Below are 60,948 nucleotides of genomic sequence, written 5' to 3' on the forward strand. Positions count from 1 at the left end.
GAAACTCCTGAAACATACAGCAGTAGCCATTGCACAGATTGGGGGAAACAATGCCATCCTGTCTGATGTTCAGACTCTGCTTGCAGATGTAAGAGAAGACATCCGTACTGCCCTGGCCACTTTACTGTTGCTCCAAGCAGATTAAACTGCAGTTCTGAAATACATCAAAAAGTGTGAAGACTTCTGCCTGAAGCCCATATACGCCGCAGCATACATGTTGGACCCCAAGTATGCTGGCAAGAGCATCCTGTCTGGTGCAGAGATCAACAAGGCCTATGGTGTCATGACTACCGTGTCTCAACACCTTGGCCTGGATGAGGGCAAGGTTCTTGGGAGTCTGGTGAAGTACACTTACAAACTTACAAGCAAGGACTTTGGGATGGAGATACAATATGACAGTCAAGCCAACATATCTCATCAGCCACCGGGTGGAAGGGACTTTGTGGATCTAAGGCTCTTTCCCCTGTTGGCTCCATCATCCTGCAATTCCCACCAACATCAGCCGCCTCAGAGCGCAACTGGTCCTTGTTTGGGAACACACACACTAAAGCACGCAACACACTGACCAATACAAGGGTTGAAAAATTGGTGGCCATCAGGGCAAATTTGAGGCTTTTTGAGCGTGACAACGAGCCGTTCTCAAACAGGTTGGAAAGTGACAGTGAAGATGAGGCCTCAAGAGTCTGATGTTCAAGAGGTGGACATTGAGGAGGTCCAGGAAGAATACATGGGAGCTTGAGAGGACAAACAAAGGTTTACAGATATAATTTTACAGATGTATGTTGAAAAATGTTTTGGGGAGATGCAATGGATCGTTGGGGATCATTTAATATTCCGTTTCTTTTGTTATTCAGTGAAATCATCCCAGGGGAAGAGTCAACTCGTTTAATTAAAGTTCAATTCGTAACTAAATAGTTTATTTATTTATATAATAATAATAAGCAATTATGTCTACTTATGATAAGGTAGAAGGTTTATGTTTCTGTCTCCATATGATATGGTAAATATTTCCAATGCAAAAAAACATCTACATTTAAATGGTATTAATATTAATTTGCATATATTCCCGTGAATCCCTATATATTCCCGTTAATTCCCACGGAAAGTTTCCACCTCTGAATATTCCCCAAAATGTGCAACTTCTCTTAATTTTTTCCAGAGGTGTATGTGATCACGTTGAATCACAATGGAAAATGGATTGGATTTGCAATGAGTCATCAACATAAGGAAATGTAGTCTTTTCTCCCCCAACTTTTAACCTAAATCCAGTGACTTGGTGACATTTTTTGTTGATTTCATGTTGAATTCATGTTAGTTGACAACACAACCAAATGTAAATCAAAACTAGAAGTTGAACTGACGTCTGTGTCCATTGGGGAAGCACATATTATACACTTTTAAAGTGACCTTTGGAACAACAAATCTTGAGAAACTCCCAAGAAGACACATTATCTTGTCATTGCAAAACCCAAAAGTCGAGTCTTGCAAACATCTGGAAGAACTATGAAGAATCATCTTAATTTGAATTGGAAAGTGCAATGTATCATCATAATGTCATTGCAATGACATCCAAATCCCCAAATTGACACCAAATCAGTCACACATGGCTCCAGGAAGTAACTCTTGGACCCTAACTGGTATTATTCTGCATTTCTTTTGGCAACGGAGGGCCTTCTTGTGGCCCAAGAAGCATTTGTTTATTATGGATTTTTGAGGTCAAAAACATGCTGTGGTAAGCAGCCTGTTTCTACATTAGAGGCTTTCCCACTGAGGCCCACCCTACGCCCGAACCCCCCACTGACTTCTCATCAGAATGTGTCCCAACAGAGCCATTAGACAGAGCCATCTGCTTCATTATCTTTATTAATGATGTTCCCTTTCTCTTTCTCTCTCTCTCCACATCAGCAATTTTCACTTATGTGTTCTGGTGATGCCGTTCGTTATGACAGCTCAAAGTGTGGGATTCCATCTGGAGTCTCTCACATTGAAAACCTTTGTTGACAGGCCACAGAGGTTGTTCGGGCTCCAGTAAACTTTCAACAGTCCCCCTCAAACCAAGTCTCAACGTTATAGCACGTGGCATGGGGGAGGCAAGGAGTCTATGACTGTGTATCTCTGTGCATCCCTAAGTATCTGTGTGTATCTGAACTTGTATTGCAAAAGAAGAAATGATTAAAAAACAGTGGAAAGTCAAATTGGCGTTAAGTTTGTTAATGATATATGAAAACAGGGTTCCAGTTCCTGTGGCAGGGATTGAAACACGTGGCTTTGTCGTAGCTTTCTTTTGCAAAATAACTTTGAATTAAAATACTTATTTTCAAATAATTGTCAACATATTCTGAACAAAAATATAAAACGCAAGATGCAACAATTTCAAAGATTTTACTGAGGTACAGTTCATATAAGGAATCAGTCAATTGAAAAAATGTATTAGGCCTTAATCTATGGATTTCACATGACTGGGCAGCGATGCAGTCATTGGTGGGCCTTGGAGGTCCATCCACTTGGCAGCCAGGCCAAACCACTGGGGAGCGTATCAATGTTTAATTATTTAAAAATCCTACATTCTGTGATCAATATGAAATGTAACTAAATTAGCACATGAAATGGTGTCGCCGATAGAGATGACAGCTTCTCGTCAAGTCCTCAGGAAACTTGCAGTATTTCGTTTTTTTTAGGTAATATTTCTTACATTGTAAGCCCCAAAAAACCTTAAGTGTTACTACACACAGCCGGGAAGAACTATTGGATATCAGAGAGACGTCAATTTACCAGCACAACCAACACAACCAGCACTAGGACCAGGAATAGGACTTTCCCAAAGTGGATCATTTGTCTATACAGTGAGGGGAAAAAGTATTTAATCCCCTGCTGATTTTGTACGTTTGCCCACTGACAAAGAAATTATCCGTCTATAATTTTAATGGCAGGTTTATTTGAACAGTGAGAGACAGAATAACAACAAGAAAAACACATGTCAAAAATGTTATAAATTGATTTGCATTTTAATGAGGGAAATAAGTATTTGACCCCCTCTCAATCAGAAAGATTTCTGGCTCCCATTTATCTTTTATACGGGTAACGAGCTGAGATTAGGAGCACACTCTTGTCCTGTAGCCCATCCCAGCCTTGTGCAGGTCTACAATTTTTTATCCCCGATGTCCTTACACAGCTCTCTGGTCTTGGCCATTGCGGAGAGGTTTGAGTCTGTTTTATTGTGTGTGGACAGGTGTCTTTTATACAGGTAACGAGTTCAAACAGGTGCAGTTAATACAGGTAATGAGTGGAGAACAGGAGGGCTTCTTAAAGAAAAACTAACAGGTCTGTGAGAGCCGTAATTCTTACTGGTTGGTAGGTGATCAAATACTTACAGTATGTCATGCAATAACATGCAAATTAATTACTTAGAAATCATACAATGTGATTTTCTGGATTTTTGTTTTAGATTCCGTCTCTCACAGTTGAAGTGTACCTATGATAAAAATTACAAACCTCCACATGCTTTGTTAGTAGGACAACCTGCAAAATCGGCAGTGTATCAAATACTTGTTCTCCCCACTGTACATGCCCGCCTGAAGTTTGCCAGTGAACATCTGAATGATTCAGAGGACAACTGGGTGAAAGTGTTGTGGCCAGACGAGACCAAAATGGAGCTCTTTGGCATCAACTCAACTCGCCGTGTTTGGAGGAGGAAGAATGCTGCCTATGACCCCAAGAACACCGTCCCCACCGTCAAACATGGAGGTCGAAACATTATGCTTTGGGGGTGTTTTTCTGCTAAGGGGACAGGACAACTTCACCGCATCAAAGGGAAGATGGACGCGGCCAAGTACCTTCAAATCTTGGGTGAGAACCTCCTTCCCTCAGCCAGGTCATTGAAAATGGGTCATGGATGGGTATTCCAGCATGACAATGACCCAAAACAAACGGCCAAGGCAACAAAGGAGTGGCTCAAGAAGAAGCACATTAAGGTCCTGGAGTGGCCTAGCCAGTCTCCAGACATTAATCCCACAGAACATCTGTGGAGGGAGCTGAAGATTCGAGTTGCCAAATGTCAGCCTCAAAACCTTAATGACTTGGAGAAGATCTGCAAAGAGGAGTGGGACAAAATCACTCCTGAGATGTGTGCAAAACTGGTGGCCAACTACAAGAAACGTCTGACCTCTGTGATTGCCAACAAGTATTTTGCCAACAAGTACTAAGTCATGTTTTGCAGAGGGGTCAAATACTTATTTCCCTCATTAAAATGCAAATCAATTTATAACATTTTTGACATGCGTTTTTCTGGATTCTTTTTATTGTTATTCTGTCTCTCACTGTTCAAATAAACCTACCATTAAAATTATAGACTGCTCATTTCTTTGTCAGTGGGCAAACGTACAAAATCAGCAGGGGATCAAATACTTTCCCCCCTCACTGTACCTCCCAGGGCATTTCAACTGATTCCAGAGGCTGACCCAAAACAACGCTGTCGGAGGAGGAAAGGGTGCCGGAGCGGTCTTCTAGTGAGGCTTCGGATGCGCGCACACCACCCGCCGCTTCCGGGTATATTACTCGCTAATGTCCAGTCCCTAGTTAACAAAGTCAATGAAATTAGGGCAAGAGTTGCTTCCCAAAGAGATACCCAGGATTGTAACATACTCTGTTTCACAGAGACATGGCTAGCTAGGGACATGCTGCCGGAGTCCGTACAGCCAACGGGATTTCCAGTGCATCGCGCCAACAGGAAAAACATCTCTCTGCTAAGAAGAAGGGCGGGGATGTATGTTTCATGATTAACGACTCATGGTGTAATTGTAACAACATACTTTTGTTCACCTGACCTAGTATTCCTCACAATCAAATGCCGACCGTATTATATCCAATGCAAACTGGAAACCATATATCCTGAGGCTGCATTTATTATAGCTGGGTAGTTTAATAACCTCTTACAGCTACCCCCCTACTTTTTTTCAATTTCCGCCTGAAGACATACCCAAATCTAACTGCCTGTAGCTCAGGCTCGGAACCAAGGATATGCATATTCTTGATTTCATTTGAAAGAAACACACTCTGAAGTTTGTGTAAATGTGAATTAAATGTAGGAGAATATAACACAATAGATCTGGTTTAGATAATACAATGAAAAAACCATATGTTTTTTCATTTTTATTGTTGTATCATCATCTTTTTATTTTATTTTTTATTTTTTATTTCACCTTTATTTAACCAGACTACTGCCCCCTTTGGAGGAATTGCGTGCCCATAGTAAACAGAAAAAAAATCTGTCCAAAATTGCTAATATATGCATATAATAATTATTATTGAATAGAAAACACTCTAAAGCTTCTAAAACCGTTCAAAATTATGTCTGTATGTAAAGCAGAACTCTCAGGGCAGCCATTCTCCCGGAAGTATATAGAATGGTGTCGTCTGCGTAGAGGTGGGGTGGATCAGGGAATCGCCCGCAGCAAGAGCAACATCATTGATATATACAGAAAAAATAGTCGGCCCGAGGATTGAACCCTGTGGCACCCCCATAGAGACTGCCAGAGGACCGGACAGCATGCCCTCCGATTTGACACACTGAACTCTGTCTGCATACCTTCATATGATGTGGGAGTGGTCTGCAGTTAAATGCTTCTGGGGAAAAGTGAAATACTTTTGAAGAGCATTAATTTAAATATTCAATACGTTGCATATATTATGTAACTTAACGATGGATAGCCCCTTGAGTCTCTCAAACAATCAGAGAAGATTACTGCTGGCAGGCAGCAATGCTGTGAAAAAAATGTTGTCTCTAAGATGTCAACCACCTCACTCTCTCTCATTTTAACCAGTGGATACAGTTACTACTAGAAGTTAAACATTGTAATTTTTGACAGCGAGAATTAATGGTGCTAGTCAAAGAACAATTGAGGCCTGGACAAATATACTTGGGGGGGGGGGGTGTAAGGGGAGTCTCAGGGGATGGATGGGTTGGGGGACTGATAAGCAACCTCCAATGCTGCTTGGGATGGGAGGCATGGTTTTTTCAGGTCGGTGGAGGGGCTAGGCGAGGTGGGAAACATGGTTTCCAGGTGGGGAGGGAGAATGTGGGTGGATGGGGACTGGGGGGGGGGATGGGTTCGGGTTATCTTTGTATGCATTTCTTTGATTGTTTTTGTACCTGTAACCCCCTCCACCCTCTGAAAAAAAAAATGTCAAAAGTTAATTAAAAGTTTTTAAAAAACTATAATAAATTAAGTGAGGACAGAGAAAGAAGTTATTTCAGCCTTTTTAATAGGTGCTTGCTCATGAATATAAGCAAAGAAATGTAGCTCGAATTCCCCTTGTGAACATGATAATCACCTTAATTTAAAGTATCCTTCCAGTTAACGATTTGAGCAGCAACATCACCTCACCTCACCCAGGATCTATAAAGTGGAAAAAAAAACTTCACATTTGTTACTGATTAGCATAAACAAATGAGAAATAAATGGTAGCGTTGGGAGCCATGACAGAGATGGAGCGGTGTTAGTGTTCCATTCACAGTCACGCACAGTAATGTCATTGCTCTGAGGGAATTACACCCCCTGTAAATTATCTGGCCAAGAACAGAACAGAGTGGAGAGCTGGGGCTGGAGCTCGAGGAGCCCACGGGTTCAAGCACCTGACATCACAACACCACAGCGGCCATATCCAACTAGAGTGGCAAGGGTGTGGTGCTCAGAGCGCTGATCATTAAACTATCAACACTATTTCTGAGGTGGGACTACTTGGGGATTTTGTCTTCTCTCTACCCCTGTCTGCAGCATAGGTAGAGATGAGATTTCTCGAGTTAAATTACTCACCCAGATTTCGTTTGTTGTCAAAGCTCAAAATTGTAATTGTAACCGCCGGTGAGCTGCAAACACTGGCAACGTTCTATGTGTGTGCCGGTTTGGGAAGGAGGTGGGACAGTGGAGATTAAGTTTCAAGGAGGGCAAAAGTGTAACAATTCAGTGATGTAAGGTTCCTGTAATGAATACTCAGGGAGAAAAAAAGTGTAGATTCACACGCAGAGCGTGGCAAGTGTTTACTTTGCCTTCGCAGAAGGCAGGAATCGTGGTCACAGGCAGGCAATGGTCATACACAGGTAGGCAAACAGGCAGATGAATAAAAACTAGGACTGAAGGCTATAACTGGTTCTCACAAACGAGCTAGGAAAAGGCTTAGTAGAGTCAAAACGAACAATACCTCACAAAGGCATGAACAGAATGAAATTAACTAAATAAGGAGCTAATGAGATAAGGTGAGTAACTAACACATGTACAATCAATGAGCAAAAATGAAAGACAGGGCTACGTTCAAGAACACAAAGAAACAGGGCTACGTTCAAGAACACAACGAAACAGACCACAAGGTTGACTAAGAAAATAAATACAGAAACTTACAGTTCAGCAGAGCACATAAATTCTCGAACTGACAGATCTCCATCTCTTTAATAAAGTAGTACTATTGCCCATTCAGTGGAATAATTAAGACAAGAATTAAGATAAATAAACATAATTACCAGGTACTGTATCTTTGTAGTAGAGCCTGCTACACCAATCTCTGTTTCAGTGTATACCACACATGTATTAATAGCAGGAAATGGTTTATATTAATCACTGACAACTTACAGTTTACAGCTTACTCAAATCAATGGTTTCAGTCAAAAGCACTTCTTTCGTCTTGCTACCTTATTTTAAGACCAAGCTTGGCTAACAAACACACAATGTTGTCATGGGGGAGATTGTACGCTAATTTTGTGAAGATTCATTTTTTCATGGAATGTAACAAGAAAAGGACAAAAACTAATTTCAAAATACTGATGCACAAGTAGCTTTACTTTACCCTACTTCTGAGTTAATTTGACAGGGACAATTCACATGAATCAACATGTCTTTAAACGTGCCAGATTTAGCCAGCTGGCTAATTTTCAACTATAGCCACTGGGCAGGTAGATACAGTAAAAGTGGAGGTAAATTCTGATTGTCATTGACTCTCAAATATGAATATGAATCACACTGTACTGTAGACCAGGGGTTCCAATTTTTTTTCACTCTGGGCCCCCCGTCCAGCATTGGGGAACATCCCGTGCACGTGTGCCAAGTCTACTTCTATGGGCACAAACACTGTTCATGACACAAAATGTTAACATCCCTCGTTTTGCAGATTTAAAGCTAATTTCAGTCAGTTCTACATATTGTCTCATTGGGTAAAAAAACGTATTTGCAGTTTTAAAACACATTTTCTTGCAATTCTATACATTTTGGCATGTCTATTGTATTCACGTGATATTTGAGTGACAGAAAAATTATAGCAATATCTATGGGCTAAGAACAGCTGACATGGGCTAGTTGATCTGGACATTTCTGACAAGTTATACATATCTCTCTAAGCAAGGTATGCAATGACTAATATGACAAGAGGAACTGATGATGCACTACCCAATTTCGAAATTGCACCTTGTGAATTCTACTATGCTAACTTTCAAGAGTAAATTCAAATCCGGATTGAGTTACTTAAATAAAAATATATGTATACATACAGTTGAAGTAGTACATACATAGTACTACATAGTACTACATAGTACATACATTTAAACTCAGTTTATCACAATTCCTGACATTTACTCTTAGTAAAAATCCCTGCCTTAGGTCAGTTAGAATCACCACTTATTTTAAGAATGTGAAATGTCAGAATAACAGCAGAGATAATTATCTATTTCAGCTTGTATTCCTTTCATCACATTCCCAGTGAGTCAGAAGTTTACATACACTCAATTAGTATTTGCCTTTAAATTGTTTAACTTGGGTTAAATGTTCCGGGTAGCCTTCCACAAGCTTCCCACAATAAATTGGGTGAATTCTGGCCCATTCCTCCTGACAGAGTCAGGTTTGTAGGCCTCCGTGCTCGCAAACACATTTTCAGTTCTGCCCACAAATTTTCTATAGGGTTGAGGTCAAGGCTTTGTGATGGCCACTCCAATGCCTTGACTTTGTTGTCCTTAAGCCATTTTGCCACAACTTTGGAAGTATGCTTGGGGTCACTGTCCATTTGGAGTACCCAAGCTTTAACTTCCTGACTGATGTCTTGAGATGTTGCTTCAATATATCCACATAATTTTCCTGCTTCATGATGCCATCTATTTTGTGATGTGCACCAGTCCCTCCTGCAGCAAAGCACCCCCACAACATAATGCTGCCAACCCCGTGCTTCACCGTTGGGATGGGGTACTTCAACTTGCACGCCTCCCACTATTTCCTCCAAACATAACGATGGTCATTATGGCCAAACGGTTCTTTTTTTTCATCAGACCAGAGGACATTTCCCCAAAAAGTACAATCTTTGTCCCCATGTGCAGTTGCAAACCATAGCCTGGCTTTTTTTCTGGCGGTTTTGGAGCAGTGGCTTCTTCCTTGCTGAGCGGCCATTCAGGTTATGTTGATATAGGACTCGTTTTACTGTGGATATAGATAATTTGTACCTGTTTCCTCCAGCATCTTTACACGGTCCTCTGTTGTTGTTCTGGGATTGATTTGCACCTTTCACACCAAAGTACATTCATCTCTAGGAGACAGAACGTGTCTCATTCCTGAGGGGTATGATGGCTGCATGGTCCCATTGTGTTAATACTTGCATACTATTGTTTGTACAGAGGAACATGGTACCTTCAGGCGTTTGGAAATTGCTCCCAGTGATGAACCAGACTGTTGGAGGTCTACAATTTATCTTCTGAGGTATTGGGTGATTTCTTTTGATTTTCCCATGATGTCAAGCAAAGAGCCACTGAGTTTGAAGGTAGGCCTTGAAATCCATCCACAGGTACACCTCCAATTAACTCAAATGATGTCAATTAGCCTGTCAGAAGCTTCTAAAGCCATGACATCATTTTATGGAATTTTCCAAGCTGTTTAAAGGCACAGTCAACTTAGTGTATGTAAACTTCTGACCCCCTGGAATTGTGATACAGGGAATTATAAGTGAAATAATCTGTCTGTAAACAATTGTTCGGAAACATTTCTTGTGTCGTGCATAAAGTAGATGTCCTAACCGACTTGCCAAAACTATAGTTTGTTAACAAGAAATTTGTGGAGTGGTTGAAAAATGAGTTGTACTGACTCCAACCTAAGTGTATGTAAACTTCCTACTTCAACTGTATATATATATTGACTCTCAATATATATATAAAAACCGGCGCGCCCCCCTGCCGACCATCAGTTTGGAAACCACTGCTGTAGGCTACCCACCCAACAGGAAGTCAGCATCGTTAGTGAGGTCATAAAACATTGACCTTAAACACTTCCTTTCCTCAGGAGATATCAGGAGGTGCAGCGCCAGTTGTGCTTGTCAGGCCGTTCTTGCAGCCATTCATTCACTGATTCCATACATTGATATGATTATTCATCGACAAGTCTTTGATAGGGCTGCTTTTGAATGCCAGAGCAAGTAAGTGGGCCAACAAGATCTCATGGTTTTACCAATTTTACTTCAGATTCTGACATTTATCCACGTATTTCCAAATGTCAAATTTAGAAAATTCTCCAAACCTCAAATTTCTGTGTTTTGACACCCTGGGTTGCTCCCCCCTCCTGCTCAGCATAATCATTCATGAATTCCGAATGCTTAAGTTAAATTATTATTTTTTGCCTTCGGTTTCAGGGCTTCCGTAATGATGCACTCTAATAGACAAATGTCTGGTGACGAATGTCTGAAATCACAGAAGTTGATTATTGTGATTTAATATCTACATAATCTCACAATCTACCTGAGGAGAGATAGTAAATGCTGCATGTGCCATTGGCCAAACAAGAGCATGATGGCATAATGAGGACACAAGGACATCCCTTTGTGTCTGCCTCACCCATTCAACAGAGTTAAAATGGCTTGCGTTGGCTCCTCTACCAGTTGGCGAAGTGCAGCCAGCAGACACACAAAGTAGTTGCACAGCGTCGAACGTCTGGCATAATTAGAAAGTGCTGCGGATGTCTAAAGCATTACCTCAGTTCACGCTGGAGAGCACGGAGGCTTCCCCAGTTCCAGCTAGCTTAATGCCCCAGCTGCTTGGATCCCTCCCCGGACCAGCTCCGCTCCTCTCAGGATCAGTGGGGAGTTCCTCTGTGCACCAGTTCCATAACGACCACTAGTAATGTTGTACAAATAAAAATGGGGTGGGCGGGTGTGTGTGTATGTGAAAGTGTGTGTATGTGTTGAGGAGGGTGGGGGTCAGGTTTTCTACTTCGACAACCCTCCTTACACCAGTACCAGCCAGATGTCTCGCACGAACTTGGACCTGGTGCAAGTGGCGTGCGTGTGTATGAGGGCTTCACACCCAAGGTCGGGCTAGAGACATAGTTTTCTCATGGCAGACATATTCGCTGGGCTGGGGCGCTACTTGCTAACCATCTCCTTCAGTGGTAATGGATGTCTCTCTCCTTTCCCTGCCCTCCTCCCACTGTAAATACACACAAGCTAACACAGCCCACTTGACTGTCTACTTCAAAAACATACAAGAGTGTGTTCCATTTCCATGTAACCTCAATGCCTGTTTCTGTAAAAACAGACAAATATGTCATTACATTGATATTATAACTATTACAGACACTCCATATTATCGTAGAGATTTCATTAAACACATTTGTACAATATATAATAATGTCCGAATTGTGCAGGCACTCCAGGCAGCCTTATTATGTGTGTATGCGTTTTCCTCAGTGGCATAGTATTACTACTCTACTCGACCCTCAGAATGAGAGAATGCGAGGGATCTGAGGGACAGGCTCTGGGTCATCACCAGCTTTTATACCCACAAAGCTATAAGCCCTGCCCATTTCTATAATTTCTCTTCTTAAAATTATATTTTAAATCTAATGACACTGCTAACCTTATGCCTAACCCTAACCTTGAATTAAGATTTAAAAAACAAAACAAATTGTAGACAATTTTGACTTTGTGGCTGTGGAATCTGACTTTTTGTCTGTGAAATCTGGCTTTGTGGCTGTGAAATCTGACTTTGTCGCTATAGAAGCTAGTGGAAACCTGAATCTCCCAGGCTCTGGGATTGATGCCGTCTGTCTCCAAGGCCTCCCAACTGCCTGAAACTAAACTTAAGGTCATTGCTCTGCTGCTGGACCAATTACGCACGCACATACACAGCCCTGCAGATTCCCAGCCAGATGCCTTGCAGGGTGAATTGTTCCAGTACATCCTTCCTGTGGGTTTACATTGGAAATATGGGCTGCCAAGGACTGACATTTTTTCATCTTACCACCAATATTTAGAAGAAGAAGGCAAGGAGACAAGGTGGGGCGGATGTTCAAGATTGATTTTGCACGTGCCAATTTAGTGGCTCTATCTCCAACTTAAACTTTTGGAGTCTTAACCATACTTTTGTTTTCATTTTTATGCTATGACATTTACTCGTTGGTTTATAATTGGCATATTCAGGACATGAGCTTAAAAAACAGCCCTATTTGAATGAATGTCAATGTCCGAATTGTGACTTATGACACGTTATAAACTGAGTGGTTCGATCCCTGAATGCTGAATGGCTGACAGCCATGGTATATCAGATTGTATACCACATGTATGACAAAACATTTATTTTTAATGCTCCAATTAACAAGTTTATAATAGCAATAAGGCACCTCGAGGGTTTGTAATATATGGCCAATATAGCACGGCTAAGGGCTGTGTGGCGTGTTAAGATCAGCTCTTAGCCGTGATACTTTGGCCATATACCACATCTCCTCTGGCCTTATTCCTTAATTATAGCATGTGTTACTACAGATTCTAAAAGGACGCTGCACATTTGCCAAGATGAATAATCATTGCATAACTCATTACTAATAAATACTTGATGACACAGCCCAGACAGTACATTTCAATGAGAAGCCAAAACATTCAAACTAATTTCTTATCTCTTAGGAGATGTGGGATGACTAACGACTGTCTGGATTCTTTGTGGATTGTGAATGCGTATAATGGCTAAAGACACAGTGTCGTTGACATGACACGCACGCACGCACACACACACGCACACACACACACACGCACGCACGCACGCACACACACACACACACGCACACGCACGCACGCACGCACACACACACACACACACACGCACCTTGGTGGAGTGACTCATATGACTGCTCTGTACGTGTGTTCCATATCTTCTCGTCCCTGTAGAGAATCTGATTACTGGGAAAATGGCTCTGTTTTTGTGATGGGAGGAGACATCTAGATACGCCGTCACAGAAACATCTAATCACATTTTATTTGTCACATGCACAACATGTGTTACTTACAAGCCCTTAACCAACAATGCAGTTCAAGAAATACAGTTAAGAAAATATTTACAAAATAAACTAGTAACACCTTTTTTTTTTAAAGGTAAGAAAAGTAACAATAAAATTACATAACAATAATGAGGCTATATACAGGGGGCACCGGTACCAAGTCAATGTACAGGTTAGTCAAGGTCATTTGTAAATAGACTATGCATAGATAATAAACAGTGAGTAGCAGCAGTATAAAAACAAAGGTGGGGTGGGGGTGGGCAATGTAAATAGTCCGGGTGGCCATTTGATTAATTGTTCAGCAGTCTTATGACTTAGCGGGTAGGAGCCTATTGGTCCTAGACTTGGCAGTCCGGTACCGCTTGCTGTGCGGTAGCAGAGAGAACAGTCTATGACTTGGGTGAGTAGAGTCTTTGACAATTTTTGGGGCCTTCCTCTGACACTGCCTAGTATATAGATCCTGGATGTCAGGAAGCTTGGTCCCAGTGATGTACTAGGCCGGTGATGCAACCGGTCAGGATGCTCTCCATGGTGCAGCTGTAGAACTTTTTGAGGATCTGGGGACCCATGCCAAATCTTTTCAGTCTCCTGAGGGGGAAAGGTGTTGTCTCTTCACAACTGTCTTGGTGTGTTTGGACCATGATAGTTTGTTGGTGATGTGGACACCAAGGAACTTGAAACTCTAGACCCGCTCCACTTCAGCCCCGTCAATGTTAATGGGGGCCTGTTCGGCCCTCCTTTTCCTATAGTTCACGATCCTTTACCTACGAGTCCACGTTGTTGTCATGGCACCGCACTACCAGGTGTCTGACCTCCAAGGCTGTCTCACCGTTGTTGTGTCGTCAGCAAACTTAATGATGGTGTTGGAGTCGTGTTTGGCCACGCAATCGTGGGTGAACAGGGAGTACAGGAGGGGACTACTAAGCACACATCCCTGAGGGGCCCCAGTGTTGAGGATCAGCGTGACAGATGTGTTGTTACCTACCCTTACCACCTGGGGCGGACCATCAGGAAGTCCAGGATCCAGTTGCAGAGGGAGGTGTTTAGTCCCAGGTTCATTAGCTTAGTGATGAGCTTTGAGGGCACTATGGTGTTGAACGCTAAGCTGTAGTCAATGAACAGTATTCTCACATAGGTGTTCCTTTTGTCCAGGTTGGAAAGGGCAGTGTGGAGTGCGATTCAGATTGCGTCATCTGGGGATCTGTTTGGGCGGTATGCGAATTGTAGTGGGTGTAGAGTTTCCGGCAAGATGGTGTTGATGTGAGCCATGACCAGCCTTTCTAAGCACTTCATGGCTACCAACATGAGTGCTACGGGGAAGTAAACATTTAGGCAGGTTACCTTCGCTTTCTTTGGTACAGGGACTATGGTGTCCTGTTTGAAACATGTAGGTATTACCGACTCGGTCAGGGAAAGGTTGAACATGCTTTGAGTACACGTCCTGGTAAGTTTTATTTCCTCTGGATTTAAGTTGGCCTGCATTAATGTCCCCGGCCATTAGGTGAGCCGCTTCTGGATTAGCATTTTCTTATTTGATGTTCAGAAGCCTTATACAGCTCGTTGAGTGCGGTCTTAGTCCCAGCATCGGTAAATAGACAGCTATGAATAATATAGATGATAATTATCTTGGTAGATAGTGTGGTCTACAGCTTATCATGAGGTATTCTAACTCAGATGAGCAATACCTTGAGATTTCTTTAATATAGACACCGCGCACCAGCAGTTATTGACAAATAGACAAACACCCCCGACCCTCATCTTACAAGACGTAGCTGCTCTGTCCTGCCGATGCATTGAGAAGCCAGCCAGCTCTATATTATTCGTGTCGTCGTTCAGCCACATCTCAGTGAAACATAAGATATTACAGTTTTAACGTCCCGTTGGTAGGATAGTCTTAATCGTAGATCGTCCAGTTTGTTTTTTAATGCTTGCACGTTGGCCAATAATACGGAGGGAAGTGGAGGTTTACCTACTCGTCGGGGGAATTCTTACAGGGCATCCCACCCTCCTCCCCCTTTTTCTCCGTATTTTCTTCACACTGAGGAAGTCGGACTCATTACTAAAAAATCTTTGTCCAGTTCGAGGTGAGTAATCGCTGTTCTGATGTCCAGAAGCTCTTTTCAGTCAGAAGAGACGGTAGCAGCGACATTATCTCCAAAAGGAGTTGAAAACAATGCGAAAAAACAAACAAAATAGCACAGTTGGTTAGGAGCCCGTAAATGTTGAAAATGACAATATCTTTACTCGTGTAAAGTAATATTAATGACTAAACACAACCAATGGGGGGGGGGGGGGGGGACTGGCGGAGCAGATATGACGTTAACCAAGACAGTTACACTTTCATAGGAATGCCTCTCACAACTTTACAAACTCAAGCATCATCAATAACAGTGATATTAATCTAATTCGTTTTAAATGATTCGGTTTAATTTGTGATGCAGCTTTGATGCCCTAGTCTGCTCTGCTAGAGCACATTCCTTTTACGATAACGGTTTGCTCAGGATTCCGTAGGTTATTCAAAAGGGCTGAAGATAAATGGGAAGATTGGGTAGGTTTTAGGACTATTTATCTGAGTGGGAGATGTGTCATTTTGGCCCAAAGTGAAAAACGTATTCAATGGCTGGCAATCCTCCAAACAAGGAAGTTAATTTCAGACCCTATAAAGGAAACTGGACATTCTCTAGTCTGTTTCTATTGAAGGCCCCCAGACAGACTGTGTCCATTTTGATTTATGAAGAGGAAATTGTTGCATTCTCCTAGCGGGTGGGCCTAGTAAAACCCCTGTCCTGTCCCCCTCTCTCTGGTCCTGGCCCGCCTTGCGCTAGAAGCCTGCACAGGCTTACTCACACACACAGGAGGTCACCATCCCCAACAGTCAGTCACAAGTCTTAAATTACAGGCCTGGGTTGATGTTCACTGCAGAGTAACAGCCCCATATGTGCATTTAGTTTGAGGAGTCAATGAGAAGGAAGTTACTCCACAAAAATCCCCACAGTTCTCAGGGTAACTAATGGTACTGTGGAGAAGGTATTTTATTGGAATTAATGAGATCTTTGGCTCGTATTAAGAGAAAGACACAAAACGAATGCCTGGCACTGAACAGAGATATTAAAATAAGTGTTTCTCTCCTTTCAAAATAGGCAAGATAATTAAATTGGGTGGGGTCAGAGGTCACAAGCTAATTCAAATTCCTCCAGGTAATCTACTGTAAAAAACAAAATAAAAGAGATAACAGAGACCTTGAATATGATTGTGAAAGTTCTGAAGGTTATGGCTGATGTTTGTACTAACACAACCAGACGTATTAATAGTTGAGAACACTAACTTACTATATCTATGCCTCTGAAGAATTCTTGTATGGATTGTAAAAAGCAGAACAGATGTAGGATCTTAATTTGTCACCTTGTTGCAGGAGAACTTTCCTGCAATCAAGGAAATTAAAAGCATGTAGTGTATTTGAGGTTTAAAAAGGCTTCTGAAGTTTGTAATTTCCACTTTGAAATGTCATACTTGATTTTATTTTATGAAAAATGTATCAACCCCTACAAAAATGTCAAAGAATTATAATCCACATAATAATTCAAATTTCCTGTTGCTGCAGGATTATGTCCTTTCCTAGGCAAACTGGCTCAAATTAAGATCCTACATATGTATGCGTCCTTCCCATGAATTCGCATAATATCAACAGTCGTTATTGCCTAATCAAAGACCTCGAGTCAGACGATGCATCTGGAGCAGGTGTGCACACATTATGAAAACCATTCCTAAATCCCAGTAATATGACTTTGCAGAAAAACTGAGGAGATTAAACAACATAATTCAACACCTGGAACACAATCAATTATCATAATACAGCACAGTGGGTAAATGAAACAAAACAATTACCCAAGGAGAGTGTAAGAGAAATATTATGGAAAGGAACTCCCAACAGGTTCAGGTTCCTTTAGATGTCTGGACTAGAGAACCAAGGGAGATATTTTCTACATGACAATCAAAAGCATGCTGACACAAAATTGCTTACAACATATCTCTTGGCCCAGTTGTACCCGAGACATGATGACCTAGGGCTAATTATTACTAGGTGGTGGATTGGGTTTTGATATCACCTCAGTATATAGTAATGCTCTAATGCGACGTGTTTGTGTGCTCTTAGGACTTTGTGGAACCTATGGGAGGAAGCGGCTTAATGGTTCTGTAACTAATCTAAACGAGCCCAAAATGTATTTTTCATATTCTCACAAAAGGTCAGCTGCGTCTCTGGCGGAAAACAAATTGACGAGGACCAAACTAATAAATTCTAGTTTTTATATTGTGAAATGCTAGACCCCTATAAATCACGTTAAGAGACTTGTGACAATGGGTGTGAGCGAGTGAAGTGACCCACAAAAGACTGCGGTTTCACTTCTGGGGTTCTGTTGGAGTAAATTGAAGCACTGTGTTTTAGATACCAGGCAATGTGCTCAAAATAAGGTTCTTATGTTTTTCACAATAAGAAATATATATTGTTTAAAACTAAGATCTCTGTTCCAGATGGAATATTACAACGCTGTGTCATAACCTATTGTTCTGATGACTGATATACACAAAGTATGTCATCACCCAGCTGCAAGTTCAAGCCCTCCTATTCACATGTGAATGAATTGACTCATTTGTGTGGCAAAATTGAAGCAGATCTTCATCTAATACTCAAGAAATGCATCATTGTACAACACCATTACCATTTGAATGAGGATTGAGATCATTTGTCCGATTGCTAATTGTTAGGGATGCAAAGAAAGGTTAAATTAGTGGTAACTTTCGAAGTTTACCAGTGAACTACCAGAATTTGGTAACTTTCCATTTTTAGGGGGAATTTTATTACATGACATCTAGTGGCCTTTTTGGGTACTTCAGATTATCACAGGTAATTATTTCTGTCCCTCTGTGTGGCCTTATCATATGTAAAACATATAAAAATAATACAAAAAGATACAAAAATAAAAACATTTGAATGACAAGCTGTAAAACGTTTACCTAAATATAAACCATCAACTTAGTGAATACCATTGGTGTTTGATTTGAGGGTTTCAGCTGACATTTAATCCTAACAAAAATTCCTTGTTTTAGGTCAGTTAGGATCACCACTTTATTTTAAGAATGTGAAATGTCAGAATAATAGTAGAGAGAATTATTTATTTCTGCTTTTATTTCTTTCATCACATTCCCAGTGGGTCAGAAGTTTACATACACTCAATTAGTATTTGGTAGCATTGCCTTTAAATGGTTTAACTTGGGTCAAACCTTCCTGGTAGCCGTCCACAAGCTTCCCACAATGAGTTGGGTGAATTTTGGGCCATTCCTCCTGACAGGGCTGGTGTAACTGAGTCAGGTTTGTAGGTCTCCTTGCTCACACACGCTTTTTCAGTTCTGCCCCAAAAGTTTCTATAGGGTTGAGGTCAGGGCTTTGTGATGGCAACTCCAATACCTGGACTTTGTTGTTTTTTTGCCACAACTTTAGAAGTATGCTTGGGGTCATTGTCCATTTGGAAGACCCATTTGCGACCAAGTTTTTGCTTCCTCACTGATGTCTTGAGATGTTGCTTCAATATATCCACATGATGCCATCTATTTTGTGAAGTGTACCAGTCCCTCCTGCAGCAAAGCACCCCCACAACATGATGCTACCACCCCCGTGCTTCACGGTTGGGATGGTGTTCTTCGGCTTGCAAGCCTCCAACCTTTTTCCTCCAAATATAACGATGGTCATTATGGCCAAACAGTTCAATTTTTTGTTTCATCAGACCAGAGGACATTTCTCCAAAAAGTATGAACTTTGTCCCCTTTTTTATGGCCGTTTTGAAGCAGTGGCTTCTTCCTTGCTTGAGCGGCCTTTCAGGTTATGTCGATATCGGACTTGTTTTACTGTGGATATAGATACTTTTGTACCTGCTTCCTCCAGCATCTTCACAAGGTTCTTTGCTGTTGTTCTGGGATTGATTTGCACTTTTCGCACCAAAGTACGTTCATCTCTAGGAGACAGAACGCGTCTCCTTCCTGAGCGGTATGACGGCTGCGTGGTCCCATGGTGTTAATACTTGCTCCCAAGGATGAATCAGACTTGTGGAGGTCTACATTTGTATTTTTACTTGTACTAATACTACTGTTACAGTAATATGTTGTCCTCCAACAGGTGGCGCTATTCCTAGGCCACAGCCAGCACCCATTATTGTAGTGTGCTGAGCAGAGCAGTGCTCTAATGTATCTGTCAGAATACTATGCTTATACAATTGATTTACATTTTTCCAGGCTGTATTTTCAATGGAACAGGATTCCTTGAAGGAACTTTAAATTCATACTCAAATAAATCACGTTTCACTCAAGGAAGGGTTTTGTTGAACAAGGGATATGGTGGGCTTAACTAAGTGTTATTTTATCATTAAAATCATGTTTGGTATGCAGAAAAGATGAATATGTTATTACAATGTAACAGCCAGATCTCTTTTCAAGCATCGTGAAAAGGTCAGGACAAGAAATGTTGTGGTTGAGTCTTGCAGTAAAATATCCAAGCACATTATATCCCCATTGTGCACCTGACATGGCCAATATGCAGATGCCTTAAACCTGTTTAAAATGATGGTCAACTCAAGTTGATGACGGATGCATCAGCTGACTATAACAATCCAAGAAGAGATCCAAATCCTTCTCGTACAGTATTGAAGCTGTTTTGCAACGTACGTCCGCTGCAGGTATCAAACCCGGATCTCCCAGCCCGTAGGCCTGCTATAAACTGCTCCAATAAGGATGAAACCTTTAGAGGTTCATTTCAGTATATCTCTTACCTAAGATAATATGTTTTCTGCATCTGCACTGTAAATCCTTATGGTAAATCTCTTAAGTGAGCATCTCCCCCTGCATCATAACTCATAAACCACAAAGGCTTCACCACTGCAGCCATTATGTACAGTAAATATGTGGTCTACAGTGTACCTGACCCAGTGGGCCATATGAACCCTCTACCAGCCTTCTATCTAGAAGGGAAACTTCTCTCTCATTCGGTTTGCAGATGTAAGGAATATTTGATGATATTGCCCTTCTAATTTAAGGATTAGGGCTCCACCACAAATGAGAGATCACCACAGTAACTTTAACATCATAGAATATAGATATCCCCGGTCCAGAAAACCACAGGGCAGGAGAGAAGGGAGGAGAATGACGCACGTCGTCATATATATAGATGGAGTGATTCCACCTCTCCTTCCTCCAGAATGGAAAGAATGTCTTGGATGGATCCTCCCCTGCCGAACGCATGCAGAGGAAGAAAACAAAAACAACTCACTCACTGTGACAACCTCATCAGAAAAATGTAGAATAGGAGATTTTGGTTTCATTTTATGTGCTAGTCAAAATACAAGTAGGCCTACTGTCAATTAATTTTGCACAACACAGGGTCCCAATATTAGACTATTCTAATGGGTTGGTACAGTTGGTTATTGTTCAAAATTAACATTAACATAAAATTAATTATGTATAAACCCATAGAGTAGTATTCATTCAGCATCGCTGTCATCTGTGACTTTGCTGTGTACGGGTGGGTCATATAATGACATAATACAGAAAGTGTCACAATAAACGTCCCAGAAGGTTGTGTTTTGAGCCGTGAAAACAATGACATAATATCCTCCTTCAACCTGCTAGTACTCAACTCTGACACAAGATGATCTGATCAAAAGGAACTTGGCATTTTCGTTCATTCATGATTACCACTAATGAGGTGGTGGCACAGGGCTTAGCAGCAGAGGCAGTCCTGGGAGTCTGGCAGCACAGTTGTCTCTTAATGGCAAGTGGCCCTCGTCCCCCGATTCCCAAAGGTTTCTGTTTATTTTCATGTTTTGTTCCCGAACTTGGTGCAAGGCAAATGTATATCATTAGGGCCAGCTGGTGTTTTGGTAGGTTACTTGACAGTTATAACTGAGCTGGAGCAGAAGCACCAAATATGTCTATTGTTCACTCTCTGACTGCCTAATATGGTCAGATGCGATTGTGGTCCGAAAATGTTTTGGGATAAACTCGAACTCCTCCTCAAAAGAGACCAAAAGAACGCAAATATTTAATTTTTCTGACTCTCAAAACATTGGTCTACCACAGGTGCAAGTTTTCCATACCAATTAGCAAGTGCTCCACCCACAAATGTTCCATCAAAATATACTGGGTACACATAAAAAAGGCACATTAAAATGGGAGTGATTGTCTTTGATATTCAAAGCTTTAATTGAAACCAGGCCTCATGCGGAATTACAGAGCAACTGTTTTGACTGCTCCATGGTTTTCATCAGTGAAGAAGTGGATTCCTGACTGATATCCTGAGAGGAAAACTACATTTCCAACCAACTGACAGACGACATAGCACGTCATTGTTTTCCATTAGCTTTATGGTCAATAGACATTCAGGGATTTTTTTTTTTCAATCTGTAATGAACACTGCAGGTCAAAGGATCACAAGCCTCTTCTCTCTCTCCCCCACTCCCTCTACCACATTTGCCCAGTATCCTGCACCTCACTCACATATGGTAGGACTGGACTGGGTAAGCATCTGGTAATCTTTGTTTTAACTTCTCAATAGGCTCACCAGGCTACGGTCTAGTGTGTGTGTACTCAATCTTCTCCAGTTACAGAGTTGCTGGCTGCTCCTCTGAGGTTACGTGGACAAACCGTTTGGGATTGTGGAAGGGGTTTCCACAAAATAGGTGTTGTCCAAAAAATCCTTGCGGTTATGGAAATAAACCCACAGAAAGAGAAGATGATGGAGAGACACGGATGGTAGAAAGAGAGAGAAAGAGAGAGAGAAAGACAGACAGAGAAAGACCTGCATGGTACATGAATAGTAAATCTTGGACATTTTCTGATTTATTGTAAAAATGCAGGCACTAGAGAGGTGCCTGCTTACGGGTCTGGGCAGAAGAGATCTAGTCATTGTTTGTGGGCATCTGTACGTTGTTGTTCGTATGTATAAGGTTGTATTTTGTAGAGAAAAAAAAAGAAGAAAAAAAAGAAATCTTATAATTGAAATGGAATCAATCTGTCTACCATGTGTTCTGCTTTCTCCTTCACCCCACTATGTCCTCTGTCACAATGTGTTAAAGCTTGAAAGATGTTCACAAATAAATGCAAAATTACAGTAAAAGGAATATTCTAATCATCTGTGCTTCTAAGAAAACAGTGAACACCATGGCAAGAAACACTCAGGGAGAGTGGAATAAGGTCAAAACTTTACAAGAAGTGCATTTGTAAAAATCTGACAGACGAAAAAATTTGAGTGCCCACGGCCGGCCCACTCATTAAGCAGGTTTAGGTGGCTGCCTATGGTGGCAGATTGACAAAGGCAGCATTTTCTGAGCTAAACTGACCAAGACGCACCTCCAACAACAACACATAAAACCTCACATAATTATGTACAAAAACAATGCCAATTTCTCTCAACCAGTGGCATATGGGCTTTTTAGGTGAGCGCTGATGCAGCCCTTAGATAAGCAGTAACCACTTTGTCAGAGGTGCAAAATATTTTGCTTGTCCATTCCCAGCGCGCCTCTCCAGGGTGCTGTTGGAGAGACGTATCTCTGCAGTGCACCACCAACATTCAATCAAAACAATTATCTAATGTAAATCATGTAGCAGATATAGGAAATGGAATAAAGAGTAAGTGGTGTTTTCCATAGCCTACAGACTGTTACACTATGACAGTGTAATTATACTATGACAGTGTAATGATCATGCAGGTTTCTCCGATCAAATAGCTTAACTCAAATAGCCTAACCTAAATGGTGCTCAATCAAATAAAACATGTGCTGTCATGTTAACAAACAACATATCCTTAAAAAAGGACAGGTCAAAGTAAAATGGACAATATGGAAGGGACAATCACAACTGTTGTCCTGGAGTTTCACCTCATTGTCATGATCAGTTGTTTAAATTTTGTATCCGTACATTGTTGGCACGCTGATCATAGTGAAAAATAAAATTGTTCTGCATTTCCCGCTGTGTAAACAGGTTCCGGCGCCGACAGAGATGGCCGCCTCTCTTCGCATTCCTAGGAAACTATGCAGTACATTGGTTTTTATGTGTTATTTCTTACATTGTTACCCCAGGAAATCTTAGGTTTTATTACATACAGTTCGGAGGAACTATTGGATATAAGAGCAACTTCAACTCACCAAACATTACGACCAGATATACGACTTTCCCGAAGCGGATCCTCTGTTTGGTCCACCACCCAGGACAATGGATCGGATGCCAGCCGGCAACCCAATACAACGGTGCCGCAGAAGGGGCAGACGGAGCGTCAGAATTCTCTTCGATCATAATCACAGTCGTGCATATCCCCCCCAAGCAGACACATCGACGGCCCTGAAAGAACTTAATTTGACTCTATGTAAACTGGAAACCACATATCCTGAGGCTGCATTTATTGTAGCTGTGGATTTTAACAAGGCTAATCTGAAAACAAGGCTCCCTAAATGTTATCAGCATATCGAATGCACAACCCAGGCTGGCAAAACCCTGGATCATTGTTATTCTAACTTCCGCGACGCATATAAAGCCATCCCCCGCCCATTTTTGGAAAATCTGACCACGACTCCATTTTGTTGCTCCCAGCCTATAGAAAGAAACTATGCTGGTCCAACCAATCTGATTCCATGCTTCAAGATTGCTTTGATCACGTGGACTGGGATATGTTCCGGATGGCGTCGAACAACAACATTGATGTATACGCTGATTCGGTGAGCGGGTTTATTAGCAAGTGCATCGGTGATGTTGTATCCACGGCGACTATTAAAACCTTCCCCAACCAGAAACCGTGGATTGATGGTAGCATTCGCGCAAAACTGAAAGTGCAAACCATTGCTTTTAATCAGGGCAAGGTGACCAGAAACATGACCGAATGCAAACAGTGTAGCTATTCCCTCCGCAAGGCAATCAAACAAGCTAAGCGTCAGTTTAGAGACAAAGTATTGTCACAATTCAACGTCTCAGACACGAGAGGTATGTGGCATGGTCTACAGTCAATCACAGACTATAAAAGGAAAACCAGCCCCGTCGCGGACCACGATGTCTGCTCCCAGACAAACTAAACAGCTTCTTTGCTCGTTTTGAGGACAATACAGTGCCACTGACATGGCCCGCTACCAAAACCTGCGGGCTCTCCATGCATCCAAAGAACACCATACCTACTGTGAAGCATGGGGGTGGAAACATCATGCTTTGGGGCTGTTTTTCTGCAAAGGGACCAGAACGACTGATCCATGTAAAGGAAAGAATGAATGGGGCCATGTATCGTGAGATTTTGAAAATCTCCTTCCATCAGCAAGGGCATTGAATACGAAACGTGGCTGGGTCTTTCAGCATGACAATGATCCCAAACACACCGCCCGGGCAATGAAGGAGTGGCTTCGTAAGAAGCATTTCAAGGTCCTGGAGGGGCCTAGCCAGTCTCCAGATCTCAACCCCATAGAAAATCTTTGGAGGGAGTTGAAAGTCCGTGTTGCCCAGCAACAGCCCCAAAACATCACTGCTCTAGAGGAAATTTGCATGGAGGAATGGACCAAAATACCAGCAACAGTGTGTGAAAACCTTGTGAAGACTTACAGAAAACGTTTGACCTCTGTCATTGCCAACAAAGGGTATATAACAAAGTATTGAGATAAACTTTTGTTATTGACCAAATACATATTTTCCACCATAATTTGCAAATAAATTCATTAAAAATCCTACAATGAGATGTTTTTTTTCTCTCATTTTGTCTGTCATAGTTGAAGTGTACCTATGATGAAAATCACAGGCCTCTCTCATATTTTTAAGTGGGAGAACTTGCACAATTGGTGGCTGACTAAATACTTTTTTGCCCCACTGTAGTTTGCAGTAAAAATCATGAAAAGTAAAATGTCTTATTTGGGTCATATGTGACCTCATCCTCTGCTGTTCGAATGGTCATGATTGTACGCTCGGACTACTCTTGTTTTAATTGGTAAGCAAGCAATCTACTAGGCCTATTGCTATACTCATGGTATTTCTGTTTAGTAAAGAAAACTTATTTTTTTTATCTCCCGAGTATAGTCCAAGTTCAGTTTGGCTTTGGCTGCTTTAAGTTGAATCCAGGAGGTGCTGTCCGGGGATTGTTCATGTACGTTTTCACAGTGTTCCAGCTCCCTCTCAAGATCTAGCCTGTGTGCTTCCAGTGCTTTTTTCTTAGAGGAAGCATATGCAATTAGATGACCTCTTAGTGTGGCTTTGGCAGCATCCAGCATTGTGGCCGGAGAAACAGGAGAGTCTATGTTGTCTTGTGTGTAGTTGTCTATCCATGTAGTAACCAATGTATGGAATGCTTCGTTTGATAACATGAAGGTGTTGAATTTCCAGCTCTTTGACCTCGGGATGATTTTGCAGAGGTCAAAGCGGCGGTGGAAAAGGCATGATCTAAAAGTGCTATGGGTCCGATTGTACACGTGGCTGAATTTATGAAAATCTTTGGGGACAAAATGTAATCTATACGGGAGTAGGTATTATGGACATTAGAGTAGTATGTATAGTCCGTACATGAGCTATTAGTCTCTCTCCAGGCATCTATCAGTCCCATCTCTTTAGTAAGACTTCAACATCTTGCTGATCTAGGGTTTGTGGTGGGGACTTGAGATGATTTGTCCAGGGTTGGGTTGAGGGGTACAATTAAAATCTCCGGCCAGCACTCCAAAAGGAAACACAATGCTCATTGAACAGGGTTATTCTTTTTTTGACATGAAAGCAGGAGTATCTGTGTTTGGGGCGTATATGTTTAAGATAGTAATTGGTTGCCCATACAGTGACCCAGTTATCAGAATAAATGTTCCCTCCGGATCAGATATGTTTTTGTCAATTATGAATGGAACATGCTTATGGATAAGTACGGCTGTGCCTCTTCTGTTTGATTTGAAAGACGAGAAATACACCTGTCCCACCCAAGCTCTGCGGCGATGAGCATGTTCGGCATCACAGAGGTGTGTCTCTTGTAATAGCGCAATGTCTGCTTTGTCCTTTTTTAGAGCACATAGTATATTTTTCTGTTTTATTGCATGACCTGGACCATGGCAGTTCCATGTCCGTAGATCAAAAGGTACTAGTCAACGTCATCGAATAGTAATCAAACTCTAGTGCAAGTCATCTCTGGGTATAGGTGGATGTAAGGGTGCGTGCTGGTGGCAGGGAAGTCAGGCGCAGGAGATAGAACTTGGTATAAAACGGAGCAGTTCAATAAGTGCTCGAAAACTCAGAAAACCAAAATATACAAAATAATACAAGTGGGTACAAAACCCGTCGCACACCAGAACATAACTTGCACAATGCTTACACATAAACAACCACCGACAAGGACAATGAGGGGGAACAGAGGGTTAAATACACAACATGTAACGAATGGGATTGGAACCAGGTGTGATACAAGACAAGACAAAACCAAAGGAAAATGAAAAGAGGATCAGTGATGGCTAGAAGGTTGGCGACTTCGACCGCCAAACGCCGCCCGAACAAGGAGAGGGATCAACTTCGGCGGAAGTCGTGACAGTGGATAATAGTTACAGCTGCGATCACATAAAATAAAAATAAATGGTGTACATAAAAAAATCTCCGAGTTCCCAAATCAGCCGAGTTCCCAAACAACTCGAAATAACCCGTTGGATTTATTTAACCCCCCGCTCAGTCTCAATTCTGTGTTCCGGATAAAAACGTGAACAGTTAGCAATGCACAACATCCCCCCTGAAGAAATGCCTCATCCTCTTCGCCACGCACTAAGTAAGTGACAACGTAGCCCTCGTCCAGACCGCAGTAAAAAAGAGGCAGAAAATAAAATCAACAGCCCAGCCTACAAATACCTCCCCCAAAGGACATAGGGCTAATCGTTTGGACCAATTAAAACATAAATGTTGTGGCAAATCCTTATTAAGAGGGATCTATAGGATAAGTTGTTCATTTTTATTAAAACGAAATATCAACAGGATAAGGCTAGAGGTATAAAAATGGCACATTGACACTTTCGTTAGGTCTGTAAATGTGTCGTAATCGACAGCTTATAAATGGTGCAGGCCTATGTGGAAATGATAACTACAAATAATAAAAATAATAAGAAAGGGGAAATAAAGGTAGGCTGAAAGGTTAGTAGGCCAAGGTTAGGCTATAGAGCCAATCACTCTCAGCTAAAGGAAAATAAATATAGATTAGACGGCTATAATGACATTTAGCGGGGCGGGTGGGTCATTTGATGGTGGCTACAGTTGAGGTCGGAAGTTTACATACACCTTAGCCAAATACAGTTTTTCACAATTCCTGACATTTAATCCTAGTAAAAATGCCCTGTCTTAGGTCAGTTAGGATCACCACTTTATTTTAAAAATGTGAAATGTCAGAGAGAATGATTTATTTCAGCTTTAATTTCTTTCATCACATTCCCAGTGGGTCAGAAGTTTACATACACTCAATTAGTATTTGGTAGCATTGCCTTTAAACAGTTTAACATGGGTCAAACATTTTGGGTAGCCTTCCACAAGCTTCCCACAATAAGTTGGGTGAATTTTGGCCCATTCCTCCTGACAGAGCTGGTGTAGCTGAGTCAGGTTTGTAGGCCTCCTTGCTCGCACACGCCATTTTGAAGACCCATTTGCGACCAAGATGCAAAAAGCATCTTGAGATGTTGCTTCAATATATCCACATAATTTCCCTCCTTATGACGCCATCTATTTAGTGATGTGCACCAGTCCCTCCTGCAGCAAAGCACCTCCACAACATGATGCTGCCACTCCCGTGCTTCACGGTTGGGATGGTGTTCTTCGGCTTGCAAGCCACCCCCTTTTTCCTCCAAACATAACGATGGTCATTATGGCCAAACTGTTCTATTTTTGTTTCATCAGACCAGAGGACATTTCTCCAAAAAGTACGAACTTTGTCCCCATGTGCAGTTGCAAACCGTAGTCTGGCATTTTTATGGCGGTTTTGGAGTAGGGGCTTTTTCCTTGCTGAGCGGCCTATCAGGTCATATCGATATAGGACTCGTTTTACTGTTGATATAGATACTTTTGTACCCGTTTCTTCCAGTATCTTCACAATTTTCTGTAATTTTTCAAGCTGTTGAAAGGCACAGTCAACTTAGTGTATGTAAACTTCTGACCCACTGGAATTGTGATACAGTGAATTATAAGTGAAATCAGTCCGTAAACAATTGTTGGAAAAATTACTTGTGTCATGCACAAAGTAAATGTCCTAACTGACTTGCCAAAACTATAGTTTGTTAACAAGAAATGTGTGGAGTGATTGAAAAACAAGTTTTAATGACTCTAAACTAAGTGTATGTAAACTTCCGACTTCAACTGTAAATCAGACAGTGTCACCAGCAAAGCACCCCCACACTATCACACCTCCTCCTCCATGCTTCATGGTGGGAACCACACATGCAGAGATCATCCGTTCACCTACTCTACACGAGCAATAGACATTAGACCGGTGGTTGGAATAAAAATCTAAAATTTGGACTCATCAGAACAAAGAACAGATTTCCACCGGACTAATGTCCATTGCTCGTGTTTCTTGGCCCAAGCAAGTCTCTTCTTCTTATTGGTGTCGTTTAGTAGTGTTTTTTTGCAGCAATTTGACCATGAAGGCCTGATTCACGCAGTCTCCTCTGAACAGTTGATGTAGAGATGTGTCTGTTACTTGAACGCTTGTGAAGCATTTATTTGGGCTGCAATATGAGGTGCAGTTAACTCTAACTCATTCTCTGCAGCACAGGTAACTCTGGGTCTTCCTTTCCTGTAGCAGTCCTCATGAGAACCAGATTCATCATAGTGGCTTGATGGTTTTTGCGAATGTGACTTTCAAAGTTCTTGAAATTTTCCGGATTGAACAACCTTCATGTCTTAAAGTCATGATGGACTGTTGTTTCTCCTTGCTTATTTGAGCTGTTCTTGCCATAATATGGACTTGGTCTTTTACCAAATAGGGCTATCTTCTGTATACCACCCATATCTTGTCACAACACAACTGATTGGCTCAAACGCATTAAGAAGGAAATTAAATTCCACAAAGTAGGTGACTACCTCATGAAGCTGGTTGAGAGAATGCCAAGAGTGTGCAAAGCTGTCATCAAGGCAAAGGGTGGCTACTTTGAAGAATCTCTAATATAAAATATATGTTGATTGGTTTAACACTTTTTTGGTTACTATGTGATTCCAGGCCAGCATCCGGGAGTCATCTCTTCACTGTTGACGTTGAGACTGGTGTTTTGCGGGTACTTTTTAATGAAGCTGCCAGTTGAGGACTTGTGACGCGTCTGTTTCTCAAACTAGACACTCTAATATACTTGTCCTATTGCTCAGTTGTGCACCGGGGCCTCCCACTCTTTCTATTCTGGTTAGAGACAGTTTGCGCTGTTCTGTGAAGGGAGTAGTACACAGCGTTGTACGAGATCTTCAGTTTCTTGGCAATTTCTCGTATGGAATAGCCTTCATTTCTCAGAACAGGAATAGACTGACGAGTTTCAGAAGAAAGTGATTTGTTTCTGGCCATTTTGAGCCTGTAATCGAACCCACAATTGCTGATGCTCCAGATACCCAACTAGCCTGAAAACAGACAGTTTTATTGCTTCTTTAATTAGCACAGCAGTTTTCAGCTGTGCTAACATAATTGCTAAATGTTTTTTTAATGATCAATTAGCCTTTTAAAATGATAAACTTGGATTAGCTAACACAACGTGTCATTGGAACACAGGAGTGATGGTTGCTGATAATGGGCCTCTGTACACCTGTGTACATATTCCCTAAAAAAAAATTGCCGTTTCCAGCTACAATGGTCATTTACAACAATAACAATGTCTACACTGTATTTCTGATCAATTTGATGTTATTTTAATGGACCAAAAAAAAAAAAAATTTTTTTTTTTTTAAACAAGGACTTTCTAAGTGACCCCAAACCTTTGAACGGTAGTGTTACTATTATTATTTTTGTTTATACTTTAGCTGCGCTTAACTGAGTTTACCTGGTGCAATGGAATCAATGGAATAGTCTCATGCGTGCAAAATCCTCCCCATCAGGCGCTCCAGGCAGATTCGCTCAAACACTGGGAGTGTTTGAATGAAAACTAATACAATTTGAACATCAGCCTACGTCACAGTCTCTCTGACCTGACCTTCTTGGTCCACACCCTCATTAAAGGCGCAACCCTTTAATCTGGCACAGCTTTACTTTGTCAAACATGCTCCTGCAGTCCCTGCATTCATTCTGTTGTGCACAACCTGTAACTGATTTTGTCCGTCTCTGTATGTATCATTTGCATTTGGAAATGTTTAAGTGCATCTGGACAATGATTTCACAGGTCGGTTGTACTGTCAGGGCTCTGCTTACCATGCTGGCCAGTAGCCAAACAGAGCAGAGCACAGCGGATGACTGAGCTCACTTTTCCCAAGTCCCATCCAGACGCTGCGTGCCCCGTCATGCAATTGAAATGGAAACCCCACATTCAGCTGTGTTTGTTGTGTTTGTTGTGGTTGTGCCGTTGGCCCTCTCGGTGAACACACAACATTGTCACAACGTAGCTATAACAGCGGGGCAATATTTCAACAACAATCAGTTTGGTCAGCTGCAATTACATCATTAGGCGGTCAAACAAGTTAGAACCAGCAGGAATAATAATTTGTATTATTTATTTGGGTAGGTGTTCTTAGGCAAAGGCAACACACCATTTTGCAACTATTATTTCCTTATGCACCTGGACTTCTAATACAGCAGTTTAAGTAAAGTACCTGTAAGTGTGTTGTTGTAATGTTTGAACTTGACGACATCCGAGTCTGGTAGAAAGAGAGTATGTCATTGATTGGCCGAGAAAGTGCTACTTGATTTGACAATAGCCTATAGAGCTTTCATAATGTATCTATTAATCATACAAAGCATATTCAGAATAATAGTAGCTATATTGAATAGTAGTACTTTGGTGAGATGGGAGTATTACTCTGGAGAGCACTGAACTCCAACAAAACTAATGGTTGTTTATCTATTTCCCTCCAAAAAATGAAGCGCAAGACACTCAACTATCCTGACACGAACCCAATCTCAACCCCCGGGGGGGGGGCTATGATATCTCCTGCCTTTATCACTCTTCACCAGAGGACACTACACCCTAGTATAACAACCCCATTCCTTTTTCTTGTTTATGTCCGTTCACTGTCTGCCATCATCATTCCACTATCCATAACTGCTACTTTTGCTCAATCCAAACACTTCTGCTGCTACGTGTGCAAGTATCTCTCTGACCGGGCAGAGTGGCAGGGCTGGGGGTCTGTGCAGTGTGGCATCACCATCTCTGGCTGCAGGGTAATTTATTGTGGGAGCTAAGTGTTTCCATTTGCATCAAGAGCCACTAAAAACAGTCTCGCTGAAAGTTTCTGGGGGGCCCACTCGTAAAAGTACTGATGCGGTGTGAGCTGGCTCCCAGCCGGACAACCTGTTTGGGGAGCAGTATAGATGTGATTTTAATGAATACATAATCCAGTCATCACAAAAAGACCCCGTCCCTAGCTCCTAACTCTTTGCCAAAGGTAGGCTACACTCCTGACCATTGTGTTTTCATTCAGCAGACACAAGAGAAGTGAGGCGTTTTTAGGGTAGGTTTCAGAAAGAAAACAAGAAAATGTTTATTTGGGAAATGGTTTCCAATTCCCTGTAACTGTTCCATAATATGAGAGAGTAGAAAGAGTAGAAATGAAGATGGGGCAGATTTTTTACATTTTTACATCATTACAAAGAGGAAAATAAGGAACCCAAAATTGGAATGAAGAGAAAGAACCGTGAGTGTCAAATTGTGGGTTGATTTTTTAACTTACAATATGAGGGTTGCTCAATAAGAAGCCCATTGACAAATTTAGTTCAGAGTGAAGCATCGGTTAACATATCTAGAATGTAAAGTAACACAAATCGATCACAACAAAATAGTGAAAACTTTACATACAGCTTCAATAGAAATAAGACACCAGACCCAGGTACTGAAACTTCACGAGGTCTAATAATTGTCTATCAATTAACTGCAGCCCAACATTCCCTTGAATAAGCAACTCACTGCTGCCCTCTTCTGAATCTACAGCCAACAAGTGTCATGATCATACATAACTGAGACACCACTCATTAGGATACTATCTCAAAGGAAATTGACCCATTATCAGTCCTTCAACAACAATGATTAAATGTCCCTATATTTAATCATGAACAGTGGCACTGGTCCTTGAGAACAATTAGAATCTTGTATATTTTAAGATGTTTACTCTGTAAATATTAAATAATGGGTAACAATCCACATTGGTTTACTTTTCAGCTAAAACCTACCTGTCACTACATACAAGTCCATTTAAGTTTAAATAGTGATCACACAATTGTTTCAGCTGTTCAATACAGTAGGCCGGTGCTGTTCACACACCAATGCTTATGGAGTAGTAGACCTTCATTCGAGTTGCTTCAGAAAGACCAGACCATGGTTGGAGTTTACTTTGGCCAGGGCGACTCGCAGTTAACTCCCTCTAGCAGAGATGAGAGTCACTCTCTGAATAAAGAGAAACGGAAATCCAACAAAGTGCACCTCCGTCTGAAGACCAAAGAAAAGATAACAATAACAAGTGCAAGAGGTATATGATATCATTCTGTCTCTCAGCATATGGGAAAGTACCACATTAATACTAAAACATTGGGCATCTTCTGATGGGATTGCAATCGGAAGTTAAATTAATTTGAAGCCAAATCCTCATCAACAACAACAGGTACACAAACAGAAACAAAACTCTTACCACTACTTTTATGACATCAATCATTGAAGTCAACTATGGAGGAATGTTATAAAAATGGTTTGAAAACACATAAAATGCAATTCATGTACTGTAAGTTTACAGCAAAACGTATTGTAAAACGTGTATGACACAATTGACTTTCAACCAAAGCCATCTATAAGAAGTGGGTGTCATATCTTTTCTCTAATAGAAAGGGAACCAATTCACCACCCCCCGGTTGGACTCAACCACCTTCCAGGAACTTTTCCTTCCAGTTCTAACATTAACCAACAGGCCTAATTTCCTGAAACTGGAGCCTCCCTCTGCGTCGTGAAACGAACACAGCAGCAGCAACACCTGCACCAGTAGGAGACCAGCCAGGACGTGAGTCAAGAGTCCAACCATTACAGACACACTCTAATAGTATAGTGCTACACAGGAATAAAATAATATTGTGTATTTCTCTCATTTCCAATTAGAGACCTTGGAATCCATTCTCAAAATGAATCACATTGATGAATATAAACATCAAAATCCTTACCGACATTAACAGAGTTTCATTTGCATGATAAACCGAAAAATTGTCAGTTAAATATTTTACATTTACCAACACAGAAAACATGTATTATTTTACTGATGCAATCTGTGATAATATTGCCAAGGTAACCTAAATACAAAACAATGGTAAATAATAACAAAGGATGTCATGAGAGATGTCTTGAGCACTATTTTTACAGAAAGCAAAAACAACATCTACCTCAAAGCCCTTGGGGAAATGACAACTCTGACTTGGTATAACAATCACATGGCTCCTTATTTTCGAGAGCAGAGAGCAACCCACATGTGCCCTGACAGAATCCCACAGCCTTTGTGAAGCTCTTTCCAAGCAGAACTTGATTGATTGGCTTTCAATTGAGACACGCTCCTTGTTGGAAAGAACGACCTCACCACAGGGACAATCTAGTAAACAGACTTGGAAGTCCAGGCCTGCAATGGTGTCTCCATACCATCCGCTAGGAAGGCAATGCCGGATCTCATGCATCTGTGGTCAGACCAGACCGACACCACTTCCTTCTAAAGCAGGGCTGCTTCGAAACCACGGCAGTATGTGTTCACTCTCTCCCTTCCTCAACCTTTTTTTAGAGGCTAAGAATGCACATAACCATGTGGTATGCTTCTGGAGTTCGGGACACCGGGTCTCCCAAATGAATTGAACTGTTTATCGCTCAAATCAACAACAGAAGAAACTCTCTCCAGTTCACCATCTTTGATCAGAATAGAAGAAGTGTTTGGTATAACCCCCTTTTCTCCGGCATCAATGTTCTTGTCATATACAGTGCATTCGGAAAGTATTCAGACCCCTTGACTTTTCACACATTTTGTTACGTTACAGCCTTATTCTAAAATTGACTAAATAAAAATAAAAAATCCTCAGCAATCTACACACAATACCCCATAATAACAAAGCAAAAACATGTATGCAAATGTATTAAAAATAAAAACAAATACCTGACTTACATAAGTATTCAGACCCTTTGCTATGAGACTCGAAATTGAGCTCAGGTGCATCCTGTTTCCATTGATCATCCTTGAGATGTTTCAACAACTTCATTGGAGTCCACCTGTGGTAAATTCAATTGATTGGACAATGATTTGGAAAGGCACACACCTGTCTATACAAGGTCCCACAGTTGACAGGTGCATGTCAGAGATAAAACCAAGTCATGAAGTCGAAGGAATTGTACGTAGAGCTCCGAGACAGGATTGTGTCGAGGCACAGATCTGGGGAAGGGTACCAATACATTTCTGCATCATTGAAGGTCCCCAAGAACACAGCGGCCTCCATCATTCTTAAATGGAAGAAGTTTGGAACAACGAAGAATCTTCGTAGAGCTGGCTGCCCGGCCAAACCGAGCAATCAGAAGACAAGGGCCTTGGTCAGGGAGGTGACCAAGAACCCGATGATCAATGTGACAGAGCTCCAGAGTTACTCTGTGGAAATTGAGAGAAACTTCCAGAAGGACAATCCTATCTGCAGCACTCCACCATTCAGGCCCTTATGGTAGAGAGGCTAGACGGAAGTCAATTCTCAGTAAAAGGCACATGACAGCCCGCTTGGAGTTTCCCAAAAAGCACCTAAAGACTCTCAGACCATGAGAAACAAGATTCTCTGGTCTGATGAAACCAAGATTTAACTCTTTGGCCTGAATGCCAAGAGTCCCATCGAGAGGAAACCTGGCACCATTTCTACGGTGAAACATGGTGGTGGGAACATCATGCTGTGGGATGTTTTTCAGCGGCAGGAAGACTAGTCAGGATCGAGTCAAAGATGAATGGAGAAAAGTTCAGTGAGATCCTTGATGAAAACCTGCTCCAGAGCTCTCAGGACCTCAAACTGGGGTGAAGGTTCACCTTCCAACAGGACAACAACCCTAAGCATACAGCCAAGACAATGCAGGAGTGGCTTCGGGACAAGTCTCTGAATGTCCTTGAGTGGCAAAGCCAGAGCCCGGACTTGAACCCGATCGAACACCTCTGGAGAGACCTGAAAACAGATGTGCAGCGACGCTCCCCATCCACCCTGACAGAGCTTGAGAGGATCTGCAGAGAAGAATTGGAAAACTCTCACTAAATACAGGTGTGCCAATCTTGTAGCGTCATACCCAAGAAGAGGCTGTAATCTCTGCCAAAGGTGCTTGAACAAAGTACTGAGTAAAGGGTCTGAATACTTATGTAAATGTGGTATTTCAGTTTTTTCAAGTTTTTTTATTAGCAAACATTTCTAAAATTCTGTTTTTGCTTTGTCATTATGGGGTATTGTGTGTGGACTGATGCCAATTATTATTATTTTTAATAAATTTTAGAATAAGGCTGTACCGTACCAAAATGTGGAAAAGGTCAAGGGGTCTGAATCCTTTCCGAAGGCAATGTAACTCATGACAAGTGTTCATCCTCAATTTATTACATCTTTAGTGTAGGATCACATCCCAGTGATGGACCCGGGCTGAGACCTTTGAGAGGTCGCCAGTGTTCTTTAAAAACTAGTTTAGCTTCTTCCTGAGTCATTAATGAGAGTACAGCCACCCCACCAAATCGGGTTAATCTGGGCTTTTGACTCCTGGTGGTCCCCTCTCTCGTGAAAGCTAGTGGCCACTACCCGTGGCCACATCTTCGGCGGTACGTATGTGTGTGTGAGAGAGAGCTCCGGCCCCAACACAGTGAGCAGATACCAAACCAACTCCTGGTGCCAACAGGATGTAATAACAACAGGCCTGTTTACTCTGCACTCACTTTCATTCAACAGGCCAGGGACCGATACGCATGGAGAACTTTCAATAGTAAATAGCTTCCACTTCCATCTCATTTGCCATAGTTATGACAATCTCCATGCCAATTTGTCACGTGAACCCTGTTATTATTGGGTGTTGCCTTGCTTTGCCTTTCTCCAAGTGTTGTTTTGTTGCCTGTTTTGTTTTCTATTCATTATAATTCTTAAATTAATAAAGGGAACTACACTGAACCAAAATAAACACAACATGCAACCATTTCAAAGATTTTACTTAGTTAAAGTTCATATCAGTAAATCAGTCAACTTAAATCAATTCATTAGGCCCTATACTATGGATTTCACATGACTGGGCATACAGATATTTACAGTTGAAGTCGGAAGTTTACATACACCTTAGCCAAATACATTTAAACTCAGTTTTTCACAATTCCTGACATTTCCTAACAAAAATTCCCTGTCTTAGGTCAGCTAGGATCACCACTTCTTTTTAAAAATGTGAAATGTCAGAATAATAGTAGAGAGAATTATTTATTTCAGCTGTAATTTCTTTCATCACATTCCCAGTGGGTCAGAAGATTACACACACTCAATTAGTATTTGGTAGCATTGCCTTTAAATTGCTTAACTTGGGTCAAACATTTTGAGTAGCCTTCCACAAGCTTCCCACAATAAGTTGGGTGAATTTTGGCCCATTCCTCCAGACAGAGCTGGTGTAGCTGAGTCAGGTTTGTAGGCATCCTTGTTCACACACGCTTTTTCAGTTCTGCCCACAAATTTTCTATTGGATTGAGGTCAGGGCTTTGTGATGGCCACTCCAATACCTTGACATTGTTGTCCTTAAGCCATTTTGAAGACCCATTTGCGACCAAGCTTTAACGTCCTGACTGATGTCTTGAGATGTTGCTTCAATATATCCACATAATTTTCCTTCCTCGTGATGCCATCTATTTAGTGATGTTCACCAGTCCATCCTGCAGCAAAGCACCCCCACAACATTATGCTTACACCCATGTGATTCACGGTTGGGATGGTGTTCCTCGGCTTGCAAGCCACCCCCTTTTTCCTCCAAACATAACGATGGTCATTATGGCCAAACAGTTATATTTTTGTTTCATCAGACCAGAGGACATTTCTCCAAAAAGTACAATCTTTGTCCCCATGTGCAGTTGCAAACTGTAGTCTGGCTTTTTTATGGCGGTTTTGGAGCAGTGGCCTCTTCCTTGCTGAGCGGCCTTGCAGCTTATGTCGATATAGGACTCGTTTTACTGTGGATATAGATACTTTTGTACCTGTTTCCTCCAGCATCTTCACAAGGTCCTTTGCTGTTGTTCTGGGATTGATGTGCACTTTTCACACCAAAGTACGTTAATCTCTAGGACACAGAACACGTCTCTTTCCTGAGCGTTATGACGGCTGCGTGGTCCCATGGTGTTTATACTTGAGTACTATTGTTTATACAGATGAACGAGGTACCTTCATGCATTTGGAAATTGCTCCCAAGGATAAACCAGACTTGTGGAGGTCTTACAATTCTTTTTCTGAGGTCTTGGCTGATTTATTTAGATTTTCCCATGAACTCAAGCAAAGAGGCACTGAGTTTGAAGGTAGGCCTTGAAATACATCCACAGGTACACCTCCAATTGACTGAAATTATGTCAATAAGCCTATCAGAAGCTTCTGAAGCCATGGAATATTTTTTTTACATTTTCCAAGCTGTTTAAAGGCACAGTATGCAAACTTCTGACCCACTGGAATTGTGATACAGTGAAATTATAAGTTAAATAATTGTTGGGAAAATTACTTGTGTCATGCACAAAGTAGATATCCTAACCAACTTTCCAAAACTAGTTTGTTAACAAGAAATTTGTGGAGTGGTTGAAAAACAAGTTTTAATGACTCCAACCTACAGTTGAAATCAGAAGTTTAAGTGACTCCAACCTAAGTTTACACTTAGGTTGGAGTCATTAAAATTTGTTTTTCAACCACTGCACACATTTCTTGTTAACAAACTATAGTTTTTTTTTAAGTAGGGGCGTGGATCAGAAAGCCAGACAGTATCTGGTGTAACCATAATTTGCCTCGTGCAGTGCGACACATTTCATTCGCATAGACATCTCCTTCACATAGAGTTGATCAGGCTGTTGATTGTGGTCTGTGGAATGTTGTTCCACTCCTCTTCAATGGCTGTGCGAAGTTGCTGGTTATTGGCGGGAACAGGAACACGCTGTTGTACAAGTAGATAGAGCATCCCAAACATGTTCAATGGGTGACATGTCTGGTGCGTATGAAGACCATGGAAGAACTGGGACATTTTCAGCTTCCAGAAATTGTGTACAGATCCTTGCGACATGGGGCTGTGCATTATCATGCTGAAACATGAGGTGATGGCAGCGGATGAATGGCATGACAATGGGCCTCAGGATCTTGTCACGGTATCTCTGTGATTTCAAATTGCCATTGATAAAATGCAATTGTGCTCATTGTCTGTAGCTTTTGCTTGCCCATACCTTAACCCCACAACCACCATGGGGCACTCTCTTCACAACATTGACGCCAGCAAACCGCTCGCCCACGCGACATCATACACGCTGTCTGCCATCAGCTCGGTACAGCTGAAACCGTGATTCATCCGTGAAAAGCGTTTGAGCATTTGCCCACTGAAGTCAGTTACAACGATGAACTGCAGTCAGGTCAAGACCCTGGTGACGACAACGAGCGTGCAGATGTGCTTCCCGAGACGGTTTCTGACAGTTTGTGAAGAAATTCTTTGGTTGTGCAAACCCACAGTTTCATCAGCTGTCTGCAGTGGCTTCTCTCAGACAATACCGCAGGTGAAAAAGCCGGATGTGGAGATCCTGGGCTGGCGTGATTACACCTGGCCTGCGGTTGTGAGGCCAGTTAGACGTACTGCCAAATTCTCTAAAACAATGTTGGAGGCGGCTTATGGTAGAGAAATTATCATTAAATTATCTGGCAACAGCTATGGTGGACATTCCTGTAGTCAGCATGCCAATTGCACGCCCCATCAAAACTTGAGACATCTGTGGCATTGTGTTGTGTGACAAAACTGCACATTTTATAGTGACCTTTTATTGTCCCCAGTACAAAGTGCACCTGTGTAACGATCACACTGTTTAATCATGTTCTTGATATAACACACCTGCCAGGTGTGGAGAAATGCTCACTAACAGGAATGTAAACAAATTTGTGAACAAAATTTTAGAGAAATAAGCTTTTTGTGCGCATGGAATATTTCTGGGATCTTTTATTTCAACTCATGAAACCAACAGTTAACATGTTACATTTATATTTGGTTTCAGTGTCAATTGCCTTTTATGAACTGGGCTGGTCGTACTGTACTACTTAAAGCCCTGGGCTGGTCGTACTGTACTACTTAAAGCCATTCGTCTGTATTTTATGTAAATGTGTTCTATTGGATAAGTACACGCCACTCAAATACTTCCTCTGCTTTCTACAGTACAGTACCATGGGGAGCCTTGGGCATTATTTGTACGGAGAAAAGCATTATTTACCAGATATTGAGTTTAAATAACAGTTTATCGCAAGTTCACATATGATAGCGAGACAATAATTAGATTTCAGTAAAACATCCGAGTACACCACAGCATAGAAATATGCAAGTCATTCATATACACATAAGATTATACAGATATTCCTAAATCCAGTGATAATGTCAGAGAGACAACCTATTGTGAGTTACTCCCTGCTTTCTTTAGTACGGAACATTATGGTATAGAAATTGACTTAAGAGTAGGGGCTCTGTAAAGTATTCCGTGTATTTCAAGGGACACAGTTTCAACGGACTTTGCTACATGTTACATACCCACTGCATACCTCACAGTTCTACAGATCCCACTCGATGCATCGCTTTACTCAGCAGAAACATGGGAACATGCAACACTTGGAGCTGGAGGGAAACCATGTGCATGGAGGGAGGGGGATGGCTTTACTGACACCTGCAACTGAAAAAGAAGAAGGAAAAAACACGTGTGACAATCGCTCCTCACTGTGATTTAAGTACATCATCAGAAACCATGGATTACATGTGTGACAGAGACCATTATGTCTGTCCAACATCCCGTCAACAACAACCAAGTTTGGATATATTCATAGTTTGTCAGTGCAAAGAGGACGATATCTCCACAAAGTGCTGATGAGTGAACGCTTCCTCACCTTGGTGTAAATAACATCTAGTGGACTGGTCAGTAATTACCACATTGAGAGGAACATCGATTTCTATATTTTACACGTTACAATGAGGTAAGGGTGTATGACTACACCTGAGACTAAGACTTAACTTGATGTGATACAACGAAGCAGATGGTAAAATCTGGTTTCAATGGTTATGGAACCTCAAATACAGAGGTACAGTACAACAACTTTCTAACAGAATACATTTGTCGTAAGGCAATAGCAACTCGGTGCATTTCTGCATTGCGTTGTAAGTGAGTTAGTTACAGCAGCCTTTTCATGCGGCAGGTGTGTTTGTCTATGTGCATGGTGGCCTGGTCCGTAGAGGTGGTCAAAACATCCAGGCCCTCGTCTTGCTTCTCCAGCTCAGTCTCAGCCTCCAGAGCAAGATTTTTCAGCTGCATTAGCATCTGAGAGAACAGGGAGAGAAACATATAGGCACACACACACACACTTGATTTAGCTTGTGGTTCGCACTTTTGGATCCATTTCTTCTGTTTCACTTTACAGGGCAAAGTAAATCAAGTGCAGCTCAAGTATTTGACATATGTACTTGACCTAGGTCTGTGGGAGTCATTTTGTTTCTTGTTGTGGGGGGGAAAGTGTCTTGTCTAGGCGTTATGTCCTGAGAGGAGAGGGAGTGAGTCAGTCAGTGGAAAAGACGGGGGAGATGAGCAGAGAGGAGGAATAACACTTTCTTCTCAGTCATAATTCTTCTTCCACTGCCTGCCGGGAGACAGAAAGAAAACGATCTATAATAACTGAATTTACATCGCTAGGTCAAGACACAATCGCCATGTGAAACAATATTCATGTGACTAGTATATGATACTCAAGCACATGGTGGTTTGACAGAGGTGCTCCTCTGGTCATCGATAACAAACAAGTCAAATTAAATGTTATTTCAACTTTCCATGTGTTCGGGGAATTCTGCAACTCCATCTCCAAGCTCCAAAAACTGTGTATGTAATGGTCAATGGAACATCTAAAATAAACTGCGTTGTGCCAAGCAAAATCTAATAAACATTCACTCCAAACTCCACCGTGGTTTCTGAACTAATATTATGTTATCCTACACATGCTCACACACACACCCATTGACATTATGTACGTTTTCAACTGCCAGTAAGTGACACAGAAACAATGTGCACAGGACCTTTAACTCAGTCCTACTGCTCAAGTTCAATATCATCACACCGCTGCTTGAAAATTAGGTTTGTTTGGGTGTATTAACTTAGTCAGATATGTTAGTAAAATACACACAAGTTTTAAAAAGCAGGCTAATAACCTCAGCAAACTGATGAAAGGTGAGGTGAGGTGACTCGTAGGAATTTGTTTAGGACATAAAGAACTGTAAATATTTAACTGATTTGAACAATAAACCTATTGATAATCTGTATCAAATATCTTTTGATAAAAGGGTCTATTTGCTATACACTTGGGTAGGAAATAAGGTTGAAAGTGGCTCTCAATGAGGGGCTTTTACTATAGGTTCTAATCATGATATGAATGACTTCAAGAGAAGGGTTGGGTGTGTCAAAAAGTGTACTATTGTATCACTTGAGAAAGTGGCAGGCTTTGTAGTTCAAAAGAACCATTAAGACTTATCAGCACAACATAATAATCCATTGATAGAGAAAGAATACACATCCCTGAATTGTACACAGACTAATTGAGAAAAATGTCACTTACATGATCGATTTGTTTGTAAAAATGATTATATATAAAACTATATTGAGATACAATCGTATTGAGACCATTCTGAAGTGGTCAATACTTAACTTGTAATACCTAACTAACTATTCCGTTGTAAACGCAGTTTCCACAAAAGGCTCATTCAATCTTAGCTTCATTCAGTTTTAAAGAATTGCTTATGGGACAGTAAGAACCATCCATGTCTGGAGAGACTGTAGCCTATGTTTCAGGAGGATTATGAAAATGACAACATACCTGTAACGGTTCACCAACCAATTACATATGTGGTCTTAGATATACACAAAATGTTGTGTTATGAAGAGGTTTAATATGGAATACAGCATTCTGAGAAAGTTATAATAATGTGTTAAATAAAAAATAATTGACTGCATTTGCGTCACTGTTTATGTCTCGCGACCATAGACCATGTATGGAGCTCACCCTGTTCAACATTATGGCTATGAATGGAAATACTTTATACACTGTCTGACCAGAAAAGTCGACCAAATAACTGGCCATGTATCTTTCCCTCTCTCCTAAACACATTGGAGTTTGGTTTGTGGTCTCACCGACTTACATATAAAATATAATTTGACAAATCTAAATCATTACAGTGAATCTTTGTTTGGAATGGAAATACAGCATTTATCTTCCCATGATTTCCATGGGCAAAGTTATGCTTGTTCTTTAAAACCTGCTATTGAAATGGAATACCTTTACTGAATCGTAACATGGTTATTAAATTATGCATTTCCTCTACATACAAAACAGGTGTCTACAGGACAGGTATTAAGCAGAAAGAGAGACAATGTAAGGGCAGTATAACTTTAGACTGCTTTAGTATACAGATGGAGAGATCTCTCACCTGTCGGAGCTCCTGAATCTCAGCCTGAGTAACCTCTGGCTTAAGGACATGTAGATGCACCTGGGAAAGCTCTCCTGCTGGGACCGTACTGGTGACTTCTGTCTCCTGGTACTGCTGCAAGCCTGCTCCAAGGAATTTTTTATTTTACCTTTATTTTACTAGGCAAGTCAGTTAAGAACACATTCTTATTTTCAATGACGGCCTAGGAACAGTGGGTTAACTGCCTGTTCAGGGGCAGAACGACAGATTTGTACCTTGTCAGCTCGGGGATTCGAACTTGCAACCTTTCGGTTACTAGTCCAACGAACGCTCTAACCACTAGGCTACCCTGTGAGGTAAAGTGAGAAGGCAACTCAAACAAACAAATGATCATCCTATGAGCGTAACAATATCCCCATGATAATGTATGGGGGAAAGCTCATAACATAAAAGGCAGAATTGTTTAATAAATCAATAATCTAGAGCAGGGGTCAACATAGTTATAAGTAATTTGTATACAGCTAAATTGACCGCAAGAATCCCAAACAGATATAGTATTTGACAAACACAGAATCCTTTAAAACCTTGATTACACTGGAATACGACCGCCAATGTCTCTCTAGTTATGTGTGGGAGCACTTGGGAACAGATTTCCTAAATTAAAATACACTTTGAGCTGATATCCTGGGGATTTTACAGTCTTATGCCGAACAACAAAAATGATATATGTTTTAAATCAGAAAACTTGGGGTGCCAAATAAAATGATCTACAGTGTATCATGACATTTGAGCCTAAAGCTATTTCAAAGATATATATTGAACTAATGCTAAAATACAGACCTTTACTGCCACTTGGTGGTCAAATACAAACCAATGTACAATACAAAATAAACAAAGAAGAACAACTGCCTGTGACTTCAGAGGTGAAATCTACAGTTCTTACCTGCATTCCATATTAAACCTTGATTCTGGTCACATGGGGTTGTGGCTGGGGTCGTCTTAAAGGCAGAGTACTCACTCGTGTACTCTACCTTCTTCTTATACTGCATCTCTAGTACAGACATGGCCTCCGGCATTTTAGCCGACAGGAGTCTGAAGCATATGTCTGGCTTCCCTATGAACCTCTGCCTCACACTGATCTCATAAGGGTTGTGCACCCGGATGTCATCCACCTCGTCCCTCTCAAAGCGGTGGAGGAGCACATAGTTTGTGTCTCGGACTTCTAAAGAGGAGACCATCACCATCAAGCAGCCAGGCTTCAGGTCCGAGTCTCCACCTCTGGAAATGATGGCTGGTATGCTGGTGATCACTCTGTGCTTGCCTGTTTCTGTTCCCTTACAAGTGGCCTCTCTGGCAGCATGCTCAGCATTGGCATCCTGCTGACTCTTCCAGGGTAATTTGCCAAAAGGCCACCAAGGGGGAGACTGCAGTTCAGACAGTAGCCTGCGGAGTGAATGGTGACAGAAGTTAGAGGAATCCATCCAATTCAGTGACGGTTCACACAAATCAATCTTCTGGACTATCCAATCTCAATTCCTTACTATTATAGATTAACCAATTACATGTAAATAGAAAGGCATCAAAACGTCAGACAATATCCATGGCAAGCTACAATATTTGTAAACATAAAAACAATAAAACAGTTACATGACAAGGCCCAGAGGTAGAATAGAATATCAAAATCCTCCTTACTTGTCTGCCACGCCCAGATCAGAGTCGATCTTGTCCAGGCCCTGCATGACGTTATCAAACTGCTCTCCCTCGTGGTGGAGGACATTCCCTGTGTCCTCTAGCCGTCTTTGAGCCCCTGCCACCAGGTTAATCAGCTCCCTCCCCTTGGTGGGCTGTGCCTCGGCCCCCTGGACCTCAGTAGAGGGGGACAACAACCTCTCCCTCCAGAAATGCTCCAGGACATTGTAGACCACCAACCGGTTGGGCCTCAGTGAGCCGAACCAGTGCTTGAGATTCCCCTGTTCCAACACAGTCAGAGTGCTGAAGATGAAGCTGGACGATTCCATCTTGATCTCCATGATCCTGGTGAGGCGGAAGCCAACCAGGTTCTCTTTGCTCTGGTCTGAGGTGAAGCGCAATATGGTGCGGGTCAGGGACAGGGTCCCGGCCTCCCAGCGCTTCTCGCTGTTGATGTAGTAGGAGCCTGGCCAGCTGTGGATGGGGATGTCTCGGTTTGGGCTTGTCATCTTGACTTGGCTTCAGATGCTCACTTAGGTAAAGAGGGGTGAACATAAATTCAGATGTCATATTAGAAATAACAGAGTACTTGAATCAAGGTCAAGATGTTAATCAAGATTAAAGATTAGACCCTACACCTTTGGAACTACTAGCTAGGTATTTCAAGTAGCTAGCTAGATATCATCATGGTAGGGCCACTGTGTATATGCTAAGCTTGCTAGCTGGCTATAAAAACATGCACAATCATAATACGCCAGGAAGCTATCTAACGTTAGCTAGTTATCCAGCCAGCAGCCATCTTCATAAGCTTACCTCTAAAATAAAATTAAATATATTTTGCATTAAATTACATTCGTGTGCAAACTAAATAATAGCTGTAACCAAACAAAATAGATAGCGACCATTCAACGTTCATGTTTTTGTTTACTTTTTAGAAACCTGGCACGTGAGCTCCTGCAGGGTTATGCCTATTCCAGGAAATCAATGGCAACAATTCTGCAATGTTGGGCAAGGCGCTAATATTATAGATTGTGCAAAAGTAATTTTTATTCGAGTACAGTTGTTCTGTGAATATATTTTTAAATCTGTCAGTTTAATCATTCGTAAAATTAAATAAAAACACCTGTTTGCAGGCGACTGATTTGTTTAGGAAGTGGAACAACGGCCGGTTCTCAGTACAGACATGTTTACAGTCCGTCTAGAAACAATGATCCTGCTACCTTAAATGTGTAGATTAACATGATTGTCTAATTTCGTTGCTCATATGTACTACATACATTGTATTTTTAAGACAACGTTGAATTAGCAGACAATATCCAAGATGTACGGAAACAATAAGGTGCAAAAAAAATAAACAAATGTAGCTTTGTAATTAATATTGGGCATGTGCATCGATAAATGTGTTCCCTTGCAATGCAAACTGAATATCATAGCCATAGCATGTAAAATAGAAAGCTATTTGTAGGTTCGAATAAACGAACCAGACCCTCCTAATTTTCGATTTATCTTTGTAATGCAAATCCCAAAATGATGTAGTTATATCGTAGATACGTCGCCAGTTTTAATTGCTTGCTAACTAGTTAGCTATATCCAGGATTTGTTTACATTATTTAATATCATAGACAGGGAGTCTTACTATAACTGCTGCAGCCTTGTCAAAATACCAAGGCAATCTTATGAAAAATTCTGGTCTTCGCACTTTGTGGATTACATAGACAAGGAGTTGAGCTATTCCAAATTCTTTAAAAGGTACTTACTTCCCAACCACCCATTCATGTTCTCGAGGAAATTCACTAGACTGGACATGCAGAAAACAGTGGATCACTGAAGAGGGGAAACCAACCTTCCAGAAACTGCTGCAGCAATTTGGTAAATAAATGTTGTTACAGCTCTATTACAATGCCCAGTAACTTTGTATTCATAATGTTGGTGTGACATGAACGAGTTTGATTAGCCTATGCATGGGCTGTTCTGTGATTTGACAGCCATATCTCATCGTCTGTGGAATTATCTGATATAATTTGTGTTGCAGTTATGATGAACAAATAACCCATTTCTAAGTTGTTTTCACATAAGGTTTTTCTATTTTTTTTTACCCTTGCAGATGAGACTCTGGTTCCTGTTGCAAACAGTAATGTGAAAGACTACAATGCAAACCCCAAGCAAATTATTTATTCACTACTGGAAGGAATACATCCAGAATGGACACTCGTCACCAAAAGGATGTCTATCTGAACAATTCTAAACTATCAAAATAAAGAAAGTGGCACACTCCATGTATAATCTCCCAGCAATTTAATGGGTATTTACCAATGTTTCGGCATCACCCTGAGGAAGGCACAGTGATGCCAAAACATTGGTAAATGCCCATTAAATTGCTGGGAGATTATACATGGAGTGTGCGACTTTATTTTGATAGCTTATTCGCCGTTAGTCAGCACCTCCACGCAAACTATTATTCTGGGTGGGCGCCAGCTCATGTTTTTTTACCTTTTATCTGAAGGATTGACACATGTCAAGGTATTGAATTCACTGATATGTTGCCTCAGTCCAAAAGAGCAGCAGTCCAAAAGATTTGAAAGTGTTTATTTGTAATAAATAGTACTTGTACTCATTGCATTCTTACGAATCTATGCAGTATTTTGTTTTTTTAATGTATTATTTCTTACACTGTTACCACAGGAAATCTTAAGTCTTATTACATACAGCCGGGAGGAACTATTGGATATAAGAGCAATGCCAATTTACCAACATTATGACCAGGAACACGACGGGTCTGTTCAACGCTGGTCCAACCAATCTGATTCCACGCTTCAAGATTGCTTGAAGCTGGGATATGTTCCAAATGGCGTCGAACAACAAGATTGATGTATACGCTGATTCGGTGAGCCAGTTTATTAGCAAGTGCATCAGTGATGTTGTATCCACAGCGACTATTAATACCGTGGATTGATAACGTGGATTGATGGTAGCATTCACGCAAAACTGAAAGTGCGAACCATTGCTTTTAATCAGGGCAAGGCGACCGGAAACATGACCGAATACAAACAGTGTAGCTATTCCCTCCGCAAGGCAATCAAATAAGCTAAGCGTCAGTTTAGAGACAAAGTAGAGTCGCAATTCAACGGCTCAGACACGAGAGGTATGTGGCAGGGTCTACAGTCAATCACGGACCACGAAACCATCCCCGTCGCGGACCCCGATATCTTGCTCCCAGACAAACTAAACAGCTTTTTTACCTTTATTTTACTAGGCAAGTCAGTTAAGAACAAATTCTTATTTTCAATGACGGCCTAGGAACAGTGGGTTAACCCTCGCAATGCTGCCTGCCTAGACGGCATCCCTAGCCAAGTCCTCAGAGCATGTGCAGACCAGCTGGCTGGTGGGGTTACGGACATATTCAATCAATCCCTATCCCAGTCTGCTGTTCCCACATGCTTCAAGAGGGCCACCATTGTTCCTGTTCCCAAGAAAGCTAAGGTAACTGAGCTAAGCGACGATCGCCCCGTAGCACTCAATTCCGTCATCATGAAGTGCTTTGAGAGACTAGTCAAGGATCATATCACCTCCACCCTACCTGACACCCTAGACCCACTCCAATTTGCTTACCGCCACAATAGGTCCACAGACGACGCAATCGCAATCACACAGCACACTGCCCTAACCCATCTGGACAAGAGGAATACTTATGTAAGAATGCTGTTCATTGACTACAGCTCAGCATTTAACACCATAGTACCCTCCAAACTCGTCATTAAGCTTGAGACCCTGGGTCTTGACCCCGCCCTGTGCAACTGGGTCCTGGACTTTCTGACGGGATGCCCCCAGGTGGTGAGGGTAGGAAGCAACATCTCCACCCCGCTGATCCTCAACACTGGGGACCCACAAGGGTGTGTTCTCAGCCCTCTCCTGTACTCCCTGTTCACCCATGACTGCGTGGCCATGCACGCCTCCAACTCAATCATCAAGTTTGCAGACGACACTACAGTGGTAGGCTTGATTACCAACAACGATGAGACGGCCTACAGGGAGGAGGTGAGGGCCCTCGGAGTGTGGTGTCAGGAAAATAACCTCTCACTCAACATCAACAAAACAAAGGAGATGATCGTGGACTTCAGGAAACAGCAGAGGGAGCAGCCACATCGACGGGACAGTAGTGGAGAAGGTGGAAAGTTTTACGTTTCTCGGCATACACATTACGGACAAACTGAAATGGTCCACCCACACAGACAGGGTGGTGAAGAAGGCGCAACAGCGCCTCTTCAACCTCAGGAGGCTGAAGAAATTTGCCTTGTCACCAAAAACACTCAAACCGTTACAGATTCACAATTGAGAGCATCCTGTTGGGCTGTATCACCGCCTGGTATGGCAACTGCTCCGCCCACAACCATAAGGCTCTCCAGAGGGTAGTGAGGTCTGCACAACACAAAACCGGGGGCAAAATACCTGCCCTCCAGGACACCTATAGCACCCGACGTCACAGGGAGGACAAAAAGATCATCAAGGACAACAACCACCCGAGCCACTACCTGTTCACCCCGCTATCATCCAGAAGGCGATGTCAGTAAAGGTGCATCAAAGCTGGGACCGAGAGACTGAAAAGCAGCTTTTATATCAAGGCCATCAGACTGTTAAATAGCCATCACTAACATTGAGTGGCTGCTGCCAACATACTGACTCAAATCTCTAGCCACTTAATAATTAAAAATGGGATGTAATAAATGTATCACAATGCCACTTTATATAATGTTTACATACCTTACATTACTCATCTCACATGGATATACTGTACTCGATACCATCTACTGCATCTTGCCTATGCCGTTCGGCTATCGCTCATCCATATATTATATGTACATATTCTTATTCATTCCTTTACACTTGTGTGTATAAGGTGGATGTTGTGAAATTGTTAGATTACTTGTTATATTACTGCATGGTCGGAACTAGAAGCACAAGCATTTCGCTATACTCGCATTAACATCTGCTAACCATGTGTATGTGACCAATAAAATTTGAATTGATGTGAGATTTGATTTAGACATTGCTCAACTGTTCCCTCCTGTCTGCAACAGGGATTTTCCTTAACACGTTTATACCACCCCAGTCTTCTTTTCTTCTGACTGGTTCAATAAGTATTGGGATACCTTGGAGGTGGACGACTACCGCTTCGTCTACATGGAACCCAAAGACTCATGGTATAACAAAACATATTTCATTATAGACCCTAAAATGGATATCCTCTTATCTCACTCTCCCTTAACATCATGTGCTTGTTTCTCTCATCACTACAGGACGCCATTCCACACTGATGCGTTTCACTCCTACAGCTGCTCAGTGAATATCTGTGGCAGGAAAAAATGGCTCCTATTTCCCCCGGGCCAAGAAGAGTTTCTACAAGACAGCCATGGCAACCTTGCTTATGACATTACTACTTCCGAGCTTCAAGACAAGGGGCAGTTCCCACACTCTGTTGAGGCCTGCCAACCACGAGATCATTCAGGAAGCGGGGGAGATCATTCGTGTGCTCAGTGGTTGGCACCATCAGGTTTATAATTTGGTAAGTGCTGCTGTTTGGATATGGTGCAAGAGCTTATTTATAAATCATTGCCAGTTAAGCACATATAAGCTCATCTGGTTAATTTTGAACTGTAATAACCCCATTTTTGTCTCATAATCCTACAGGAAGACACCATCTCTATCAACCATAACTGGTTGAATGGCTGCAATGTGTACATTATGTGGCAGTTTCTTCAGAACGAGCTGTCTGCTGTCCAGAGGGAGATAGAGGAGTGGAGTAACACTTGGAGATACTGTATGTCAAAAGCAGATTTATTTTGAAAAAGCTGTGGTCTGTAGTAACTAAATTGTTTTTGTTTTCCAGGTCATCATGAAGTCTTGCTCTGGGATTGACTACAGGGAGTTTGCCTCTTTCCTAAAGATCGTCGCTGACAACCGCATGTCTTTCTTAAGCTCTTGAAACACCTCAAATTACCCCCTGCATCTTTCAGATACCCTGACCACGCTGCCTGTGACCTGCAGAGGATGGCTCACATTCTAGAATGAATGCTCTGCAATTACTTTAACTGGAACATTCAACTCTGAGCTCACACAACACCCACCCGTAGATCGCACTCCGGCAGGTATATCTCACTGGTCACCCCAAAGCCTATTCTTCCTTTGGCCGTCTTTCCTTCCAGTTCTCTGCTGCCAATGATTGGAACAAACTACAAAAATCACTGAAGCTGGAGACTCATATCTCCCTCACTAGCTTTAAGCACCAGCTGTCAGAGCTGCTCCCCATACTGTATTTATATATTTTGCTCCTTTGCACCCCAGTATCTCTACTTGCACATTCATCTTCTGCACATCTACCATTCCAGTGTTTAATTGCTATATTGTAATTACTTCGCCACCATGGCCAATTTATTGCCTTACCTCCTACCTCATTTGCACACACTGTATATATACTTTTTCTACTGTACTATTGACTGTATTTTTGTTTATTCCATGTGTAACTCTGTGTTGTTGTATGTGTCAAACTGCTTTATGTTGGCCAGGTTGCAGTTGTAAATGAGAACTTGTTCTCAACTAGCCTACCTGGTTAAATAAAGGTGAAATTTAAAAAACTGAAAGTTTTCTGGAGTAGATTAAAGAAACCATACACTCCACTAGAGGGCAGCACTCCCTTTACCAGGAGTAGGCCACTGTATCCCTTTCTGAGCATCTTTATCAATACATTTGGTTGATAAGGCTTTGGTTTCAGAGATAGGTAGCCCAAATGACTTGCCTGATGTCTTGAAATACATACGTTTATGGATGTTTTGTGTGAATGAGATGTTGAGAAAATGAGAAACATCCATACTTTGTGTCCTTATATGTTTATTACACCAGAGATGCATATTAATATTTCTGACAATAGCTAGTAAATTGTGGTGCACTGGCAAACAGCATAGTTTCAAGGAAGATAGGCAAATTATAATTTCAGAGTCTATCTAAAGCAATTTCAATATTTGGGGTCAATAAATACCTCTATCCTCATTTTGCTTTAGTGTCTTTGGGCCACCAGTCTGGCACAGAGGCCTCTAGAGTCACTGTGGTGTCCTCTGACGCCTTGAGTGTCAGTGGCTCTTTAGCGTGAGCCAGGCGGATCAAGCTCAGGCCCAGCTCTCCAACCCCGGTCCTGTGCTTCCCGGCTGGCTTGCCAGACTGGGTCTGTAGCGATACTCCTTCCTCCAGGCCTTCGGCTGGTGCTGACATGCGTACAGGCATTAGGCGCTTCCGCACCACCCCGGTGTGATGAGTCCTGGCGGTCAACTCCTGGCCAATGTAACAGCCCTTACTGAAGCTGATGCCCTGCATGTAGACCAGGTTGGACTCCAGAGGAAGAGCCACCCCGGGAGGAAGGTCCTTCACCCCCTCAGGAAGTCCTAAGCGAAACAGGTAGATAGAAACACACGGTGATTACAAGAAACATACAGTGATTACAGGAATCATTTCAATCCAACAGCCCTGCTAACCATATTTTTTATTTTACCTTTAACTAGGCACGTCAGTTAAGAACAAATTCTTATTTTCAATGACGGCCTAGGAACCGTTGGTTAACTGACTTGTCCAGCAGCAGAACGACAGATGTTTTCCTTGTCAGCTCTGGGACTTGATCTTGCAACCTTTCGGTTACTAGTCCAATGCTCTAACCACTAGGCTACCTGCCACCCCATACCGTATGCTGCAACCAACTGTTCTATTGTATATGGCATAACAACAACCCAGTAGTTGACAATATACAACCATAGAGTCGGCTGCACACCACATAGTATTAGATGAGGCAAGCAAACCATTTCCACCACTTAAACCTCTAGTTGGCTGATCCTACCTATTGCATAGCGGTGCCTGTGGTACTCTTCTGAGTTGCCTTGCTGACACCATGGAATCATTTCCAGAGGATCGACTTTGTTGTCCACCACCAACCTCCAGCCCATGGCTTCAGTTCTCGGATCTTCCTCCCACATCAGAGCTTTTTCTGGGGCAGTGAGATCTGGCTTAGGCCTCTTGTGGCCTGGGGCTGTTCCCTGAGGCAACACAGCCCATAGAGAAAGCTCTGGACAGGTGCTGATCTTCACCTGCCGGCGGATTTTGTACACCATCAAATGTTTCAAAATTACGTCCTTTATGGTGGTGTCACACTCGACCAGAACACCACAACCCGCTTCTGCTACTTTCAACCTAAATAACAATTTTTAAAAAGAACATGTCAGCCATCATGTGGGAGTGCTTCAAATGTATACCATGCCTGGGTTTCTAGTAACTAATTGAAACAGTCTTAACTGCTGCACAGTAACTTCTATGTGAAACTTAGTAGTTAGATAAGCAAGCCACGCCCACAATGGAGGTTATGGCTGGCCTGACCGTAAACAAGATGTAGCTGTTACAATAAGGCATTACCTGTATATGATAATGTCATACAGTGTCCTTCCTTGAACGTTCAGCATGTGCGCATACAAAACGTTCTGTTCCTCTTTTGCAAAGAGCTCCATGTCATTGGTTACAATACCTTGAAGAAACGATCTTGTATCTTGCCCTTGAACTTTCATTAAGGTCCTGTGTGGAAGATGATAGCAAACATACTGTCCCAATTCATTCTTACGTGCTTCCTGACTGTAATTATTGATGTTGGTCCATCCTGCTCGGCACCAAGCACCTGTCCACTGGTACCGGCGTTCGGAACATTTTCTAGTATTGAAATTGCGTGAGTAGAGTCGAAGAAAAGAGTTTGGACCAACCGCGGCCCTAGCGAAACAAACCAATCCCATACAGTGCATTGTTACGTGTGCGAAAAACAGCAACTAGACAATTAAATACAATTCGTTAAATAAGTCCAAGACGGGACGTTTCAGCTGACATCTTGATAACAAACTCCATTTTGAATCCCACAATGCACTGCGCGCATTTACGTCATGACGATGGGTGCGTACCAGAAGATTCGAGTGTTCAGCCAAATTCCCATATCGATCAATGTGATACAATCCTTTTCCAAAGCGTCTGGTCTATATCTTAACATTAAGAAATGTGAACTCATGGCTGTCAAAGATTGTGTGACACCTTCATATTATGGTATTCCAGTAAAAGAAGAACTTACATATTTAGGCATAACCATTACAAAGGATCAGAAGTCTAGAGGCTTACTAAATTTTAACCCTCTTATTAAAAAAACCCAGAAGAAACTAAATCAATGGCTACAGAGGGAAGGTATCTCTAGACTAACATATGGTGCTCTATCTTTATATCTTGACCGTAAAATAAGCAAGGAGATAGACCAGATGCTTTTCAACTTTCTTTGGAGAAACCGTACCCATTACATTAGGAAAACTGTTGTAATGAACACTTATGAGAATGGTGGACTGAATTTTCTGGATTTTACTACTTTAAATAATACTTTCAAGATCAATTGGATAAAACAATTCCTAAGAAGACCCACTTCTATCTGGAATTGTATTCCTCATCATGTCTTCTCTACTTTTGGTGGCCTTAACTTCATGTTGTTTTGCAATTATAATATTGACAAAGTTCCAGTGAAACTTTCTGCTTTTCATCGGCAGGTTTTCTTGTCATGGTCCTTAATTTATAAACACAATTTTTCTCCACACAGATATTATATATGGAATAATCGGGATATATTGTATAAAAATACCTCTCTGTTTTTAGAATATTGGTTCAGAAATAATATCCTATTGGTGAGCCAACTGGTAAATGCAGAGGGTCTTTTACTCAGTTATAAAGAATTCTTATCACTTTACAAGGTCCCTGTAACACCTAAAGATTTTGCAATTGTTTTAGATGCCATTCCCTCAGGTGTTGCTATGTTATTCAGGAACATGTCAAGACCTGACCCTCAGAGCCTACCTTCTATTGACCCTGTTGACTCATCAGTAGGAAAGATTTGTTTCTCTTTTGGTCCATTCAACAACAGAGCGATACGATCCTTGTTTCAGCAGGATGTTGTATCTATACCTTATGTCATGCCTTACTGGAATGGATTTATTGATAATATCTGTTGGAAAAAGTTTGGATGTTGCCACAAACATACCTACTTGTTAACAAAATTAAGGAAGTTTCCTTTAAAATTATTCATAAATACTATCCTGCCAACCACTATATGAAGAAGTTTAAGGAAAACATCAACTCAAATTGCTCCTTTTGTAATGACCACCCAGAAACAGTTGTGCATCTTTTTTGGCATTGTATGCATGTAAGAAAACTGTGGCAAGACATCAGTAGGTTTATAATTGAACACATTTATGAAGATTTTACACTATTGTGGAGAGATGTACTGTTTGGATTCTTTACATACAATAGAAATAAGCGGAATCATTTTTATGTAATTAATTTCATTATTCTTTTGGCCAAATTTCATATACACAAATGTAAATTTACAAACAGAAAACCACATTTTCGTATCCTACAAAAAGAAATTGAACTGTATTTTAAGACGGTTAAATGCTCTACTAACAAAAAAGCTGTTAGAATTGTAAGTATATGCATGTCCCTTAAGGTCCTTGTGTAATTGTAATGTGAAATTGTACCCCCTAGCTCGATTGTCCATTGTTTGTAATCTATGTATGCTTGTGTTCCCTCGTGTGCTTTATGTATTGATTTGTTGTTAATAAAAATAAAAAAAATATTTAAATATTTAAAAAAATAAAGATTCGAGTGTTCAGAGCTCTGAGGTAGTTAATAAGACTGCTTCCAAGATGTCCGCCCGCCTGTTGTTTTCAAGGTAATCCACTCGTTCGCGTACGCTGATTCATGGACCGACTACTCTACAGTGCACAAAACATTAGGAACACCTGCTCTTTGCATGGTTTCAGACTAACCAGGTGAATCCAGATGAATGCAATGATCCCTTATTGAGGTCATTTACTTCCACTTCAATCAATTTCGATGATGAGGAGGAGATAGGCTGAATAAGGATTTTTAAGCCTTCACACAACTGAAATATTGATTCAGTGCTGCCAACTCTCACTCATTTGACCCTTCACACACCATACCGCTTATTTCTCAGGCATTGAAAAAAGTACTGCTTCTATTTTCTTATTCATTTTCCTGCCACCTCACTGTGAAAAGCGGCAGATTGAAGCTTGTGATTTGGTTTAGTAGGTGCACATTTAAGTAATAAGGCACGAGGGGGTGTGGTATACGGCCAATACACCACAGCTAAGGACTGTTCTTCAGGACCAACACGTCGCTGAGTGCCTGGACACAGCCCTTAGCCGTGGTATATTGGCCATATACCACAAACCCCCAAGGTGGCTTATTTCTATTATAAACTGGTTACCAATGTAATCAGAGCAGTAAAAAATACATGTTTTGTCATACCCATGGTATATGGTCTGATATACCACGGCTGTCAGCCAATCAGTATTCAGGGCTCAAACCACCCAGTTTATAAATGTAATGAAAGACCCCTGTTAGATGAATTTGGTAACTATGTGTTCATTAACCAATTCAATTAAACTATTCAGTCTGCTATATCAGGATTTGTAGGATACTGATAGAAATGAAGACAGACAGAGGCCCAGTCTACAATAGTTAAATGTTTTCTCACGGGAACGTTCTCCCTATCATTTGCGGTACATTGGTCTATATACCTCACATTTTGTCATAAATGTCCCTCCTCTCAGATACTATGGCAATATAGTTCACAAGCCTTCTCACATTGTCTGCCACCCGTTAAACAATCTACTACAAGCCCAAGGTCTCTCCCCTCCCTGGGTGGGGACAGAATGTCCTGTAAGGAACACAGTATTCCACGATAGCTCCAACAAGGTCCAGAAAGTCCTTGTTCTAATTCTTGACTAAAACTACACACATTATAGTCAGTATTATGATTATAATAAGATTCATACATTCATACAGTAACAGAGAGTATTCTGTTTAGTTATAGTTCTAAGTTAAATGTATACATATTTTAGTTATTATTCATAAAAATCCCATAACACCCCTCATGATTAGAGTCAAGCAGACAGCCCCTGGCAGACTGGACAGGCATGTTTGTTATCTTCTGAACTAAGTTGATGAACTCAACTGTCAAAAGAGTAGTAAGGCAACTTGTAGCTCTGTGTTGTACACATAATTGTCAATAAATTAATTAGTCACAGAATGCTTCCTTTTGACAGCGTATGACAATATAGCCCAGTGCCTAGAGTAAGATGATGGAAATGTTTTACAAATCAGTCTCAAACACCTGAAGATTGATATTCATTAGACTTATCATGAATGTGGAGTAATTTGTAGAAACACCCAGTATTTGTAAACATAGATCAGTGGTAGCCAACCCTCTTGGAGAGCTACCTCGAGGCAGGATTTTCTATGGTCCTATTTTAAAGGGATAGCATAGTTCACCCAAATTAATTACATATTTACATGTTTGTTTCTTATGGAAAAGGAGAGACCGCAATCCATCATATGGTTAGCCACTGCCAGGTCCGGCGGCAACGAGAGATGAGACGTTGAGCGGATGGAACCGCCACTTCAATCTCATGATCTGGAAACAGAAGGCTGGTATCCGTAACAAAATCTGGAATGGTGACAGGCCGCTGGAAGAACACTGGAGAGTGTTGTGTGCGTACTCCACCCAGGGAAGATGCTGACTCCAAGTGGCGGGGTTGGCAGACACACAGCACCATAAGGTGGTCTCCAGATCCTGGTTCACCCGCTCCGTTTGACCGTTGGACTGAGGGTGATAGCCCGAGGACAAACTGGCTGATGACCCCAGAAGAGTACAGAACGCCCTACAGAATCTGGAGGCAATGGCCCCGCCTTGGAAAAGTGGTCCACAATGACCAGGATGACAGTGTGTCCCTCTGAGGATGGAAAACCCGTGATGAAGGGTCGAGGAGGTGTTGTCAGCGGATGAAGAACCCCCAGAGGCTGCTGACGAGGAGTCTTGTTCCGGATGCATGTCGGACAGGCAGCCACAAAGGTCAGAGTTTCTGCCTCCTCTGAGGTCTACCAAAACCTCCCCCTCAGAAACTCTAGTGTCCGCTGCCCTCCCAGATGAGAGGTGAGACTCGATGAGTTAACCCACTGAAGTACCTTGGACCGTGCCTCAAGTGGAAACAAAAAGTTTGTTAGATAGACAGCCGTCAGGAACTGCCTCCCTACCTTGTGCCTCCCTCACTACAGTCTCTATACCCCTGGACACTGGCGCTAGGATGAGCGACCTGGGGATGATGGATCCAAGCGGCCAATCCTCACTGGAGCTAGAGAACTGTCGAGAAAGGGCATCCGGCTTCACGTTCTTAGACCTCGGACATTAAGATAACGTGAATCTGAACCGAGGGAAGAAAAGAGCCCAACGAGCCTGTCGGGGACTGAGGCATTTAGCCTCCTGGATATAGGCCATGTTCTTGTGGTCAGTCCAACCGTAAATGGATGTTCCAAACCCTCCAACCAGTCCGCCACTCTTCCAAAGCCATTTTGACTGCAAACAGCTCCCGATTGCTGACATAATAGTTCCTCTCTGCTGGAGTGAGACGCCTGGAGAAGAAGGCACGGGAATGAAGCTTTTGGTCTTTAGCCGAGCAATGAGACAGAACCACAACCACGCTAACGACAGAGGCATCCACCTCTGCCACAAAGGGAAGAGAAGGATCCGCATGAACTAGAATGGGTGCAGAAGAAAACCAACATTTCAGGTTCTGGAACGCCTTCTCAGCAGCAGGGGTCCAGCTTACATGCCCAGCATTTCCCTTGGTGAGCGCTGTCAGTGACGCAGCCACCGAAGTAAAGTCTCTCACAAATCTCCAGTAGAAAAACCCCAAAAACGCTGGACTTGCTTGATTGTGGTGGGCTGCGGCCAGTTGACACCACTTCTACCTTTTGGGAATCCATCCGTACACAGCCCTGAGACACGATGTACCCAAGGAAGGAGATCTGAGGAACGTGAAACTCACACTTTTCGGCCTTCACAAACAATTGGTGAGAGAGGAGTCTTTGAAGAACTTGGAGAACATGTTGGATGTGTTCAACCATGGACCTGCAGAAGATGAGGATGTCATCAAGTTACACAAACACAAACTGGTGAAGGAAATCACGCAGCACATCATTAACCAGGGCCTGGAAAACGGATGGAGCGTTTGTAAGTCCAAACGGCATGACACGGTTCTCATAGCGTTCAACACCCCAAATGGACATTATCTTCCACTCGTATCCCTGTCTGATGTGCACCAGATTGTATGCGTTCCCATAAATCCAATTTTGAGAAAACCGTAGCTCCCTGGAGTCTTTCAAAGGCTGACAACATAAGAGGACGACGGTAATGGTTCTTGATGGGAATGTATTCCCCATGCCTCTTTCCAACAAAGTGGACGACCGAATAAATCCAGCCGCCAGCGCCTCGTTAATTTACAGTTGAAGTCGGAAGTTTAGCCAAATACATGTAAACTCAGTTTTTCAATCCTAGTAAAAATTCCCTGTTTTAGGTCAGTTTGGATCACCACTTTATTTTAAGAATGTGAAATGTCAGAATAATAGTAGAGAGAATGATTTATTTCAGCTTTTATTTCTTTCATCACATTTCCAGTGGGTCAGAAGTTTAAATACGCTCAATTACTATTTGTTAGCATTGCCTTTGAATTGTTTAACTTGGGTCAAACGTTTTGGGTAGCACTCCACAAGCTTCCCACAATAAGTTGGGTGAATTTTGGCCCATTCATCCTGACAGAGCTGGTGTAACGGAGTCAGGTTTGTAGGCCTCCTTGCTCGCACACACTTTTTCAGTTCTGCCCTTAAATGTTCTATAGGATTGAGGTCAGGGCTTTGTGATTGCCACTCCAATACCTTGTCTTTGTTGTCCTTAAGCCATTTTGCCACAACTTTGGAAGTATGCTTGGGGTCATTGTCCATTTGGAAGACCCATTTGCTACTGTAACCGATGTGAAATGGCTAGCTAGTTAGTGGTGGTGCGCACTAATAGCATTTCAATCGGTGAAGACACTCGCTTTGAGACCTTGAAGTAGTGGTTCCCCTTGGGGCCGCGGCTTTTGTGGAACGATGGGTAACGATGCTTCGTGGGTGACTGTTGTCTGTGTGTACAGAGGTTCCCTGGTTCGCGCCCGGGTAGGGGCGAGGGGACGGACTAAAGTTATACTGTTACATTGATGCTGTTGACCCAGATCACTGGTTGCTGCGGAAAAGGAGGAGGTCAAAAGGGGGGTGAGTGTAACGGATGTGAAATGGCAGTATGACGGCTGCATGGTCCCATGGTGTTTATTCTTGCGTACTATTGTTTGTACAGATGAACGTGATACCTTCAGGTGTTTCGAAATAGCTCCCAAGGATGAACCAGACTTGTGGAGGTCTACATTTGTATTTTTACTTGTACTAATGATGTCAAGCAAAGAGGCAAAGAGGCACTGAGTTTGAAGGTAGGCTTTGAAATACATCCACAGGTACACCTCCAATTGACTCAAATGATATCAATTAGCATTTCAGAAACTTCTAAATCCATGACATAATTTTCTTGAATTTTCCAAGCTGTTTAAAGGCACAGTCAACTTAGTGTATGTAAACTTCTGACCCACTGGAATTGTGATACAGTGAATTTTAAGTGAAATAATCTGTCTGTAAACAATTGTTGGCAAAATGTATTGTGTCATGCACAAAGTAGATGTCCTAACCAACTTGCCAAAACTATAGTTTGTTAACAAGAAATTTGTGGAGTGGTTGAAAACAAGTTTTAATGACTCCAACCTAAGTGTATGTAAACGTCTGACTTCAACTGTAACTGTTCATGGCTGCAGTATCTGGACCTGAGAGAGAATACAGCCCTCCTCTCTGAGAGGTGGTGAGGGCAGGATGTCGATAGAACAATTGTAGGATCTGTAAGGAGGCAGTTCGCTGGCCCTTCGTTTGCGAAAGACCTCACCCAGATCCCAGTACTCCCAAGGCACGTGGGAAAGATCAGGCTTGTAATCCCCAGCCAGGGGAACAGGAGAATCGAAAGCCTCCAGGGCCCGGAAAGGTTTGGAGATAGTTGCTGGTGGGTGGACTGGAAAGGATTTCCACCCAGAACTCTTCCCGAGGGCCAGTCAATTTGAGGATTATGGATAGAAAGCCACAGATGTCCAAGAACCAGG

At 41.8% G+C, this 60,948-nt stretch overlaps 2 protein-coding genes, 1 long non-coding RNA gene and 1 pseudogene across 10 annotated transcripts; 2 read left to right on the plus strand and 2 right to left on the minus strand.

Annotated features, from left to right (window-relative positions):
• Positions 1-31,932: 31,932 nt before the first annotated feature.
• snap47 (synaptosome associated protein 47) lies at positions 31,933-45,984 on the minus strand. 7 transcript variants are annotated; one of them, XR_010461795.1, is made up of 7 exons: positions 45,738-45,924; positions 44,813-45,341; positions 44,064-44,563; positions 43,142-43,263; positions 40,849-40,991; positions 40,225-40,352; positions 31,933-32,902 (listed from the first exon to the last, which is right to left on the minus strand). XR_010461795.1 is itself a non-coding variant. In XM_065013502.1 (6 exons), the coding sequence occupies exons 2-6, from the start codon at positions 45,316-45,318 to the stop codon at positions 40,337-40,339; spliced, it is 1,287 nt and encodes a 428-aa protein (XP_064869574.1). In that variant the 5' UTR covers positions 45,319-45,341; positions 45,933-45,984; the 3' UTR covers positions 31,933-40,336. The 7 variants fall into 7 exon arrangements, 5 of the variants coding, with proteins under 5 accessions (XP_064869574.1, XP_029498794.1, XP_064869573.1 ...); XR_010461796.1 differs by having other exon boundaries at positions 40,214-40,352; XM_065013502.1 differs by lacking the exon at positions 45,738-45,924 and adding an exon at positions 45,933-45,984 and having other exon boundaries at positions 31,933-40,352.
• A 519-nt stretch (positions 45,985-46,503) lies between these two features.
• LOC135565695 (uncharacterized) lies at positions 46,504-49,838 on the plus strand. Of its 2 annotated transcripts, XR_010461798.1 has the most exons (3): positions 46,504-46,678; positions 46,914-47,329; positions 47,492-49,838. It is a non-coding gene; the product is annotated as an uncharacterized LOC135565695 (long non-coding RNA). The 2 variants fall into 2 exon arrangements; XR_010461797.1 differs by lacking the exon at positions 47,492-49,838 and having other exon boundaries at positions 46,914-47,434.
• A 62-nt stretch (positions 49,839-49,900) lies between these two features.
• LOC115114867 (2-oxoglutarate and iron-dependent oxygenase JMJD4-like) lies at positions 49,901-51,444 on the plus strand (annotated as a pseudogene).
• Positions 51,445-51,674: 230 nt separating this feature from the next.
• Positions 51,675-53,756, minus strand: iba57 (iron-sulfur cluster assembly factor IBA57). The gene is made up of 3 exons (XM_029641910.2): positions 53,255-53,756; positions 52,686-53,035; positions 51,675-52,239 (listed from the first exon to the last, which is right to left on the minus strand). The coding sequence occupies exons 1-3, from the start codon at positions 53,629-53,631 to the stop codon at positions 51,848-51,850; spliced, it is 1,119 nt and encodes a 372-aa protein (XP_029497770.1). The 5' UTR covers positions 53,632-53,756; the 3' UTR covers positions 51,675-51,847.
• Positions 53,757-60,948: the final 7,192 nt, after the last annotated feature.

This window comes from Oncorhynchus nerka, linkage group LG9b (genome assembly GCF_034236695.1).
Source record: "Oncorhynchus nerka isolate Pitt River linkage group LG9b, Oner_Uvic_2.0, whole genome shotgun sequence".
NCBI lineage: Eukaryota > Metazoa > Chordata > Actinopteri > Salmoniformes > Salmonidae > Oncorhynchus > Oncorhynchus nerka.

Bases quoted from the DNA above. Each gene is read 5' to 3' on its own strand.
- iba57 (XM_029641910.2), bottom strand. From the start codon at position 53,631: ATGCACTGTATGGGATTGGTTTGTTTCGCTAGGGCCGCGGTTGGTCCA. The intron at 53,036-53,254 runs GTAATGCCTTAT...ATTGTTATTTAG, and splicing joins TATGACATTATCATATACAG to GTTGAAAGTAGCAGAAGCGG. The intron at 52,240-52,685 runs GTAGGATCAGCC...TGTTTCGCTTAG, and splicing joins CAGGCACCGCTATGCAATAG to GACTTCCTGAGGGGGTGAAG.
- snap47 (XM_065013502.1), bottom strand. From the start codon at position 45,318: ATGACAAGCCCAAACCGAGACATCCCCATCCACAGCTGGCCAGGCTCC. The intron at 44,564-44,812 runs GTAAGGAGGATT...TTCACTCCGCAG, and splicing joins GATCTGGGCGTGGCAGACAA to GCTACTGTCTGAACTGCAGT. The intron at 40,992-43,141 runs GTGAGAGATCTC...CTGTTCTCTCAG, and splicing joins AGATTCAGGAGCTCCGACAG to ATGCTAATGCAGCTGAAAAA.